The 72,089-nt window shown below is 39.5% G+C and overlaps 1 protein-coding gene across 1 annotated transcript; it reads right to left on the reverse strand.

Annotated features, from left to right (window-relative positions):
• Positions 1–12,444: 12,444 nt before the first annotated feature.
• Positions 12,445–40,829, reverse strand: LOC118800385 (mucin-5AC-like). The gene is made up of 6 exons (XM_036560593.1): positions 39,151–40,829; positions 32,622–32,721; positions 26,978–27,721; positions 19,661–20,347; positions 14,305–14,521; positions 12,445–12,463 (listed from the first exon to the last, which is right to left on the reverse strand). The coding sequence occupies exons 1-6, from the start codon at positions 40,663–40,665 to the stop codon at positions 12,445–12,447; spliced, it is 3,282 nt and encodes a 1,093-aa protein (XP_036416486.1). The 5' UTR covers positions 40,666–40,829.
• Positions 40,830–72,089: the final 31,260 nt, after the last annotated feature.

Consider the following 72,089-nt stretch of genomic DNA (forward strand, 5'->3'; position numbering starts at 1 on the left):
TGGTTTCAACACACTATCATGACTAACTCAAACTTAACATATTTCATTAAATAATAAAGAAAAAAATTCAGTTTCTAGCAACTTTTGTACGAATCTACATTTTCGAATTTTCTCAATCGTTTTCGTCGAATTCGTCCCGCCCACATGGAGAAGTTGGATCGAATTTGTCCCGCCCACATGGAGAAGCTGGAATTCCCCTGCACATGTCTGGTCCAGGTTCTCACGGCACAGACATTCTTGATTGTGGACAAAATTACAAAAAAAATTAAGCTTTTTCATAAGCAAGTTGAGTGTTCTAACTGTTACAAACATTAATTTTTTATTTGTGGCTGCTGTGTTGAAGGTCGGTAGGCAAGCATGCACTAATTAGTTAGCTAGCTAGCCAGACAGCTTTTCTTAAGTCTGCCATAGACCGTGTTATAACCATTACAAACTTTTTATGACCTATATAGCTTAGTATTTTGCTATTGTGGTATGAATAACCCTGCCCGCTTTGCGGCTGTGTTGAAGGCCATGAAGGGAGAGGAAGAGAGTGAGAGAGTGAGTGAGTGCTGGGCGAATTAGCTAGCTAGCCAGCCATCTAGCCTTTCTTAAGTCTGGCATAGAACGATAAACCAATAGGTGTTATATCTTTAGTAAAAAGTGATAATTTCCTGGCTGAAAATATTTGTATTTGTATTGGCATTGAATTTACCTGGTGAGCTAATAAACCTTGTTTTCTGTCTAGCCTACCCTGCAATGGTTGTGTTGCAAAAGAAGTGATGAAGATTGCCATCATTGGTGGATGTGCTATCATTGTGTTCCAGGGAACCAAAATTGTTATCACTAGATTCTGTGCTTCGCTGATGGGGGACAATACATGCACTTAAGTTCAGCTATCCCAAGCAGTTGAAATTCACCTTTGAGGTATTTCAAAAGCTGTTTCTTGATCTTGATGGACAAAAAGCCAGCTCAAAAGAGTCTCAAGTACAGCATTTTCTGACTGAATTCCTAAAACCTTAGCAATTCTCAGTTCACCACTCTCAAAGTTTTGTCTTGTCTGAGGATTGCTTGGACTAATGGACAGTTATCAACTATATGGATGATAATTGGATTTGCTGTTGTAAATTTCTAAGCTAACACATCAGTGAAGGTGTTCCCAAACTAGGGGTCATGACACCACGTGGGGTCACTCCTCCCTGTAATCTCCAAGTTATTTGACTAATATGTGGAATATTACTTTGAAATGTGACTGGGAGGTCCAGTAAATTGGGTTTGACTTAGATAAGCCACATTTACACTAAGAGTGGATGTGCTGGTTCCAAAGATTGTTCAAAGCATCTTTTCTGAGGCAAGCTGTTGAGTAGCTAAATAATAAATGTAGGATTAAAAAATTTGGGGTGTTAAAAAGACTCAGGGATGTGGAAAATTCTTGTCCGTTGGGGTCGTTAGACAGAAAGTTTGGAAACCCTTGACTTAATTGATAATTGTCTATTGAATTGACATTGGTTTTTTGTTGTCTGGTGACAACAAATTGGTGATTGTTTCATATTAAATGAATTATCTCATCTTGGTAATAATTCATGTTCCCATGTTATGTTTTTGTATAGTTGTTTAAATTGTTTCAGTCCCAACAGAATCAAACAGAGACTCATATCTGTCTTGTAATGATGTACAGTGGGCCAAATACTTCACTGTCTTTCTTTTGTATGCTTTGAGTTCAATGTGAAATTGCAGCACCGAATAAAGCTAGCTGTGTTGTCTAATATTTGCTTTGTTTGACTTTATTCAGAAAGGCTGACATTACTGAGAAAGAAGCACGAGTTGGGTGAGAAAAGATTCAGAGGCTCTGCTGTTCAGCACATTTCTGTCAGTAACGCCTTTAGCTGCTTCAGGACATTTACTGGTGTTGAACTGTTGGAGATGCTCTGTGTGTGGATTTATCTGACATGTTGGAGCTGAGCTGTGTGATCTGTGCTGACAGGGCAAGAGCAGATAGAGAGAGCAGTCAGCACAAACAGCAGCTTTTACAGCCATTAAACAGGTGGAATGTGGAGCTGATCAGTCAGACCAATGGGACTGATTTCACTCATACATTCCACTTGGGTCCATGTATCACTGGTTAATTTATTTATTCAATTCTTTGGAGACAACTGAAATAACCAGAAAACTGAATAAACATGGTTGCATCGTTTTTCCTTTTTACGAGGAACAAACAAATGGAAATATTTGTCATGTTTTCAATGACGTATTATGCTTTTCAGAGTTGTCCCTTTCCTTTAGTGTGTTATGTAGCTTTTTTGTGCATGTAAACAGCTCAAAGTTGATGCCAGATAAACTCTCTCCCACAGAAACCACTTTTCTCAGCTGCCTGAATTGCCTCATTGGAATTTCCTTTGTTACAAGATGATGTAATCTCGTAACACAGCCCTTACTGCCCGCCTACCGGCAATCTCAACATGCCCTCACACAGCACACAGAGAGCTACAAAGTAAGAACTTACAGCTCTGAAATCAGATTTATTTCTCACTGTTACCCTGTTACTCAAACAGTAGCTATCAGTTAATCATTGGTTAATCTAAATATTTCTGTCCAATAACAGGCTGTTTTTTCCCCTTTCTATATATTAAATATTTTAATTGTAAAATCTTATCATTTGTTCATATTGCGCTATGTTTGTTTTGCTATCCAGTGTCGATCAGAAGAGGATGTGTTCCTCTTCTGAGTTTTGGTTCCTCTCAAGGTTTCTTTCTCTTGCTCTTGGCAACACTCATTTGGGATTGGACCTGAATTTTCTGTAAAGCTGCTTTGTCACAATAAAATAAATAAATAGGAAAATTTGTCCATACTGTAGTTAAATGTGTGTGACTAATCAAAAAATTAGGAGAATCCAATTAAACAAATAATGTACAGAATACATGCTTTTAAATCATTTATTGAACAGAGTGCTCAAAGTTTGTTGGAAAAAGAATGTGAACCTGTGTTCTCAGTAAGTAGTTTGACAGCCTTGAGCAATAATGACATAATGACATTTCCTGAACCTGTGGACAAATTTTGGCTCATTACTACTTACAGAACTGCTTCTACACTAATTGATTAGTTGACTGCATTGGTTACTGGTTTATTGCAACAGATCTCTCTGTTCTTAAGGATTAAGGAATAAAAAGAAGAAAGGTGGTCAGGCTTAGAATACACAACGAATAATAAACTGTTACATACATCACTTTAAGACTTCAACAGTCTGAACATGTCACCAGTGTCGGCAGATCTTTTAGATTACATTACAACACGCTCATCACAATCAAAAAGTTATATTCACCATCACCAATTAATTTTAAAGTTATATATGCAATGTTGGTAAAGACTTAAAATCCATTAAACTTATTTTAATATTGTGTTTAAATGGATCCATTAAATTCACTTCAAATTATGAAATGAAAAATGACCATAAACAAGATGGTCAGCATACTAGGTAGAGATGTTGTGGCTTCACTGAATGGCTTTTCTGTAATTTTCTGGATGGTTTGTGTTTGCATAGGAGTGGCGGTGACGGTGGTCATAGTTATGGCGGAGGTAGTGGTGTTGGCAGTGGCTGTGATGGTGGCGGTGGGGGCGGAGGTCCCGGTGGTGGCACTTGTACTCAGATCCACTGCTGTGAGAGGGAACATGGAAGCAGGTGGGGTCATTTAAAGACGTTTTATAAAATCAAACCTTTCCATCATCATTAAGTACTGCAAAACACCGCATACTGCAAAAAGCATTTCTACACAATACTTAAAGAATATTGGAAGAATACCATTAAATGTTATTTGATTAAGAAATATGAAGTACTGAACACTCACTAGCAGTGATACTGGATGGGATAATGTCCAGGAAAACCTTACAGTCATTTATTGCTGATTTTAGAGATTCAACTGTGAATGTTGTATTTGGAACAACTGTTTCATTTTGAAAGATTAGCTGAATGTCCACACCCACTGAACCAGGCCTGCAGATGGAGAGAAGGAAGTAGAGACAGTCAATGTTAGCAATGACAGTGAAATATGTGCACATAAAATATCCACGAAAAATAATTTACTAGGAATTTTAAATAGAAACATCAGTCATTTTGAACTGTATTTAAAAGTGGACTGAACCTACTTGGCAACATAGACAAGTATTGTGTGTCATGGCACACAAACACAGGCATTCAGCAATCCCAAAGCAAATGTGCTAAGACTAAATGTAAAACTGTAACTGTACCAGAATCTTAAGACATAGCATCTGAGGTATGTGTGGGGAAACAGCTCTTTGTAGGCTCGGTTCAACTATAAAGGAATGGAGACACATACTTAAATTACAAACATGGAACATCAGAGTCTTCTGATATTTTTGCACAGATTATGTCATTTTCAACAGGAGTAATATATATATATTATATATATATATATAGACAAAAGTATTGGGACACACCTCCAAATTCCACACTCATTGCTAACGAGCATATTAAATTAAGCACATTGCCATCACTGCGAGCGACAGACAGCACGTCACTGCGAGCAACAGAGAGCAGCACACCTTAGAACTTCAGATCGAGCAGCGTCCAACACTCACCTAAAGAATTAGCAGTTAGCAGGCCGCTAAAACCCCCTCACGTCTCTCGCCTTTCCCTCTTATTTTGTTTTCTCCCTCTCTCTTTCTCTATCTCTCACACAGATACTTCCTCAGCCCATCCACCATGGCATCCCCCCAAGAACGAGCTCTCCAGGCACTCAGAGCTCAGAGTTGGCCCAGCTGGACTGGCAGATCACCGCCCTCCTAATGAAACAGGACGAGCTCCTTCGGGCGAAGTCGATGTTCGAAGCCGCCTGGGAAGTTTTCCCCTCTGTGGTTGTGCCAGCCTCGTCTTTCCGCACGCCAGGAGACGCCATTCTGACGCCAGTCCCACATGGTGACTGGGAACGCCAGCGCCGCAGAGGGCCTTGCAGATCCTCACCACCGCCCCAGCCGATCTTCACCTCCTGCAACCGTTTTGCCGCCCTCAGTTCACCGCCTACACCCTCACCTACGTCTCCTCGCCGCCCGCCCCAGCGCCCCGGACCTCGTCACCCGCCCCAGTGCCTCGTCCCTCTACACAGAACTCCGTTTATGTTATCGGTAGTTCTATTGTCCGCCACGTTAAAGTAAAAGGAATAAACAGCCATGCCACTGTTTCTTGTTATCCAGGTGCTCGTGTCTTAGACATAGCCAGGCGCCTCCCCTCGGCTCTCAGCAGATGCACCGCCTTCGGGACTGTGGTGATCCATGTCGGGACCAACGACATCGCTGACCGACATAGTGAGGTCCTGAAGGAGCAGTACCAGATGCTACTGGACACTGCCAGGGAGAAGACGGACGCCACCTACAGGAGGGGATCTGAGTGCTTCAGCAGGCTCTTCGCGCTGCAGTCCTGGCTCCACGGCTGGTGCGCCCTCAACGGCTTGGGCTACGTGGACAACTGGTCCTCGTTTTGGGAACAGCCAGTGCTCTACCGGAGGGATGGCCTCCACCCTAGTCGTCTGGGATCTGTTGTTCTCTCATGGAACATCGAGAGGGCTATCCGCTGGCTTCAGAGTGAAGGCCACGTAAGTAGCGGCAAAAATCGAAACGCTACAACTTATAATGCTGGTGTTACTGCCGAAAATAATGCGATTGCTCGCATTTATACTGTAAATAGGGCAAGTGCTAATACAAATACTTATTCTATAAATACAAATGCTCATAGGTTTCTCCCAATAGAGACTGCGTCTGTTCCCTGAATAAAACAAAACATTAAAAAGCCTCGAAAAGTTTGCTTTAGTAACTTGATTAATATCAAACCAGTTATACCAGTTTGCAATGACAGCACCTTTGGTCTAAAACTAGGACTGCTCAACATAAGATCCCTCACTTCTAAAGCCGTCGTTGTAAATGAAATTATTACCGATCATGGTTTTGATGCTCTGTGTCTCACAGAAACGTGGATTAGACCCGATGACTACTTTAGTCTAAACAAAGCCACACCCCCAGGCTACAGCTATGCACATAGCCCTCGTTTAAGTGGCCGAGGTGGAGGTATAGCAACCATCCATGCTAAAGCTTTAGGCGTGAGCCTGAAAGTAGGCTATAAATTCTCTTCTTTTGAAGTTCTTTTTTACGGGCCGCCAGGGCCGTATTCTCAGTTCTTCCAGGAATTCTCTGAGTTTCTATCAAGTCTAATAACACTTTCAAATAAAATAATAGGTGTCAGAGATTTTAATATCCACTTTGACAATCCTCAAGATGCACTAAGCAAGGCATTTATATCTATCATAGACTCCATAGGTTTCACCCAAATCATAAAGGGGCCCACACACTGCCACAACCACTCTCTAGACTTAGTACTGACTTTTGGTGTAGACATAGATAACTTAGCCATTCTCCCCCAGAGCACAGCAGTCTCTGACCATTAATTAATCTCATACGAAATTCACTTTAGTGGTGATGTGCATTCATCACCATGTTATTGTGTCAAGCAGACAATAACTCCCTCCACAGCTGGTAGCTTTATTAGAAACCTTCCTAAATTATCAGCTTCTGTCAGCTGTCCATCTAATCCTACCGAGTTAGATATTATGACCAAGCTCTTAGAGGATAATTTTCAATCTACCCTAGATAGTGTGGCTCCATTAAAAAGTAAAATAGTAAGGCAGAAAAAACTCGCCCCTTGGTATAATGATCACACTCGGGCTTTAAAACAGACCGCCAGACAACTTGAGCAAAAATGGCGCCTGACTAAGCTAGAAGTGTTCCAGTCCGCCTGGAAGGAGAGCCTTATAGACTATAGAAGAGCACTTGCTACAGCACGCAAAGCATATCTCTCCTCTCTCATAGAAAACAATAAAAATAATCCTAAATTACTTTTCAGCACAATCTCTAAACTAACAGATAACAAAACAGTTAGTGAACCCAGAAAATTCAGAATACACAATTAAACTCTACAAACCTGCTGCCTTATAATGCCAGCCTCAATCTTGAGAATATTATAATCCTTGCAGAGAGGCTTGAATTATTTACCTTATTTCAAGAAAATGAACTAGTTAAAATCATTTCTTCCACAAAATCATCTACTTGTATGTTAGATCCGATTCCTACAGGTTTACTCAAGGAAATTTTGCCAGAAATAACCAAGCCTATTCTCTCAATAATAAACTCCTCTCTTAGCCTTGGATACATCCCAGAATCTCTTAAACTAGCAGTAACTAGCAGACTAAGAAAGCTAACCTCGATCCATGCGAACTATCAAACTATAGACCCATCTCAAATCTCCCCTTTATAGCTAAGATCTTGGAAAAAGTTGTAGCAAAACAATTAAGCTCCTATTTGCATAGGAATCAAATGCATGACAAATTTCAATCTGGCTTTAGGCCACATCATAGTACAGAGACAGCACTAGTAAAAATTGTAAATGATCTACTATTATTTTCTTACCAAGAAAATGTGTCCTTGTTAGTCCTCCTCGATCTTAGTGCGGCGTTTGACACAATAGACCATGCTATCTTACTAGATAGACTAGAAAACCTTGTAGGGGTAACAAGAATAGCTCTTTCCTGGTTCAGATCCTACCTCACTGATCACTATCAGTGTGTTAATATAAACGGTGAATCATCTGTCCTCGCAAAAGTAAAGTATGGTGTTCCACAAGGCTCTGTTTTAGGACCTGTATTATTCACATTATATATGCTACCACTGGGCACCATTATCAGTAAACACGGCATACATTTCCACTGCTAGGCCGATGACACTCAGTTATATTTAGCAAGCGAAACGGATGATAAAATTAAACTTAATTTTTCAGATTGAGGACTGTATAAAAGACATAAAAGACTGGATGTCGAGTAACTTTCTCCTTCTAAACTCGGATAAAACAGAGGTTCTGCTTCTTGGTCCAAAAGCGGCTAGAAACAGACTGTCTAATTTAACACCTAAACTTAACAATTTCTCATCAAGCTCATCTGTAAAAAACCTTGGTGTCATTATAGACCCTGATCTGTCCTTCGACGCACATATAACTAATATTACTAGAACAGCCTTCCTGCATCTCCGCAATATTGCTAAATTAAGAAATGCATTATCTCTACAGGATGCAGAAAAATTAGTTCATGCATTTATTACTTCAAGGCTAGATTACTGTAATGCCCTGCTGGCTGGAAGTCCCAGCAAAAGCCTTAACAAGCTTCAGCTAGTCCAGAACGCTGCAGCCAGAGTTCTTACTAGAACCAGAAAGTTTGACCATATCAGCCCAGTTTTATCAACCTTACACTGGTTACCAGTTAAATTTCGCATTGATTATAAAATTCTCTTACTGACTTACAAAGCACTAAACAGACTCGCCCCTCAGTACCTGAGTGAACTTCTCTCTCACTATGAACCATCACGCCTACTTAGATCACAAGGTGCTGCTCACTATTAGTACCTAGAATTAATAAAGTTACGTTAGGGGGGAGAGCCTTCTCATACAAAGTCCCCCCAGCTTTGGAATAATCTTCCTGTTAATGTTCGGGACTCAGACAGAGCCTCAGTGTTTAAGTCTAAGCTAAAAACTTACTTGTATAGTCAAGCCTTTGGTAATTAGTTTTCCCTGTCAGTTCTATACCTGCCAGAGTCTCTGCTGCTCTGCTAACACTGTAATCTGTGATCAGTCACCCATTACAGAACTGACTCTCTGTGTGTTTTTCCTTTCTTTTCTTTGCCGAGTGGAACAGCTGCCCATTCTGTGCGTTCTGATGCTGCTGCCTCTTCTGCCTTGATCGGGTGCCCACTGCTCGCCAGCCCTCTGGACTGGCTTACCAACATTGAGCCTCCTGCTGTACAACGCTGTGCAAACCTCACCCTCACAACCTGACCCCATTGATGCTGCTGCTGTTGCTGCATGAACTAAACTAATCAAAATTAATCATTTGAACTAATCAAATTAATCAATCACCCATTACAAAACTGACTCTGTGTGTTTTTCTTTTCTTTCTTTCTTTTCTTAGCCAAGTTGAACAGCTGCCCATCCTGTGCGTTCTGATGCTGCTGCCTCTTCTGCCTTGATCGGGTGCAACTGCTCACCGTGCAAGCCTCACCCTCACAACCTGACCCCGCTGATGCTGCTGCCACCGCTGCTGCATGAACTAAACTAATCAAATTAATCATTTGCTCCACCTGTTTTCCCTGTGTTTGTACTATAATTCCTTATACTAACAATATTTACTATCCGGTGTCGACCAGAGGAGGATGGGTTCCCCTTCTGAGTCTTGGTTCCTCTCAAGGTTTCTTCTGGATTTCTTTCTGTAATGCTGATTTCCTTGTAAAGCTGCTTTGTGACAACACCTGTTGTAAAAAGCGCTATATAAATAAACTTTGCTTGCTTGCTTGCCGTGCAATCTCCATAGACAAACACTGGTAAAATGGGTCATACTGAAGACCTCAGTGACTTTAAACAGGTCACATATGATGCCACCTTTGGCACAAGTCAGTGTGTGAAATTTCTGTCCTGCTAGATCTAGACCCAGACAACTGTAAATGCTATTATTATGAAATGGAAGCACCAAGCGTTATGAAATGGAACAACAACTTTTTTGACCATGCAAATTCACAGAGTGGGACTGCCACATGCTGAAATGCACACTGCCTATCCACTGTTGAATCACTCACTAAAGAATTCCAAATTGCTTCTGGAAGCAACATCAGCAAAAGAACTCTACATCAAGAGCTTCACAAAATGGGTTTCCAGGGCTGAGCGGCTGCACACAAGCCTAAGATCAAAATGCACAACGTCAGGGGGGTAGTGGTGTAAAGCGCCACCACTGGACTCTGGAGCAGTGGAAACTCATTCTGCAGAGTGATGAATCACGCTTCTCTATCTGGCAGTCTGATGGACAAGTCTGGGTTTGGTAAATGCCAGATGAATGGTACCTGTCTTACTGCATTGTGCCAAGTGTAAAGTTTGGTGGAGGAGGTATGATGCTGTGGGGTTGTTTTTCAGGGGTTGGCCTAGAAACCTTAGTTCCAGTAGAGGGAAAACCTTAATGCTAATCTTTATGCTTCAGCAGACCAAGACATGTTGGACAACTGTATGATTCCAACTTTGTGGGAACAGTATGGGGAAGAACCTTTTCTGTTCCAGCATGACTGAGCCCCAGTGCACAAAGCAAGGTCCACAAAGGCTGGGTGAGTTTGGAAGAACTTGACTGGCCCTCACAGAGTCCTGACCTCAACCCCATCAAACACCTTGAAAAAACATGAACTAGAACACAGATTGCGAGCCAGGCCCTCTTGTGTCTCAGCTCACAAATGCTTTTCTGCATGAATGGACAAAATTTCCCAGACACTCTCCAAAATCTTGTAGAAAGCTTCCCAGAAGAGTAGAAGCTGTTATGGCTGCAAAGGGGGACTGACTCCATATTATTGCCTATGGATTTAGAATGGATGTCATAAAAGCTCCTGTGGGTGTAAGGTGTAGGTGTGCCAATACTTTTGTCCATATAGTGTGTATATACAATTCTGTTTCCAAAAAAGTTGGCACACTATGTAAAATGTATATAAAAACAGAATGCAATGTTGTGCAAATCATTTAAACCTGATATTTAATTGTTAACAGTATAAAGACAGCACATCAAATGTTGAATTTTTATTGTTTTTCTAAAGCTATACAGCATATATTGCCAACACATGTATATATATCATTCATCATTAATGGTGCCTTCACAGATGTGCAAGTCACCCATGCCATGTGCACTAATGCACCTCTATAACAAGCTGGGCGGTGTTTATCCCAGAGGACACGGTGTCCATGATTTCCAAAAAGATTCCACAAGACCCTTTTCCACTTCACGTCTTAAATGAGCTTGGGCCCAGAGAAAGTGACTGCGTTTCTGGATCCTGTTTATATATGGTTTCGTCTTTGCATGGCTGAATTTTAACTTGCATTTGTGGATGCAGAGATGAACTGTGTTCACAGACTATGTTTCAGAAGTGTTTCTGAGCCCATGCAGTGATTTCCACTACAGAATCACATCTTTTTTTAACGCAGTGCTGCCTGAGGGGCCGAAAATCATGGCTAGCCAATATTGGTTTTCGACCTTGTCCCTTGCATACAGAGATTTCTTGGATTCTTGGAATCTTTTAATGATATTATATACCTTAGATGATGAAATAATCAAGTTCTTTGGTATTTATGTTGAGAAACGTTATTCTTGGAGTGTTGCACTGTTTACTTGTACAGTTTTTCAGAGTGGTGAACCATTCCCCATGTTTACTTCAGAAAGACTCAGCCTCTCTGGGATGCTCTTTTTGTACCCAAACATGTTACTAATCTGTTGCCAGTAAGCCTCCAGGTGTTTTTGGCACAGCCCACCTTACCCATCTGTTGTTGCCCCAGCCTCAACTTTTTGTGAAATGTTTTGCTGGCATTTTCAAAAGCAATAAAATTTCTCAGTTTTAACATTTGATATGTCTTTGTACTATTATCAATTAAATATAGGGCTCAAAGGTTTTGCACACCATTGCATTCTGTTTTATTTTGTATATATGTGTGTGTGTGTGTGTCTGTGTGTGTGTGTGTGCGTGTGTAATTTCTTACTTCAGAAGTGACATTTTTGGCCAGAGTGATGTACTCAGCTGAGGCAGGGTTGTTGTAAGCAGAAATGAAAGCTCTTTGAATGCGAAGATGTAAAGTAAGAACTCCTTCTTCTGCTTTAGCTGGTTCTGCTATGACTGTTGCAGCCTGAATGGCTAAGGAAGCAGCTGAAATAGCAGAAGTGCTGGTGTTTACAGCAGTGACAGCTTCAGAGATTACTACAGCAGTAGATGATACAGTTATGGTAGTATCAGTAATGGCCAGCAACCTGCTGGTTTCCAAATTTCCTTGTGGTTTCATGGTGACAGAAATCGTGGCAAGTTCAGTGAAAGACTTGAGAACCTTACTTCTGATGGGCATTGCTACTTCTGTTATTGTAGAAGCAGTACTTGTCTCCAGGCTTTTAAATGTTGTAGACTGAGTTTCTAATGTATGTATGATTATTTTCTGCTGACATTCCAGTGGCAGTTGAAACAGTCATAGATAATGGATCAATGGATATTTCAGTTGATATGGGTGAAATCTGGTCTTCCGTGGGCTTTGTAATTGTAGAAGCATCCAGTTCTGTTGCAGAATAAAAATGATGTGTAGATGCAGGGGTGGTTGCTTTTTGTCCTAATGTCACAGATGTTGATGTTTCTGCTGTTGACGTTGAATGTTCATCTGTTGTTGATGTTTCTGGCAGTGTTACCAATATGGAGCTTTCTGGTAAAGTTACAGGGTCACCTACTAACACTGCTGGAAATGTAACGGTTTCTGTTGAACTGAAAGACATAAATGATGAACGTTCTGGTAGACTCTTTAGAAATCTTGATGATATTACTGATACGGCTGTTGTTGCAAATGGACCTTTAGTTGGACTACTGTCAGCCGTGGACATCACATCTGTTACGAGAGTTGTGAAAATTTCAGCTGCTGACCCAGACACAAAAAGTCTTGCAGGTTCAGCAGCAGATGTAAGAGTAGATGTGGTTGTGACAGACTCAATAAGAGGTTGAATAAAAGGAGCAGACTGACTTAAAGGGTTGGTCTGAATGGAAGTTACAAGAGACCACTCGACTGTATTCGGATTCACAGTTGATTTCTCAGTCAAAGTCAGTGATGCATCAGTAGCTGCTGGTGTCAGGGTCGCCTTTGTAGCTGTAGAGTCTGCAGTCACTGGCAGTTCAGTTGCAACTGCAGTCATACCCATTGTTGGTGACAAATTTAAAGATGTTATGTTCATCTTGGGTGAAGTTACATGCCCTTGTGGTGTTGACATATCTGGTAAACTTTCAGAAGTGGCTATTAATGTTTCTGGTAAAGATCCATATGTAGCTGCTGTTAATGTTTCTGGTAAGGTGTTTGTTGTTTGAGTTGCAGTTATTGTTTCTGAGGAAGCAGCTCTTATTTTTGTTTCTAATGGAGTAACATGCCCTCCTGTACTTGACATATCTGGAAAATTCTCAGATGTGGATGTTAATGTTTTCGGTGACGTTCTAGATCCTGCTTTCGCTAATATTTCTGGTAATGTGGATGGCGCTTCAGTGGCAGCAATGGTTCCTAACGAAAATTCTTTTCCTGAAATGTTGTCATCTGTGGAATTTACTGTGGCAGATTTTATGACTATAGATGTCAGAATTTGTTGTGCTGGGGTCGTTGTTGCCACTGTAGATGTAGAATCTGATTCAATCAAAGTTTCTGATACAGGTTCTGGTGAAGGTACATGCTCAGCTGTTGTTGAAACATCAGCTGAAGCTGTTGACATGACAAGTGATGTTTCTTCTAATGTTACATATTCGGTTGTGGTGAACTTCCCAGTTAAAAGTACTTGTTCATTTGTTTTTGGAATGTTTGTTAAAGGTTTAGTATCAACTCTAGTTAATGTCTCTGTTGAAGAGGCTGATGATTGCATTTTACTGGATGGTACAAAGAAAGAACCTGGAGTTTCCTCTATATTGGATTGAGACATGAACATTGTGGTTTGTGAAGTACTGATTGCTATGCCAGAGATAGAACCTGTCACAAGTTCAGCAGTAGATGTACTTGTCTGGATTTTGGTTGACAGTTCTTCATTTGGTGCTTTTTTAGAAGCTGTGTCTGTTACATTTTCAGTCACAGCTGTGATTGCATCAGACTGTTCAAAGGTTTCAAGCCCTTGGAATGGTGTAAATTCATTTGTAGGAGATTTCTGAGCATCTTCTGTTGCCTTAAACAGGACATATAAAGATTCTGTTGTTAATTTTCTTTCTAATGGAGTTACATGCCCTCTTGTACTTGACATATCTGGCAAAGTCTCAGATGTGGATGTTAATGTTTCCTGTAACGTTGCAGATCCTGCTTTCGGTACTATTTCTGGTAATGTGGACAGTGCTTGAGTTTCAGCAACAATTCCTAATGAAAATTCTTTTCCTGAACTATTGTCATCAGTGGAAATTACTGTGACAAGTTTAGCAGTGGATGTAGTAGTCGGGATTTTGGTTGACAGTTCTTCGTTTGGTGCTTTTCTAGAATCTGTCTCTATTATATATTCAGTCACAGCTGTGATTTCATCATGTTGTTCGAAGGTTTCCAGCACTTGTGATGGTGTAGCTTCACTTGTAGGGGATTTCTGAGCATGTTCTGTTGTCTTAAATTGAACATTTAAAGAATCTGTTGTTATTTTTCTTTCTAATGGAGGTACATGCCCTCCTGTACTTCCCATATCTGGCAAAGTCTCAGATGTGGATGTTAATGTTTCCGGTGACGTTCCAGATCCTGCTTTCGCTAATATTTCTGGTAATGTGGATGGTGCTTCAGTGGCAGCATTAGTTCCTAACGAAAATTCTTTTCCTGAACTGTTGTCATCTGTGGAATTTACTGTGGCAGATTTTATGACTATAGATGTCAGAATTTGTTGTGCTGGGGTCGTTGTTGCCACTGTAGATGTAGATTCTGATTCAATCAAAATTTCTGATACAGGTTCTGGTGAAGTTACATGCTCAGCTGTTGTTGAAACATCAGCTGAAGCTGTTGACATGACTAGCGATGTTTCTTCTAATGCTACATATTCGGTCGTCGTAAACGTCCCTGTTAAAAGTAATTGCTCATTTGTTTTTGGAATGTTTGTTAAAGGTCCAGTATCAACTCTTGTTAATGTCTCTGTTGAAGTGGCTGATGATTGCATTGTACTGGATGATACAAAGAAAGAACCTGGAGTTTCCTCTATATTGGATTGAGACATGAACATTGTGGTTTGTAAAGTATTGATTGCTGGGCCAGAGATAGAACCTGTCACAAGTTCAGCAGTAGATGTAGCTGTCTGGTTTTTGGTTGACACTTCTTCATTTGGTGCTTTTCTAGAATCTGTCTGTATTATATATTCAGTCACAGCTGTGATTTCATCATGTTGTTCGAAGGTTTCCAGCACTTGTGATGGTGTAAAATCACTGGCAGAGGATTTCTGAGCATGGTCTGTTGTCTTAAATTGGGCATTTAATGATTCTGTTGTTATTTTCCTTTCTAATGTAGTTACATGCCCTCCTGTACTTCCCATATCTGGCAAAGTCTCAGATGTGGCTGTTATTGTTTCTGGTGATGTTACAGATAATGCTGTCGGTAATATTTCCGGTAATGTGGACGGTGCTTGAGTGTCAGGAACGATTCCTGTTGAAAATGCTTTTACTAAAATATTGTCCACAGTGGAAATTACTAGGTCAGATTTCATGACTGTAGAAGTCAGAGACTGTGCTGTCATGGTAGAACTTTCTTCACTAATGATTTGTGTTGAAGTTGCTGCTTCAACCGTAGATATAGAATCTGTTATGATCGAAGCTTCTGATACAGGTTCTGGTGAAGTTACATGCTCATCTTTTGGTGAAATATCAACTGAAGTTGTTGATGTGACTGTGGATGTTTCTTCTGATGCTACATGTTCAGTGCTCATTAACACCTCTGTGAAATGTAATTCTTCATCTGTTGTTGTGATTTCTGTTAAAGGTCCAGTACTGACTGTTGTTACTGTTTCTGATAAAGTGGCTAATGATTGTATTTCAATTGATGTTTCAGATAAAGAACCTGTAGTTGTGACAATATTGGGTTCAAGCTTGAACACTGTGGTTTTTAAAGTATTGACTTCTGTTCCAGAGATAGAAACTGTCAAAAGCTCAGCAGCAGGTGAAGTAGTCTGTATTGCAGTTGACATTTCTTCATTAGGTGCTTTTCTAGAAGCTGTGTCTGTTACATTTTCAGTCACAGCTGTGATTGCATCAGACTGTTCAAAGGTTTCAAGCCCTTGGAATGGTGTAAATTCATTTGTAGGAGATTTCTGAGCATCTTCTGTTGCCTTAAATAGGACATATAAAGATTCTGTTGTTACTTTTCTTTCTAATGGAGTTACATGCCCTCTTGTACTTGACATATCTGGCAAAGTCTCAGATGTGGATGTTAATGTTTCCGGTGACGTTCCAGATCCTGCTCTCGCTAATATTTCTGGTAATGTGGATGGCGCTTCAGTGGCAGCATTGGTTCCTGACGAAAATTCTTTTCCTGAACTGTTGTCATCTGTGGAATTTACTGTGGCAGATTTTATGACTATAGATGTCAGAATTTGTTGTGCTGGGGTCATTGTTGCCACTGTAGATGTAGATTCTGATTCAATCAAAATTTCTGATACAGGTTCTGGTGAAGTTACATGCTCAGCTGTTGTTGAAACATCAGCTGAAGCTGTTGACGTGACTAGCGATGTTTCTTCTAATGCTACATATTTGGTCGTCGTGAACGTCCCTGTTAAAAGTAATTGCTCATTTGTTTTTGGAATGTTTGTTAAAGGTCCAGTATCAACTCTTGTTAATGTCTCTGTTGAAGTGGCTGATGATTGCATTGCACTGGATGATACAAAGAAAGAACCTGGAGTTTCCTCTATATTGGATTGAGACATGAACATTGTGGTTTGTAAAGTATTGATTGCTGTGCCAATGATAGAACCTGTCACAAGTTCAGCAGTAGATGTAGCTGTCTGGTTTTTGGTTGACACTTCTTCATTTGGTGCTTTTCTAGAATCTGTCTGTATTATATATTCAGTCACAGCTGTGATTTCATCATGTTGTTCGAAGGTTTCCAGCAATTGTGATGGTGTAAAATCACTGGCAGAGGATTTCTGAGCATGGTCTGTTGTCTTAAATTGGGCATTTAATGATTCTGTTGTTATTTTCCTTTCTAATGTAGTTACATGCCCTCCTGTACTTCCCGTATCTGGCAAAGTCTCAGATGTGGCTGTTATTGTTTCTGGTGATGTTACAGATAATGCTGTCGGTAATATTTCCGGTAATGTGGACGGTGCTTGAGTGTCAGGAACGATTCCTGTTGAAAATGCTTTTACTAAAATATTGTCCACAGTGGAAATTACTAGGTCAGATTTCATGACTGTAGAAGTCAGAGACTGTGCTGTCATGGTAGAACTTTCTTCACTAATGATTTGTGTTGAAGTTGCTGCTTCAACCGTAGATATAGAATCTGATATGATCGAAACTTCTGATACAGGTTCTGGTGAAGTTACATGCTCATCTTTTGGTGAAATATCAACTGAAGTTGTTGATGTGACTGTGGATGTTTCTTCTGATGCTACATGTTCAGTGCTCATTAACACCTCTGTGAAATGTAATTCTTCATCTGTTGTTGTGATTTCTGTTAAAGGTCCAGTACTGACTGTTGTTACTGTTTCTGATAAAGTGGCTAATGATTGTATTTCAATTGATGTTTCAGATAAAGAACCTGTAGTTGTGACAATATTGGGTTCAGGCTTGAACACTGTGGTTTTTAAAGTATCGACTTCTGTTCCAGAGATAGAAACTGTCAAAAGCTCAGCAGTAGGTGAAGTAGTCTGTATTGCAGTTGACATTTCTTCATTAGGTGCTTTTCTAGAAGCTGTGTCTGTTACATTTTCAGTCACAGCTGTGATTGCATCAGACTGTTCAAAGGTTTCAAGCCCTTGGAATGGTGTAAATTCATTTGTAGGAGATTTCTGAGCATCTTCTGTTGCCTTAAATAGGACATATAAAGATTCTGTTGTTACTTTTCTTTCTAATGGAGTTACATGCCCTCTTGTACTTGACATATCTGGCAAAGTCTCAGATGTGGATGTTAATGTTTCCGGTGACGTTCCAGATCCTGCTTTCGGTAATATTTCTGGTAATGTGGACAGTGCTTGAGTTGCAGCAACAATTCCTACTGAAAATTCTTTTCCTGAACTATTGTCATCAGTGGAAATTACTGTGACAAGTTCAGCAGTAGATGTAGTAGTCGGGATTTTGGTTGACAGTTCTTCGTTTGGTGCTTTTCTGGAATCTGTCTGTATTATATATTCAGTCACAGCTGTGATTTCATCATGTTGTTCGAAGGTTTCCAGCACTTGTGATGATGTGAAATCACTGGCAGAGGATTCCTGAGCATGGTCTGTTGTCTTAAATTGGGCATTTAATGATTCTGTTGTTATTTTCCTTTCTATTGTAGTTACATGCCCTCCTGTACTTCCCATATCTGGCAAAGTCTCAGATGTGGCTGTTATTGTTTCTGGTGATGTTACAGATAATGCTGTCGGTAATATTTCCGGTAATGTGGACGGTGCTTGAGTGTCAGGAACGATTCCTGTTGAAAATGCTTTTACTAAAATATTGTCCACAGTGGAAATTACTAGGTCAGATTTCATGACTGTAGAAGTCAGAGACTGTGCTGTCATGGTAGAACTTTCTTCACTAATGATTTGTGTTGAAGTTGCTGCTTCAACCGTAGATATAGAATCTGTTATGATCGAAACTTCTGATACAGGTTCTGGTGAAGTTACATGCTCATCTTTTGGTGAAATATCAACTGAAGTTGTTGATGTGACTGTGGATGTTTCTTCTGATGCTACATGTTCAGTGCTCATTAACACCTCTGTGAAATGTAATTCTTCATCTGTTGTTGTGATTTCTGTTAAAGGTCCAGTACTGACTGTTGTTACTGTTTCTGATAAAGTGGCTAATGATTGTATTTCAATTGATGTTTCAGATAAAGAACCTGTAGTTGTGACAATATTGGGTTCAAGCTTGAACACTGTGTTTTTTAAAGTATCGACTTCTGTTCCAGAGATAGAAACTGTCAAAAGCTCAGCAGTAGGTGAAGTAGTCTGTATTGCAGTTGACATTTCTTCATTAGGTGCTTTTCTAGAAGCTGTGTCTGTTACATTTTCAGTCACAGCTGTGATTGCATCAGACTGTTCAAAGGTTTCAAGCCCTTGGAATGGTGTAAATTCATTTGTAGGAGATTTCTGAGCATCTTCTGTTGCCTTAAATAGGACATATAAAGATTCTGTTGTTACTTTTCTTTCTAATGGAGTTACATGCCCTCTTGTACTTGACATATCTGGCAAAGTCTCAGATGTGGATGTTAATGTTTCCGGTGACGTTCCAGATCCTGCTTTCACTAATATTTCTGGTAATGTGGATGGTGCTTCAGTGGCAGCATTGGTTCCTGACAAAAATTCTTTTCCTGAACTGTTGTCATCTGTGGAATTTACTGTGGCAGATTTTATGACTATAGATGTCAGAATTTGTTGTGCTGGGGTCATTGTTGCCACTGTAGATGTAGATTCTGATTCAATCAAAATTTCTGATACAGGTTCTGGTGAAGTTACATGCTCAGCTGTTGTTGAAACATCAGCTGAAGCTGTTGACGTGACTAGCGATGTTTCTTCTAATGCTACATATTTGGTCGTCGTGAACGTCCCTGTTAAAAGTAATTGCTCATTTGTTTTTGGAATGTTTGTTAAAGGTCCAGTATCAACTCTTGTTAATGTCTCTGTTGAAGTGGCTGATGATTGCATTGCACTGGATGATACAAAGAAAGAACCTGGAGTTTCCTCTATATTGGATTGAGACATGAACATTGTGGTTTGTAAAGTATTGATTGCTGTGCCAGAGATAGAACCTGTCACAAGTTCAGCAGTAGATGTAGCTGTCTGGTTTTTGGTTGACACTTCTTCATTTGGTGCTTTTCTAGAATCTGTCTGTATTATATAGTCAGTCACAGCTGTGATTTCATCATGTTGTTCGAAGGTTTCCAGCAATTGTGATGGTGTAAAATCACTGGCAGAGGATTTCTGAGCATGGTCTGTTGTCTTAAATTGGGCATTTAATGATTCTGTTGTTATTTTCCTTTCTAATGTAGTTACATGCCCTCCTGTACTTCCCGTATCTGGCAAAGTCTCAGATGTGGCTGTTATTGTTTCTGGTGATGTTACAGATAATGCTGTCGGTAATATTTCCGGTAATGTGGACGGTGCTTGAGTGTCAGGAACGATTCCTGTTGAAAATGCTTTTACTAAAATATTGTCCACAGTGGAAATTACTAGGTCAGATTTCATGACTGTAGAAGTCAGAGACTGTGCTGTCATGGTAGAACTTTCTTCACTAATGATTTGTGTTGAAGTTGCTGCTTCAACCGTAGATATAGAATCTGATATGATCGAAACTTCTGATACAGGTTCTGGTGAAGTTACATGCTCATCTTTTGGTGAAATATCAACTGAAGTTGTTGATGTGACTGTGGATGTTTCTTCTGATGCTACATGTTCAGTGCTCATTAACACCTCTGTGAAATGTAATTCTTCATCTGTTGTTGTGATTTCTGTTAAAGGTCCAGTACTGACTGTTGTTACTGTTTCTGATAAAGTGGCTAATGATTGTATTTCAATTGATGTTTCAGATAAAGAACCTGTAGTTGTGACAATATTGGGTTCAGGCTTGAACACTGTGGTTTTTAAAGTATCGACTTCTGTTCCAGAGATAGAAACTGTCAAAAGCTCAGCAGTAGGTGAAGTAGTCTGTATTGCAGTTGACATTTCTTCATTAGGTGCTTTTCTAGAAGCTGTGTCTGTTACATTTTCAGTCACAGCTGTGATTGCACCAGACTGTTCAAAGGTTTCAAGCCCTTGGAATGGTGTAAATTCATTTGTAGGAGATTTCTGAGCATCTTCTGTTGCCTTAAATAGGACATATAAAGATTCTGTTGTTACTTTTCTTTCTAATGGAGTTACATGCCCTCTTGTACTTGACATATCTGGCAAAGTCTCAGATGTGGATGTTAATGTTTCCTGTAACGTTCCAGATCCTGCTTTCGGTAATATTTCTGGTAATGTGGACAGTGCTTGAGTTGCAGCAACAATTCCTAATGAAAATTCTTTTCCTGAACTATTGTCATCAGTGGAAATTACTGTGACAAGTTTAGCAGTAGATGTAGTAGTCGGGATTTTGGTTGACAGTTCTTCGTTTGGTGCTTTTCTTGAATCTGTCTCTATTATATATTCAGTCACAGCTGTGATTTCATCATGTTGTTCAAAGGTTTCCAGCACTTGTGATGGTGTAGATTCACTTGTAGGGGATTTCTGAGCATCTTCTGTTGTCTTAAATTGAACATTTAAAGAATCTGTTGTTATTTTTCTTTCTAATGGAGGTACATGCCCTCCTGTACTTCCCATATCTGGCAAAGTCTCAGATGTGGATGTTAATGTTTCCGGTGACGTTCCAGATCCTGCTTTCACTAATATTTCTGGTAATGTGGATGGCGCTTCAGTGGCAGCATTGGTTCCTAACGAAAATTCTTTTCCTGAACTGTTGTCATCTGTGGAATTTACTGTGGCAGATTTTATGACTATAGATGTCAGAATTTGTTGTGCTGGGGTCGTTGTTGCCACTGAAGATGTAGATTCTGATTCAATCAAAATTTCTGATACAGGTTCTGGTGAAGTTACATGCTCAGCTGTTGTTGAAACATCAGCCGAAGCTGTTGACGTGACTAGCGATGTTTCTTCTATTGCTACATATTCGGTCGTCGTGAACGTTCCTGTTAAAAGTAATTGCTCATTTGTTTTTGGAATGTTTGTTAAAGGTCCAGTATCAACTCTTGTTAATCTCTCTGTTGAAGTGGCTAATGATTGCATTGTACTGGATGATACAAAGAAAGAACCTGGAGTTTCCTCTATATTGGATTGAGACATGAACATTGTGGTTTGTAAAGTATTGATTGCTGTGCCAATGATAGAACCTGTCACAAGTTCAGCAGTAGATGTAGCTGTCTGGTTTTTGGTTGACACTTCTTCATTTGGTGCTTTTCTAGAATCTGTCTGTATTATATATTCAGTCACAGCTGTGATTTCATCATGTTGTTCGAAGGTTTCCAGCACTTGTGATGGTGTAGATTCACTTGTAGGGGATTTCTGAGCATCTTCTGTTGTCTTAAATTGAACATTTAAAGAATCTGTTGTTATTTTTCTTTCTAATGGAGGTACATGCCCTCCTGTACTTCCCATATCTGGCAAAGTCTCAGATGTGGATGTTAATGTTTCCGGTGACGTTCCAGATCCTGCTTTCACTAATATTTCTGGTAATGTGGATGGCGCTTCAGTGGCAGCATTGGTTCCTAACGAAAATTCTTTTCGTGAACTGTTGTCATCTGTGGAAATTACTGTGACAAGTTTAGCAGTAGATGTAGTAGTCGGGATTTTGGTTGACAGTTCTTCGTTTGGTGCTTTTCTTGAATCTGTCTGTATTATATATTCAGTCACAGCTGTGATTTCATCATGTTGTTCGAAGGTTTCCAGCAATTGTGATGATGTGAAATCACTGGCAGAGGATTTTTGAGCATGGTCTGTTGTCTTAAATTGGGCATTTAATGATTCTGTTGTTATTTTCCTTTCTAATGTAGTTACATGCCCTCCTGTACTTCCCATATCTGGCAAAGTCTCAGATGTGGCTGTTATTGTTTCTGGTGATGTTACAGATAATGCTGTCGGTAATATTTCCGGTAATGTGGACGGTGCCTGAGTGTCAGGAACGATTCCTGTTGAAAATGCTTTTACTAAAATATTGTCCACAGTGGAAATTACTAGGTCAGATTTCATGACTGTAGAAGTCAGAGACTGTGCTGTCATGGTAGAACTTTCTTCACTAATGATTTGTGTTGAAGTTGCTGCTTCAACCGTAGATATAGAATCTGTTATGATCGAAACTTCTGATACAGGTTCTGGTGAAGTTACATGCTCATCTTTTGGTGAAATATCAACTGAAGTTGTTGATGTGACTCTGGATGTTTCTTCTGATGCTACATGTTCAGTGCTCATTAACACCTCTGTGAAATGTAATTCTTCATCTGTTGTTGTGATTTCTGTTAAAGGTCCAGTACTGACTGTTGTTACTGTTTCTGATAAAGTGGCTAATGATTGTATTTCAATTGATGTTTCAGATAAAGAACCTGTAGTTGTGACAATATTGGGTTCAAGCTTGAACACTGTGGTTTTTAAAGTATCGACTTCTGTTCCAGAGATAGAAACTGTCAAAAGCTCAGCAGCAGGTGAAGTAGTCTGTATTGCAGTTGACATTTCTTCATTAGGTGCTTTTCTAGAAGCTGTGTCTGTTACATTTTCAGTCACAGCTGTGATTGCATCAGACTGTTCAAAGGTTTCAAGCCCTTGGAATGGTGTAAATTCATTTGTAGGAGATTTCTGAGCATCTTCTGTTGCCTTAAATAGGACATATAAAGATTCTGTTGTTACTTTTCTTTCTAATGGAGTTACATGCCCTCTTGTACTTGACATATCTGGCAAAGTCTCAGATGTGGATGTTAATGTTTCCGGTGACGTTCCAGATCCTGCTCTCGCTAATATTTCTGGTAATGTGGATGGCGCTTCAGTGGCAGCATTGGTTCCTGACGAAAATTCTTTTCCTGAACTGTTGTCATCTGTGGAATTTACTGTGGCAGATTTTATGACTATAGATGTCAGAATTTGTTGTGCTGGGGTCATTGTTGCCACTGTAGATGTAGATTCTGATTCAATCAAAATTTCTGATACAGGTTCTGGTGAAGTTACATGCTCAGCTGTTGTTGAAACATCAGCTGAAGCTGTTGACGTGACTAGCGATGTTTCTTCTAATGCTACATATTTGGTCGTCGTGAACGTCCCTGTTAAAAGTAATTGCTCATTTGTTTTTGGAATGTTTGTTAAAGGTCCAGTATCAACTCTTGTTAATGTCTCTGTTGAAGTGGCTGATGATTGCATTGCACTGGATGATACAAAGAAAGAACCTGGAGTGTCCTCTATATTGGATTGAGACATGAACATTGTGGTTTGTAAAGTATTGATTGCTGTGCCAGAGATAGAACCTGTCACAAGTTCAGCAGTAGATGTAGCTGTCTGGTTTTTGGTTGACACTTCTTCATTTGGTGCTTTTCTAGAATCTGTCTGTATTATATATTCAGTCACAGCTGTGATTTCATCATGTTGTTCGAAGGTTTCCAGCACTTGTGATGGTGTAAAATCACTGGCAGAGGATTTCTGAGCATGGTCTGTTGTCTTAAATTGGGCATTTAATGATTCTGTTGTTATTTTCCTTTCTAATGTAGTTACATGCCCTCCTGTACTTCCCATATCTGGCAAAGTCTCAGATGTGGCTGTTATTGTTTCTGGTGATGTTACAGATAATGCTGTCGGTAATATTTCCGGTAATGTGGACGGTGCTTGAGTGTCAGGAACGATTCCTGTTGAAAATGCTTTTACTAAAATATTGTCCACAGTGGAAATTACTAGGTCAGATTTCATGACTGTAGAAGTCAGAGACTGTGCTGTCATGGTAGAACTTTCTTCACTAATGATTTGTGTTGAAGTTGCTGCTTCAACCGTAGATATAGAATCTGTTATGATCGAAACTTCTGATACAGGTTCTGGTGAAGTTACATGCTCATCTTTTGGTGAAATATCAACTGAAGTTGTTGATGTGACTGTGGATGTTTCTTCTGATGCTACATGTTCAGTGCTCATTAACACCTCTGTGAAATGTAATTCTTCATCTGTTGTTGTGATTTCTGTTAAAGGTCCAGTACTGACTGTTGTTACTGTTTCTGATAAAGTGGCTAATGATTGTATTTCAATTGATGTTTCAGATAAAGAACCTGTAGTTGTGACAATATTGGGTTCAAGCTTGAACACTGTGGTTTTTAAAGTATCGACTTCTGTTCCAGAGATAGAAACTGTCAAAAGCTCAGCAGTAGGTGAAGTAGTCTGTATTGCAGTTGACATTTCTTCATTAGGTGCTTTTCTAGAAGCTGTGTCTGTTACATTTTCAGTCACAGCTGTGATTGCACCAGACTGTTCAAAGGTTTCAAGCCCTTGGAATGGTGTAAATTCATTTGTAGGAGATTTCTGAGCATCTTCTGTTGCCTTAAATAGGACATATAAAGATTCTGTTGTTACTTTTCTTTCTAATGGAGTTACATGCCCTCTTGTACTTGACATATCTGGCAAAGTCTCAGATGTAGATGTTAATGTTTCCTGTAACATTCCAGATCCTGCTTTCGGTAATATTTCTGGTAATGTGGACAGTGCTTGAGTTGCAGCAACAATTCCTAATGAAAATTCTTTTCCTGAACTATTGTCATCAGTGGAAATTACTGTGACAAGTTTAGCAGTAGATGTAGTAGTCGGGATTTTGGTTGACAGTTCTTCGTTTGGTGCTTTTCTTGAATCTGTCTGTATTATATATTCAGTCACAGCTGTGATTTCATCATGTTGTTCGAAGGTTTCCAGCACTTGTGATGGTGTAGATTCACTTGTAGGGGATTTCTGAGCATCTTCTGTTGTCTTAAATTGAACATTTAAAGAATCTGTTGTTATTTTTCTTTCTAATGGAGGTACATGCCCTCCTGTACTTCCCATATCTGGCAAAGTCTCAGATGTGGCTGTTATTGTTTCTGGTGATGTTACAGATAATGCTGTCGGTAATATTTCCGGTAATGTGGACGGTGCTTGAGTGTCAGGAACGATTCCTGTTGAAAATGCTTTTACTAAAATATTGTCCACAGTGGAAATTACTAGGTCAGATTTCATGACTGTAGAAGTCAGAGACTGTGCTGTCATGGTAGAACTTTCTTCACTAATGATTTGTGTTGAAGTTGCTGCTTCAACCGTAGATATAGAATCTGTTATGATCGAAACTTCTGATACAGGTTCTGGTGAAGTTACATGCTCATCTTTTGGTGAAATATCAACTGAAGTTGTTGATGTGACTGTGGATGTTTCTTCTGATGCTACATGTTCAGTGCTCATTAACACCTCTGTGAAATGTAATTCTTCATCTGTTGTTGTGATTTCTGTTAAAGGTCCAGTACTGACTGTTGTTACTGTTTCTGATAAAGTGGCTAATGATTGTATTTCAATTGATGTTTCAGATAAAGAACCTGTAGTTGTGACAATATTGGGTTCAGGCTTGAACACTGTGGTTTTTAAAGTATCGACTTCTGTTCCAGAGATAGAAACTGTCAAAAGCTCAGCAGTAGGTGAAGTAGTCTGTATTGCAGTTGACATTTCTTCATTAGGTGCTTTTCTAGAAGCTGTGTCTGTTACATTTTCAGTCACAGCTGTGATTGCACCAGACTGTTCAAAGGTTTCAAGCCCTTGGAATGGTGTAAATTCATTTGTAGGAGATTTCTGAGCATCTTCTGTTGCCTTAAATAGGACATATAAAGATTCTGTTGTTACTTTTCTTTCTAATGGAGTTACATGCCCTCTTGTACTTGACATATCTGGCAAAGTCTCAGATGTAGATGTTAATGTTTCCTGTAACATTCCAGATCCTGCTTTCGGTAATATTTCTGGTAATGTGGACAGTGCTTGAGTTGCAGCAACAATTCCTAATGAAAATTCTTTTCCTGAACTATTGTCATCAGTGGAAATTACTGTGACAAGTTTAGCAGTAGATGTAGTAGTCGGGATTTTGGTTGACAGTTCTTCGTTTGGTGCTTTTCTTGAATCTGTCTGTATTATATATTCAGTCACAGCTGTGATTTCATCATGTTGTTCGAAGGTTTCCAGCACTTGTGATGGTGTAGATTCACTTGTAGGGGATTTCTGAGCATCTTCTGTTGTCTTAAATTGAACATTTAAAGAATCTGTTGTTATTTTTCTTTCTAATGGAGGTACATGCCCTCCTGTACTTCCCATATCTGGCAAAGTCTCAGATGTGGATGTTAATGTTTCCGGTGACGTTCCAGATCCTGCTTTCACTAATATTTCTGGTAATGTGGATGGCGCTTCAGTGGCAGCATTGGTTCCTAACGAAAATTCTTTTCGTGAACTGTTGTCATCTGTGGAAATTACTGTGACAAGTTTAGCAGTAGATGTAGTAGTCGGGATTTTGGTTGACAGTTCTTCGTTTGGTGCTTTTCTTGAATCTGTCTGTATTATATATTCAGTCACAGCTGTGATTTCATCATGTTGTTCGAAGGTTTCCAGCAATTGTGATGATGTGAAATCACTGGCAGAGGATTTTTGAGCATGGTCTGTTGTCTTAAATTGGGCATTTAATGATTCTGTTGTTATTTTCCTTTCTAATGTAGTTACATGCCCTCCTGTACTTCCCATATCTGGCAAAGTCTCAGATGTGGCTGTTATTGTTTCTGGTGATGTTACAGATAATGCTGTCGGTAATATTTCCGGTAATGTGGACGGTGCCTGAGTGTCAGGAACGATTCCTGTTGAAAATGCTTTTACTAAAATATTGTCCACAGTGGAAATTACTAGGTCAGATTTCATGACTGTAGAAGTCAGAGACTGTGCTGTCATGGTAGAACTTTCTTCACTAATGATTTGTGTTGAAGTTGCTGCTTCAACCGTAGATATAGAATCTGTTATGATCGAAACTTCTGATACAGGTTCTGGTGAAGTTACATGCTCATCTTTTGGTGAAATATCAACTGAAGTTGTTGATGTGACTGTGGATGTTTCTTCTGATGCTACATGTTCAGTGCTCATTAACACCTCTGTGAAATGTAATTCTTCATCTGTTGTTGTGATTTCTGTTAAAGGTCCAGTACTGACTGTTGTTACTGTTTCTGATAAAGTGGCTAATGATTGTATTTCAATTGATGTTTCAGATAAAGAACCTGTAGTTGTGACAATATTGGGTTCAGGCTTGAACACTGTGGTTTTTAAAGTATCGACTTCTGTTCCAGAGATAGAAACTGTCAAAAGCTCAGCAGTAGGTGAAGTAGTCTGTATTGCAGTTGACATTTCTTCATTAGGTGCTTTTCTAGAAGCTGTGTCTGTTACATTTTCAGTCACAGCTGTGATTGCATCAGACTGTTCAAAGGTTTCAAGCCCTTGGAATGGTGTAAATTCATTTGTAGGAGATTTCTGAGCATCTTCTGTTGCCTTAAATAGGACATATAAAGATTCTGTTGTTACTTTTCTTTCTAATGGAGTTACATGCCCTCTTGTACTTGACATATCTGGCAAAGTCTCAGATGTAGATGTTAATGTTTCCTGTAACATTCCAGATCCTGCTTTCGGTAATATTTCTGGTAATGTGGACAGTGCTTGAGTTGCAGCAACAATTCCTAATGAAAATTCTTTTCCTGAACTATTGTCATCAGTGGAAATTACTGTGACAAGTTTAGCAGTAGATGTAGTAGTCGGGATTTTGGTTGACAGTTCTTCGTTTGGTGCTTTTCTTGAATCTGTCTGTATTATATATTCAGTCACAGCTGTGATTTCATCATGTTGTTCGAAGGTTTCCAGCACTTGTGATGGTGTAGATTCACTTGTAGGGGATTTCTGAGCATCTTCTGTTGTCTTAAATTGAACATTTAAAGAATCTGTTGTTATTTTTCTTTCTAATGGAGGTACATGCCCTCCTGTACTTCCCATATCTGGCAAAGTCTCAGATGTGGATGTTAATGTTTCCGGTGACGTTCCAGATCCTGCTCTCGCTAATATTTCTGGTAATGTGGATGGCGCTTCAGTGGCAGCATTGGTTCCTGGCGAAAATTCTTTTCCTGAACTGTTGTCATCTGTGGAATTTACTGTGGCAGATTTTATGACTATAGATGTCAGAATTTGTTGTGCTGGGGTCGTTGTTGCCACTGAAGATGTAGATTCTGATTCAATCAAAATTTCTGATACAGGTTCTGGTGAAGTTACATGCTCAGCTGTTGTTGAAACATCAGCTGAAGCTGTTGACGTGACTAGCGATGTTTCTTCTAATGCTACATATTTGGTCGTCGTGAACGTCCCTGTTAAAAGTAATTGCTCATTTGTTTTTGGAATGTTTGTTAAAGGTCCAGTATCAACTCTTGTTAATCTCTCTGTTGAAGTGGCTAATGATTGCATTGTACTGGATGATACAAAGAAAGAACCTGGAGTTTCCTCTATATTGGATTGAGACATGAACATTGTGGTTTGTAAAGTATTGATTGCTGTGCCAGAGATAGAACCTGTCACAAGTTCAGCAGTAGATGTAGCTGTCTGGTTTTTGGTTGACACTTCTTCATTTGGTGCTTTTCTAGAATCTGTCTGTATTATATAGTCAGTCACAGCTGTGATTTCATCATGTTGTTCGAAGGTTTCCAGCAATTGTGATGGTGTAAAATCACTGGCAGAGGATTTCTGAGCATGGTCTGTTGTCTTAAATTGGGCATTTAATGATTCTGTTGTTATTTTCCTTTCTAATGTAGTTACATGCCCTCCTGTACTTCCCGTATCTGGCAAAGTCTCAGATGTGGCTGTTATTGTTTCTGGTGATGTTACAGATAATGCTGTCGGTAATATTTCCGGTAATGTGGACGGTGCTTGAGTGTCAGGAACGATTCCTGTTGAAAATGCTTTTACTAAAATATTGTCCACAGTGGAAATTACTAGGTCAGATTTCATGACTGTAGAAGTCAGAGACTGTGCTGTCATGGTAGAACTTTCTTCACTAATGATTTGTGTTGAAGTTGCTGCTTCAACCGTAGATATAGAATCTGATATGATCGAAACTTCTGATACAGGTTCTGGTGAAGTTACATGCTCATCTTTTGGTGAAATATCAACTGAAGTTGTTGATGTGACTGTGGATGTTTCTTCTGATGCTACATGTTCAGTGCTCATTAACACCTCTGTGAAATGTAATTCTTCATCTGTTGTTGTGATTTCTGTTAAAGGTCCAGTACTGACTGTTGTTACTGTTTCTGATAAAGTGGCTAATGATTGTATTTCAATTGATGTTTCAGATAAAGAACCTGTAGTTGTGACAATATTGGGTTCAGGCTTGAACACTGTGGTTTTTAAAGTATCGACTTCTGTTCCAGAGATAGAAACTGTCAAAAGCTCAGCAGCAGGTGAAGTAGTCTGTATTGCAGTTGACATTTCTTCATTAGGTGCTTTTCTAGAAGCTGTGTCTGTTACATTTTCAGTCACAGCTGTGATTGCATCAGACTGTTCAAAGGTTTCAAGCCCTTGGAATGGTGTAAATTCATTTGTAGGAGATTTCTGAGCATCTTCTGTTGCCTTAAATAGGACATATAAAGATTCTGTTGTTAATTTTCTTTCTAATGGAGTTACATGCCCTCTTGTACTTGACATATCTGGCAAAGTCTCAGATGTGGATGTTAATGTTTCCGGTGACGTTCCAGATCCTGCTCTCGCTAATATTTCTGGTAATGTGGATGGCGCTTCAGTGGCAGCATTGGTTCCTGGCGAAAATTCTTTTCCTGAACTGTTGTCATCTGTGGAATTTACTGTGGCAGATTTTATGACTATAGATGTCAGAATTTGTTGTGCTGGGGTCATTGTTGCCACTGTAGATGTAGATTCTGATTCAATCAAAATTTCTGATACAGGTTCTGGTGAAGTTACATGCTCAGCTGTTGTTGAAACATCAGCTGAAGCTGTTGACGTGACTAGCGATGTTTCTTCTAATGCTACATATTTGGTCGTCGTGAACGTCCCTGTTAAAAGTAATTGCTCATTTGTTTTTGGAATGTTTGTTAAAGGTCCAGTATCAACTCTTGTTAATGTCTCTGTTGAAGTGGCTGATGATTGCATTGCACTGGATGATACAAAGAAAGAACCTGGAGTTTCCTCTATATTGGATTGAGACATGAACATTGTGGTTTGTAAAGTATTGATTGCTGTGCCAGAGATAGAACCTGTCACAAGTTCAGCAGTAGATGTAGCTGTCTGGTTTTTGGTTGACACTTCTTCATTTGGTGCTTTTCTAGAATCTGTCTGTATTATATATTCAGTCACAGCTGTGATTTCATCATGTTGTTCGAAGGTTTCCAGCACTTGTGATGATGTGAAATCACTGGCAGAGGATTTCTGAGCATGGTCTGTTGTCTTAAATTGGGCATTTAATGATTCTGTTGTTATTTTCCTTTCTAATGTAGTTACATGCCCTCCTGTACTTCCCGTATCTGGCAAAGTCTCAGATGTGGCTGTTATTGTTTCTGGTGATGTTACAGATAATGCTGTCGGTAATATTTCCGGTAATGTGGACGGTGCTTGAGTGTCAGGAACGATTCCTGTTGAAAATGCTTTTACTAAAATATTGTCCACAGTGGAAATTACTAGGTCAGATTTCATGACTGTAGAAGTCAGAGACTGTGCTGTCATGGTAGAACTTTCTTCACTAATGATTTGTGTTGAAGTTGCTGCTTCAACCGTAGATATAGAATCTGTTATGATCGAAACTTCTGATACAGGTTCTGGTGAAGTTACATGCTCATCTTTTGGTGAAATATCAACTGAAGTTGTTGATGTGACTGTGGATGTTTCTTCTGATGCTACATGTTCAGTGCTCATTAACACCTCTGTGAAATGTAATTCTTCATCTGTTGTTGTGATTTCTGTTAAAGGTCCAGTACTGACTGTTGTTACTGTTTCTGATAAAGTGGCTAATGATTGTATTTCAATTGATGTTTCAGATAAAGAACCTGTAGTTGTGACAATATTGGGTTCAAGCTTGAACACTGTGGTTTTTAAAGTATCGACTTCTGTTCCAGAGATAGAAACTGTCAAAAGCTCAGCAGCAGGTGAAGTAGTCTGTATTGCAGTTGACATTTCTTCATTAGGTGCTTTTCTAGAAGCTGTGTCTGTTACATTTTCAGTCACAGCTGTGATTGCGTCAGGCTGTTCAAAGGTTTCCAGCCCTTGGAATGGTGTAAATTCACTTGTAGGGGATTTCTGAGCATCTTCTGTTGCCTTAAATAGGACATATAAAGATTCTGTTGTTATTTTTGTTTCTAATGGAGTTACATGCCCTCCTGTACTTGACATATCCAGCAAAGTGTCAGATGTGGTGGCTAATGTTTCCGGTGACGTTCCAGATCCTGCTGTTGGTAATATTTCTGGTAATGTGGATGGCGCTTCAGTGGCAGCATTGGTTCCTGGCGAAAATTCTTTTCCTGAACTGTTGTCATCTGTGGAATTTACTGTGGCAGATTTTATGACTATAGATGTCAGAATTTGTTGTGCTGGGGTCATTGTTGCCACTGTAGATGTAGATTCTGATTCAATCAAAATTTCAGATACAGTTTCTGGTGAAGTTACATGCTCAGCTGTTGTTGAAATATCAGCCGAAGCTGTTGACGTGACTAGCGATGTTTCTTCTATTGCTACATATTTGGTCGTCGTGAACGTCCTGTTAAAAGTACTTGTTCATCTGATGTTGGGATTTTTGTTAAAGGTCCAGTATCAACTGTTGTTAATGTCTCTAATAAAGTGTCTGATGATTGCATTAAACTGGATGATACAAAGAAAGAACCTGGAGTTTCCTCTATATTGGATTGAGACATGAACATTGTGGTTTGTAAAGTATTGATTGCTGTGCCAGATGATAGAACCTGTCACAAGCTCAGCAGTAGATGTAGCTGTCTGGTTTTTGGTTGACACTTCTTCATTTGGTGCTTTTCTAGAATCTGTCTGTATTATATATTCAGTCACAGCTGTGATTTCATCATGTTGTTCGAAGGTTTTCCAGCACTTGTGATGGTGTAGATTCACTTGCAGGGGATTTCTGCGCATCATGTGTTGTCCTAAATAGAACATTTAAAGATGTTGTTATTTTTCTTTCTAATGGAGGTACATGCCCTCCTGTACTTCCCATATCTGGCAAAGTCTCAGATGTGGATGTTAATGTTTCCTGTGACGTTCCAGATCCTGCTTTCACTAATATTTCTGGTAATGTGGATGGCGCTTCAGTGGCAGCATTGGTTCCTAACAAAAATTCTTTTCGTGAACTGTTGTCATCTGTGGAAATTACTGTGACAAGTTTAGCAGTAGATGTAGTAGTCGGGATTTTGGTTGACAGTTCTTCGTTTGGTGCTTTTCTTGAATCTGTCTGTATTATATATTCAGTCACAGCTGTGATTTCATCATGTTGTTCGAAGGTTTCCAGCAATTGTGATGATGTGAAATCACTGGCAAAGGATTTTTGAGCATGGTCTGTTGTCTTAAATTGGGCATTTAATGATTCTGTTGTTATTTTCCTTTCTAATGTAGTTACATGCCCTCCTGTACTTCCCGTATCTGGCAAAGTCTCAGATGTGGCTGTTATTGTTTCTGGTGATGTTACAGATAATGCTGTCGGTAATATTTCCGGTAATGTGGACGGTGCTGAGTGTCAGGAACGATTCCTGTTGAAAATGCTTTTACTAAAATATTGTCCACAGTGGAAATTACTAGGTCAGATTTCATGACTGTAGAAGTCAGAGACTGTGCTGTCATGGTAGAACTTTCTTCACTAATGATTTGTGTTGAAGTTGCTGCTTCAACCGTAGATATAGAATCTGATATGATCGAAACTTCTGATACAGGTTCTGGTGAAGTTACATGCTCATCTTTTGGTGAAATATCAACTGAAGTTGTTGATGTGACTGTGGATGTTTCTTCTGATGCTACATGTTCAGTGCTCATTAACACCTCTGTGAAATGTAATTCTTCATCTGTTGTTGTGATTTCTGTTAAAGGTCCAGTACTGACTGTTGTTACTGTTTCTGATAAAGTGGCTAATGATTGTATTTCAATTGATGTTTCAGATAAAGAACCTGTAGTTGTGACAATATTGGGTTCAAGCTTGAACACTGTGGTTTTTAAAGTATCGACTTCTGTTCCAGAGATAGAAACTGTCAAAAGCTCAGCAGCAGGTGAAGTAGTCTGTATTGCAGTTGACATTTCTTCATTAGGTGCTTTTCTAGAAGCTGTGTCTGTTACATTTTCAGTCACAGCTGTGATTGCATCAGACTGTTCAAAGGTTTCAAGCCCTTGGAATGGTGTAAATTCATTTGTAGGAGATTTCTGAGCATCTTCTGTTGCCTTAAATAGGACATATAAAGATTCTGTTGTTACTTTTCTTTCTAATGGAGTTACATGCCCTCTTGTACTTGACATATCTGGCAAAGTCTCAGATGTGGATGTTAATGTTTCCGGTGACGTTCCAGATCCTGCTCTCGCTAATATTTCTGGTAATGTGGATGGCGCTTCAGTGGCAGCATTGGTTCCTGACGAAAATTCTTTTCCTGAACTGTTGTCATCTGTGGAATTTACTGTGGCAGATTTTATGACTATAGATGTCAGAATTTGTTGTGCTGGGAGTCATTGTTGCCACTGTAGATGTAGATTCTGATTCAATCAAAATTTCTGATACAGGTTCTGGTGAAGTTACATGCTCAGCTGTTGTTGAAACATCAGCTGAAGCTGTTGACGTGACTAGCGATGTTTCTTCTAATGCTACATATTTGGTCGTCGTGAACGTCCCTGTTAAAAGTAATTGCTCATTTGTTTTTGGAATGTTTGTTAAAGGTCCAGTATCAACTCTTGTTAATGTCTCTGTTGAAGTGGCTGATGATTGCATTGCACTGGATGATACAAAGAAAGAACCTGGAGTTTCCTCTATATTGGATTGAGACATGAACATTGTGGTTTGTAAAGTATTGATTGCTGTGCCAGAGATAGAACCTGTCACAAGTTCAGCAGTAGATGTAGCTGTCTGGTTTTTGGTTGACACTTCTTCATTTGGTGCTTTTCTAGAATCTGTCTGTATTATATAGTCAGTCACAGCTGTGATTTCATCATGTTGTTCGAAGGTTTCCAGCAATTGTGATGGTGTAAAATCACTGGCAGAGGATTTCTGAGCATGGTCTGTTGTCTTAAATTGGGCATTTAATGATTCTGTTGTTATTTTCCTTTCTAATGTAGTTACATGCCCTCCTGTACTTCCCGTATCTGGCAAAGTCTCAGATGTGGCTGTTATTGTTTCTGGTGATGTTACAGATAATGCTGTCGGTAATATTTCCGGTAATGTGGACGGTGCTTGAGTGTCAGGAACGATTCCTGTTGAAAATGCTTTTACTAAAATATTGTCCACAGTGGAAATTACTAGGTCAGATTTCATGACTGTAGAAGTCAGAGACTGTGCTGTCATGGTAGAACTTTCTTCACTAATGATTTGTGTTGAAGTTGCTGCTTCAACCGTAGATATAGAATCTGATATGATCGAAACTTCTGATACAGGTTCTGGTGAAGTTACATGCTCATCTTTTGGTGAAATATCAACTGAAGTTGTTGATGTGACTGTGGATGTTTCTTCTGATGCTACATGTTCAGTGCTCATTAACACCTCTGTGAAATGTAATTCTTCATCTGTTGTTGTGATTTCTGTTAAAGGTCCAGTACTGACTGTTGTTACTGTTTCTGATAAAGTGGCTAATGATTGTATTTCAATTGATGTTTCAGATAAAGAACCTATAGTTGTGACAATATTGGGTTCAGGCTTGAACACTGTGGTTTTTAAAGTATCGACTTCTGTTCCAGAGATAGAAACTGTCAAAAGCTCAGCAGTAGGTGAAGTAGTCTGTATTGCAGTTGACATTTCTTCATTAGGTGCTTTTCTAGAAGCTGTGTCTGTTACATTTTCAGTCACAGCTGTGATTGCATCAGACTGTTCAAAGGTTTCAAGCCCTTGGAATGGTGTAAATTCATTTGTAGGAGATTTCTGAGCATCTTCTGTTGCCTTAAATAGGACATATAAAGATTCTGTTGTTACTTTTCTTTCTAATGGAGTTACATGCCCTCTTGTACTTGACATATCTGGCAAAGTCTCAGATGTGGATGTTAATGTTTCCGGTGACGTTCCAGATCCTGCTCTCGCTAATATTTCTGGTAATGTGGATGGCGCTTCAGTGGCAGCATTGGTTCCTGACGAAAATTCTTTTCCTGAACTGTTGTCATCTGTGGAATTTACTGTGGCAGATTTTATGACTATAGATGTCAGAATTTGTTGTGCTGGGGTCATTGTTGCCACTGTAGATGTAGATTCTGATTCAATCAAAATTTCTGATACAGGTTCTGGTGAAGTTACATGCTCAGCTGTTGTTGAAACATCAGCTGAAGCTGTTGACGTGACTAGCGATGTTTCTTCTAATGCTACATATTTGGTCGTCGTGAACGTCCCTGTTAAAAGTAATTGCTCATTTGTTTTTGGAATGTTTGTTAAAGGTCCAGTATCAACTCTTGTTAATGTCTCTGTTGAAGTGGCTGATGATTGCATTGCACTGGATGATACAAAGAAAGAACCTGGAGTTTCCTCTATATTGGATTGAGACATGAACATTGTGGTTTGTAAAGTATTGATTGCTGTGCCAGAGATAGAACCTGTCACAAGTTCAGCAGTAGATGTAGCTGTCTGGTTTTTGGTTGACACTTCTTCATTTGGTGCTTTTCTAGAATCTGTCTGTATTATATAGTCAGTCACAGCTGTGATTTCATCATGTTGTTCGAAGGTTTCCAGCAATTGTGATGGTGTAAAATCACTGGCAGAGGATTTCTGAGCATGGTCTGTTGTCTTAAATTGGGCATTTAATGATTCTGTTGTTATTTTCCTTTCTAATGTAGTTACATGCCCTCCTGTACTTCCCGTATCTGGCAAAGTCTCAGATGTGGCTGTTATTGTTTCTGGTGATGTTACAGATAATGCTGTCGGTAATATTTCCGGTAATGTGGACGGTGCTTGAGTGTCAGGAACGATTCCTGTTGAAAATGCTTTTACTAAAATATTGTCCACAGTGGAAATTACTAGGTCAGATTTCATGACTGTAGAAGTCAGAGACTGTGCTGTCATGGTAGAACTTTCTTCACTAATGATTTGTGTTGAAGTTGCTGCTTCAACCGTAGATATAGAATCTGATATGATCGAAACTTCTGATACAGGTTCTGGTGAAGTTACATGCTCATCTTTTGGTGAAATATCAACTGAAGTTGTTGATGTGACTGTGGATGTTTCTTCTGATGCTACATGTTCAGTGCTCATTAACACCTCTGTGAAATGTAATTCTTCATCTGTTGTTGTGATTTCTGTTAAAGGTCCAGTACTGACTGTTGTTACTGTTTCTGATAAAGTGGCTAATGATTGTATTTCAATTGATGTTTCAGATAAAGAACCTGTAGTTGTGACAATATTGGGTTCAGGCTTGAACACTGTGGTTTTTAAAGTATCGACTTCTGTTCCAGAGATAGAAACTGTCAAAAGCTCAGCAGTAGGTGAAGTAGTCTGTATTGCAGTTGACATTTCTTCATTAGGTGCTTTTCTAGAAGCTGTGTCTGTTACATTTTCAGTCACAGCTGTGATTGCATCAGACTGTTCAAAGGTTTCAAGCCCTTGGAATGGTGTAAATTCATTTGTAGGAGATTTCTGAGCATCTTCTGTTGCCTTAAATAGGACATATAAAGATTCTGTTGTTACTTTTCTTTCTAATGGAGTTACATGCCCTCTTGTACTTGACATATCTGGCAAAGTCTCAGATGTGGATGTTAATGTTTCCGGTGACGTTCCAGATCCTGCTCTCGCTAATATTTCTGGTAATGTGGATGGCGCTTCAGTGGCAGCATTGGTTCCTGACGAAAATTCTTTTCCTGAACTGTTGTCATCTGTGGAATTTACTGTGGCAGATTTTATGACTATAGATGTCAGAATTTGTTGTGCTGGGGTCATTGTTGCCACTGTAGATGTAGATTCTGATTCAATCAAAATTTCTGATACAGGTTCTGGTGAAGTTACATGCTCAGCTGTTGTTGAAACATCAGCTGAAGCTGTTGACGTGACTAGCGATGTTTCTTCTAATGCTACATATTTGGTCGTCGTGAACGTCCCTGTTAAAAGTAATTGCTCATTTGTTTTTGGAATGTTTGTTAAAGGTCCAGTATCAACTCTTGTTAATGTCTCTGTTGAAGTGGCTGATGATTGCATTGCACTGGATGATACAAAGAAAGAACCTGGAGTTTCCTCTATATTGGATTGAGACATGAACATTGTGGTTTGTAAAGTATTGATTGCTGTGCCAGAGATAGAACCTGTCACAAGTTCAGCAGTAGATGTAGCTGTCTGGTTTTTGGTTGACACTTCTTCATTTGGTGCTTTTCTAGAATCTGTCTGTATTATATAGTCAGTCACAGCTGTGATTTCATCATGTTGTTCGAAGGTTTCCAGCAATTGTGATGGTGTAAAATCACTGGCAGAGGATTTCTGAGCATGGTCTGTTGTCTTAAATTGGGCATTTAATGATTCTGTTGTTATTTTCCTTTCTAATGTAGTTACATGCCCTCCTGTACTTCCCGTATCTGGCAAAGTCTCAGATGTGGCTGTTATTGTTTCTGGTGATGTTACAGATAATGCTGTCGGTAATATTTCCGGTAATGTGGACGGTGCTTGAGTGTCAGGAACGATTCCTGTTGAAAATGCTTTTACTAAAATATTGTCCACAGTGGAAATTACTAGGTCAGATTTCATGACTGTAGAAGTCAGAGACTGTGCTGTCATGGTAGAACTTTCTTCACTAATGATTTGTGTTGAAGTTGCTGCTTCAACCGTAGATATAGAATCTGATATGATCGAAACTTCTGATACAGGTTCTGGTGAAGTTACATGCTCATCTTTTGGTGAAATATCAACTGAAGTTGTTGATGTGACTGTGGATGTTTCTTCTGATGCTACATGTTCAGTGCTCATTAACACCTCTGTGAAATGTAATTCTTCATCTGTTGTTGTGATTTCTGTTAAAGGTCCAGTACTGACTGTTGTTACTGTTTCTGATAAAGTGGCTAATGATTGTATTTCAATTGATGTTTCAGATAAAGAACCTGTAGTTGTGACAATATTGGGTTCAAGCTTGAACACTGTGGTTTTTAAAGTATCGACTTCTGTTCCAGAGATAGAAACTGTCAAAAGCTCAGCAGCAGGTGAAGTAGTCTGTATTGCAGTTGACATTTCTTCATTAGGTGCTTTTCTAGAAGCTGTGTCTGTTACATTTTCAGTCACAGCTGTGATTGCATCAGACTGTTCAAAGGTTTCAAGCCCTTGGAATGGTGTAAATTCATTTGTAGGAGATTTCTGAGCATCTTCTGTTGCCTTAAATAGGACATATAAAGATTCTGTTGTTACTTTTCTTTCTAATGGAGTTACATGCCCTCTTGTACTTGACATATCTGGCAAAGTCTCAGATGTGGATGTTAATGTTTCCGGTGACGTTCCAGATCCTGCTTTCGGTAATATTTCTGGTAATGTGGACAGTGCTTGAGTTGCAGCAACAATTCCAAATGAAAATTCTTTTCCTGAACTATTGTCATCAGTGGAAATTACTGTGACAAGTTTAGCAGTAGATGTAGTAGTCGGGATTTTGGTTGACAGTTCTTCGTTTGGTGCTTTTCTAGAATCTGTCTGTATTATATATTCAGTCACAGCTGTGATTTCATCATGTTGTTCGAAGGTTTCCAGCACTTGTGATGATGTGAAATCACTGGCAGAGGATTTCTGAGCATGGTCTGTTGTCTTAAATTGGGCATTTAATGATTCTGTTGTTATTTTCCTTTCTAATGTAGTTACATGCCCTCCTGTACTTCCCATATCTGGCAAAGTCTCAGATGTGGCTGTTATTGTTTCTGGTGATGTTACAGATAATGCTGTCGGTAATATTTCCGGTAATGTGGACGGTGCTTGAGTGTCAGGAACGATTCCTGTTGAAAATGCTTTTACTAAAATATTGTCCACAGTGGAAATTACTAGGTCAGATTTCATGACTGTAGAAGTCAGAGACTGTGCTGTCATGGTAGAACTTTCTTCACTAATGATTTGTGTTGAAGTTGCTGCTTCAACCGTAGATATAGAATCTGTTATGATCGAAACTTCTGATACAGGTTCTGGTGAAGTTACATGCTCATCTTTTGGTGAAATATCAACTGAAGTTGTTGATGTGACTCTGGATGTTTCTTCTGATGCTACATGTTCAGTGCTCATTAACACCTCTGTGAAATGTAATTCTTCATCTGTTGTTGTGATTTCTGTTAAAGGTCCAGTACTGACTGTTGTTACTGTTTCTGATAAAGTGGCTAATGATTGTATTTCAATTGATGTTTCAGATAAAGAACCTGTAGTTGTGACAATATTGGGTTCAAGCTTGAACACTGTGGTTTTTAAAGTATCGACTTCTGTTCCAGAGATAGAAACTGTCAAAAGCTCAGCAGCAGGTGAAGTAGTCTGTATTGCAGTTGACATTTCTTCATTAGGTGCTTTTCTAGAAGCTGTGTCTGTTACATTTTCAGTCACAGCTGTGATTGCATCAGACTGTTCAAAGGTTTCAAGCCCTTGGAATGGTGTAAATTCATTTGTAGGAGATTTCTGAGCATCTTCTGTTGCCTTAAATAGGACATATAAAGATTCTGTTGTTAATTTTCTTTCTAATGGAGTTACATGCCCTCTTGTACTTGACATATCTGGCAAAGTCTCAGATGTGGATGTTAATGTTTCCGGTGACGTTCCAGATCCTGCTCTCGCTAATATTTCTGGTAATGTGGATGGCGCTTCAGTGGCAGCATTGGTTCCTGACGAAAATTCTTTTCCTGAACTGTTGTCATCTGTGGAATTTACTGTGGCAGATTTTATGACTATAGATGTCAGAATTTGTTGTGCTGGGGTCATTGTTGCCACTGTAGATGTAGATTCTGATTCAATCAAAATTTCTGATACAGGTTCTGGTGAAGTTACATGCTCAGCTGTTGTTGAAACATCAGCCGAAGCTGTTGACGTGACTAGCGATGTTTCTTCTATTGCTACATATTCGGTCGTCGTGAACGTTCCTGTTAAAAGTAATTGCTCATTTGTTTTTGGAATGTTTGTTAAAGGTCCAGTATCAACTCTTGTTAATCTCTCTGTTGAAGTGGCTAATGATTGCATTGTACTGGATGATACAAAGAAAGAACCTGGAGTTTCCTCTATATTGGATTGAGACATGAACATTGTGGTTTGTAAAGTATTGATTGCTGTGCCAATGATAGAACCTGTCACAAGTTCAGCAGTAGATGTAGCTGTCTGGTTTTTGGTTGACACTTCTTCATTTGGTGCTTTTCTAGAATCTGTCTGTATTATATATTCAGTCACAGCTGTGATTTCATCATGTTGTTCGAAGGTTTCCAGCACTTGTGATGGTGTAGATTCACTTGTAGGGGATTTCTGAGCATCTTCTGTTGCCTTAAATAGGACATATAAAGATTCTGTTGTTACTTTTCTTTCTAATGGAGTTACATGCCCTCTTGTACTTGATACATCTGGCAAAGTCTCAGATGTGGATGTTAATGTTTCCGGTGACGTTCCAGATCCTGCTTTCGGTAATATTTCTGGTAATGTGGACAGTGCTTGAGTTGCAGCAACAATTCCAAATGAAAATTCTTTTCCTGAACTATTGTCATCAGTGGAAATTACTGTGACAAGTTTAGCAGTAGATGTAGTAGTCGGGATTTTGGTTGACAGTTCTTCGTTTGGTGCTTTTCTAGAATCTGTCTCTATTATATATTCAGTCACAGCTGTAATTTCATCATGTTGTTCGAAGGTTTCCAGCACTTGTGATGATGTGAAATCACTGGCAGAGGATTTCTGAGCATGGTCTGTTGTCTTAAATTGGGCATTTAATGATTCTGTTGTTATTTTCCTTTCTAATGTAGTTACATGCCCTCCTGTACTTCCCATATCTGGCAAAGTCTCAGATGTGGCTGTTATTGTTTCTGGTGATGTTACAGATAATGCTGTCGGTAATATTTCCGGTAATGTGGACGGTGCTTGAGTGTCAGGAACGATTCCTGTTGAAAATGCTTTTACTAAAATATTGTCCACAGTGGAAATTACTAGGTCAGATTTCATGACTGTAGAAGTCAGAGACTGTGCTGTCATGGTAGAACTTTCTTCACTAATGATTTGTGTTGAAGTTGCTGCTTCAACCGTAGATATAGAATCTGTTATGATCGAAACTTCTGATACAGGTTCTGGTGAAGTTACATGCTCATCTTTTGGTGAAATATCAACTGAAGTTGTTGATGTGACTCTGGATGTTTCTTCTGATGCTACATGTTCAGTGCTCATTAACACCTCTGTGAAATGTAATTCTTCATCTGTTGTTGTGATTTCTGTTAAAGGTCCAGTACTGACTGTTGTTACTGTTTCTGATAAAGTGGCTAATGATTGTATTTCAATTGATGTTTCAGATAAAGAACCTGTAGTTGTGACAATATTGGGTTCAAGCTTGAACACTGTGGTTTTTAAAGTATCGACTTCTGTTCCAGAGATAGAAACTGTCAAAAGCTCAGCAGCAGGTGAAGTAGTCTGTATTGCAGTTGACATTTCTTCATTAGGTGCTTTTCTAGAAGCTGTGTCTGTTACATTTTCAGTCACAGCTGTGATTGCATCAGACTGTTCAAAGGTTTCAAGCCCTTGGAATGGTGTAAATTCATTTGTAGGAGATTTCTGAGCATCTTCTGTTGCCTTAAATAGGACATATAAAGATTCTGTTGTTAATTTTCTTTCTAATGGAGTTACATGCCCTCTTGTACTTGACATATCTGGCAAAGTCTCAGATGTGGATGTTAATGTTTCCGGTGACGTTCCAGATCCTGCTCTCGCTAATATTTCTGGTAATGTGGATGGCGCTTCAGTGGCAGCATTGGTTCCTGCGAAAATTCTTTTCCTGAACTGTTGTCATCTGTGGAATTTACTGTGGCAGATTTTATGACTATAGATGTCAGAATTTGTTGTGCTGGGGTCATTGTTGCCACTGTAGATGTAGATTCTGATTCAATCAAAATTTCTGATACAGGTTCTGGTGAAGTTACATGCTCAGCTGTTGTTGAAACATCAGCCGAAGCTGTTGACGTGACTAGCGATGTTTCTTCTATTGCTACATATTCGGTCGTCGTGAACGTTCCTGTTAAAAGTAATTGCTCATTTGTTTTTGGAATGTTTGTTAAAGGTCCAGTATCAACTCTTGTTAATCTCTCTGTTGAAGTGGCTAATGATTGCATTGTACTGGATGATACAAAGAAAGAACCTGGAGTTTCCTCTATATTGGATTGAGACATGAACATTGTGGTTTGTAAAGTATTGATTGCTGTGCCAATGATAGAACCTGTCACAAGTTCAGCAGTAGATGTAGCTGTCTGGTTTTTGGTTGACACTTCTTCATTTGGTGCTTTTCTAGAATCTGTCTGTATTATATATTCAGTCACAGCTGTGATTTCATCATGTTGTTCGAAGGTTTCCAGCACTTGTGATGATGTGAAATCACTGGCAGAGGATTTCTGAGCATGGTCTGTTGTCTTAAATTGGGCATTTAATGATTCTGTTGTTATTTTCCTTTCTAATGTAGTTACATGCCCTCCTGTACTTCCCATATCTGGCAAAGTCTCAGATGTGGCTGTTATTGTTTCTGGTGATGTTACAGATAATGCTGTCGGTAATATTTCCGGTAATGTGGACGGTGCCTGAGTGTCAGGAACGATTCCTGTTGAAAATGCTTTTACTAAAATATTGTCCACAGTGGAAATTACTAGGTCAGATTTCATGACTGTAGAAGTCAGAGACTGTGCTGTCATGGTAGAACTTTCTTCACTAATGATTTGTGTTGAAGTTGCTGCTTCAACCGTAGATATAGAATCTGTTATGATCGAAACTTCTGATACAGGTTCTGGTGAAGTTACATGCTCATCTTTTGGTGAAATATCAACTGAAGTTGTTGATGTGACTGTGGATGTTTCTTCTGATGCTACATGTTCAGTGCTCATTAACACCTCTGTGAAATGTAATTCTTCATCTGTTGTTGTGATTTCTGTTAAAGGTCCAGTACTGACTGTTGTTACTGTTTCTGATAAAGTGGCTAATGATTGTATTTCAATTGATGTTTCAGATAAAGAACCTGTAGTTGTGACAATATTGGGTTCAAGCTTGAACACTGTGGTTTTTAAAGTATCGACTTCTGTTCCAGAGATAGAAACTGTCAAAAGCTCAGCAGCAGGTGAAGTAGTCTGTATTGCAGTTGACATTTCTTCATTAGGTGCTTTTCTAGAAGCTGTGTCTGTTACATTTTCAGTCACAGCTGTGATTGCATCAGACTGTTCAAAGGTTTCAAGCCCTTGGAATGGTGTAAATTCATTTGTAGGAGATTTCTGAGCATCTTCTGTTGCCTTAAATAGGACATATAAAGATTCTGTTGTTAATTTTCTTTCTAATGGAGTTACATGCCCTCTTGTACTTGACATATCTGGCAAAGTCTCAGATGTGGATGTTAATGTTTCCGGTGACGTTCCAGATCCTGCTCTCGCTAATATTTCTGGTAATGTGGATGGCGCTTCAGTGGCAGCATTGGTTCCTGACGAAAATTCTTTTCCTGAACTGTTGTCATCTGTGGAATTTACTGTGGCAGATTTTATGACTATAGATGTCAGAATTTGTTGTGCTGGGGTCATTGTTGCCACTGTAGATGTAGATTCTGATTCAATCAAAATTTCTGATACAGGTTCTGGTGAAGTTACATGCTCAGCTGTTGTTGAAACATCAGCTGAAGCTGTTGACGTGACTAGCGATGTTTCTTCTAATGCTACATATTTGGTCGTCGTGAACGTCCCTGTTAAAAGTAATTGCTCATTTGTTTTTGGAATGTTTGTTAAAGGTCCAGTATCAACTCTTGTTAATGTCTCTGTTGAAGTGGCTGATGATTGCATTGCACTGGATGATACAAAGAAAGAACCTGGAGTTTCCTCTATATTGGATTGAGACATGAACATTGTGGTTTGTAAAGTATTGATTGCTGTGCCAGAGATAGAACCTGTCACAAGTTCAGCAGTAGATGTAGCTGTCTGGTTTTTGGTTGACACTTCTTCATTTGGTGCTTTTCTAGAATCTGTCTGTATTATATAGTCAGTCACAGCTGTGATTTCATCATGTTGTTCGAAGGTTTCCAGCAATTGTGATGGTGTAAAATCACTGGCAGAGGATTTCTGAGCATGGTCTGTTGTCTTAAATTGGGCATTTAATGATTCTGTTGTTATTTTCCTTTCTAATGTAGTTACATGCCCTCCTGTACTTCCCATATCTGGCAAAGTCTCAGATGTGGCTGTTATTGTTTCTGGTGATGTTACAGATAATGCTGTCGGTAATATTTCCGGTAATGTGGACGGTGCCTGAGTGTCAGGAACGATTCCTGTTGAAAATGCTTTTACTAAAATATTGTCCACAGTGGAAATTACTAGGTCAGATTTCATGACTGTAGAAGTCAGAGACTGTGCTGTCATGGTAGAACTTTCTTCACTAATGATTTGTGTTGAAGTTGCTGCTTCAACCGTAGATATAGAATCTGATATGATCGAAACTTCTGATACAGGTTCTGGTGAAGTTACATGCTCATCTTTTGGTGAAATATCAACTGAAGTTGTTGATGTGACTGTGGATGTTTCTTCTGATGCTACATGTTCAGTGCTCATTAACACCTCTGTGAAATGTAATTCTTCATCTGTTGTTGTGATTTCTGTTAAAGGTCCAGTACTGACTGTTGTTACTGTTTCTGATAAAGTGGCTAATGATTGTATTTCAATTGATGTTTCAGATAAAGAACCTGTAGTTGTGACAATATTGGGTTCAAGCTTGAACACTGTGGTTTTTAAAGTATCGACTTCTGTTCCAGAGATAGAAACTGTCAAAAGCTCAGCAGCAGGTGAAGTAGTCTGTATTGCAGTTGACATTTCTTCATTAGGTGCTTTTCTAGAAGCTGTGTCTGTTACATTTTCAGTCACAGCTGTGATTGCATCAGACTGTTCAAAGGTTTCAAGCCCTTGGAATGGTGTAAATTCATTTGTAGGAGATTTCTGAGCATCTTCTGTTGCCTTAAATAGGACATATAAAGATTCTGTTGTTAATTTTCTTTCTAATGGAGTTACATGCCCTCTTGTACTTGACATATCTGGCAAAGTCTCAGATGTGGATGTTAATGTTTCCGGTGACGTTCCAGATCCTGCTCTCGCTAATATTTCTGGTAATGTGGATGGCGCTTCAGTGGCAGCATTGGTTCCTGACGAAAATTCTTTTCCTGAACTGTTGTCATCTGTGGAATTTACTGTGGCAGATTTTATGACTATAGATGTCAGAATTTGTTGTGCTGGGGTCATTGTTGCCACTGTAGATGTAGATTCTGATTCAATCAAAATTTCTGATACAGGTTCTGGTGAAGTTACATGCTCAGCTGTTGTTGAAACATCAGCTGAAGCTGTTGACGTGACTAGCGATGTTTCTTCTAATGCTACATATTTGGTCGTCGTGAACGTCCCTGTTAAAAGTAATTGCTCATTTGTTTTTGGAATGTTTGTTAAAGGTCCAGTATCAACTCTTGTTAATGTCTCTGTTGAAGTGGCTGATGATTGCATTGCACTGGATGATACAAAGAAAGAACCTGGAGTTTCCTCTATATTGGATTGAGACATGAACATTGTGGTTTGTAAAGTATTGATTGCTGTGCCAGAGATAGAACCTGTCACAAGTTCAGCAGTAGATGTAGCTGTCTGGTTTTTGGTTGACACTTCTTCATTTGGTGCTTTTCTAGAATCTGTCTGTATTATATAGTCAGTCACAGCTGTGATTTCATCATGTTGTTCGAAGGTTTCCAGCAATTGTGATGGTGTAAAATCACTGGCAGAGGATTTCTGAGCATGGTCTGTTGTCTTAAATTGGGCATTTAATGATTCTGTTGTTATTTTCCTTTCTAATGTAGTTACATGCCCTCCTGTACTTCCCGTATCTGGCAAAGTCTCAGATGTGGCTGTTATTGTTTCTGGTGATGTTACAGATAATGCTGTCGGTAATATTTCCGGTAATGTGGACGGTGCTTGAGTGTCAGGAACGATTCCTGTTGAAAATGCTTTTACTAAAATATTGTCCACAGTGGAAATTACTAGGTCAGATTTCATGACTGTAGAAGTCAGAGACTGTGCTGTCATGGTAGAACTTTCTTCACTAATGATTTGTGTTGAAGTTGCTGCTTCAACCGTAGATATAGAATCTGATATGATCGAAACTTCTGATACAGGTTCTGGTGAAGTTACATGCTCATCTTTTGGTGAAATATCAACTGAAGTTGTTGATGTGACTGTGGATGTTTCTTCTGATGCTACATGTTCAGTGCTCATTAACACCTCTGTGAAATGTAATTCTTCATCTGTTGTTGTGATTTCTGTTAAAGGTCCAGTACTGACTGTTGTTACTGTTTCTGATAAAGTGGCTAATGATTGTATTTCAATTGATGTTTCAGATAAAGAACCTGTAGTTGTGACAATATTGGGTTCAAGCTTGAACACTGTGGTTTTTAAAGTATCGACTTCTGTTCCAGAGATAGAAACTGTCAAAAGCTCAGCAGCAGGTGAAGTAGTCTGTATTGCAGTTGACATTTCTTCATTAGGTGCTTTTCTAGAAGCTGTGTCTGTTACATTTTCAGTCACAGCTGTGATTGCATCAGACTGTTCAAAGGTTTCAAGCCCTTGGAATGGTGTAAATTCATTTGTAGGAGATTTCTGAGCATCTTCTGTTGCCTTAAATAGGACATATAAAGATTCTGTTGTTAATTTTCTTTCTAATGGAGTTACATGCCCTCTTGTACTTGACATATCTGGCAAAGTCTCAGATGTGGATGTTAATGTTTCCGGTGACGTTCCAGATCCTGCTCTCGCTAATATTTCTGGTAATGTGGATGGCGCTTCAGTGGCAGCATTGGTTCCTGACGAAAATTCTTTTCCTGAACTGTTGTCATCTGTGGAATTTACTGTGGCAGATTTTATGACTATAGATGTCAGAATTTGTTGTGCTGGGGTCATTGTTGCCACTGTAGATGTAGATTCTGATTCAATCAAAATTTCTGATACAGGTTCTGGTGAAGTTACATGCTCAGCTGTTGTTGAAACATCAGCTGAAGCTGTTGACATGACTAGCGATGTTTCTTCTAATGCTACATATTTGGTCGTCGTGAACGTCCCTGTTAAAAGTAATTGCTCATTTGTTTTTGGAATGTTTGTTAAAGGTCCAGTATCAACTCTTGTTAATGTCTCTGTTGAAGTGGCTGATGATTGCATTGCACTGGATGATACAAAGAAAGAACCTGGAGTTTCCTCTATATTGGATTGAGACATGAACATTGTGGTTTGTAAAGTATTGATTGCTGTGCCAGAGATAGAACCTGTCACAAGTTCAGCAGTAGATGTAGCTGTCTGGTTTTTGGTTGACACTTCTTCATTTGGTGCTTTTCTAGAATCTGTCTGTATTATATAGTCAGTCACAGCTGTGATTTCATCATGTTGTTCGAAGGTTTCCAGCAATTGTGATGGTGTAAAATCACTGGCAGAGGATTTCTGAGCATGGTCTGTTGTCTTAAATTGGGCATTTAATGATTCTGTTGTTATTTTCCTTTCTAATGTAGTTACATGCCCTCCTGTACTTCCCGTATCTGGCAAAGTCTCAGATGTGGCTGTTATTGTTTCTGGTGATGTTACAGATAATGCTGTCGGTAATATTTCCGGTAATGTGGACGGTGCTTGAGTGTCAGGAACGATTCCTGTTGAAAATGCTTTTACTAAAATATTGTCCACAGTGGAAATTACTAGGTCAGATTTCATGACTGTAGAAGTCAGAGACTGTGCTGTCATGGTAGAACTTTCTTCACTAATGATTTGTGTTGAAGTTGCTGCTTCAACCGTAGATATAGAATCTGATATGATCGAAACTTCTGATACAGGTTCTGGTGAAGTTACATGCTCATCTTTTGGTGAAATATCAACTGAAGTTGTTGATGTGACTGTGGATGTTTCTTCTGATGCTACATGTTCAGTGCTCATTAACACCTCTGTGAAATGTAATTCTTCATCTGTTGTTGTGATTTCTGTTAAAGGTCCAGTACTGACTGTTGTTACTGTTTCTGATAAAGTGGCTAATGATTGTATTTCAATTGATGTTTCAGATAAAGAACCTGTAGTTGTGACAATATTGGGTTCAGGCTTGAACACTGTGGTTTTTAAAGTATCGACTTCTGTTCCAGAGATAGAAACTGTCAAAAGCTCAGCAGCAGGTGAAGTAGTCTGTATTGCAGTTGACATTTCTTCATTAGGTGCTTTTCTAGAAGCTGTGTCTGTTACATTTTCAGTCACAGCTGTGATTGCATCAGACTGTTCAAAGGTTTCAAGCCCTTGGAATGGTGTAAATTCATTTGTAGGAGATTTCTGAGCATCTTCTGTTGCCTTAAATAGGACATATAAAGATTCTGTTGTTAATTTTCTTTCTAATGGAGTTACATGCCCTCTTGTACTTGACATATCTGGCAAAGTCTCAGATGTGGATGTTAATGTTTCCGGTGACGTTCCAGATCCTGCTCTCGCTAATATTTCTGGTAATGTGGATGGCGCTTCAGTGGCAGCATTGGTTCCTGACGAAAATTCTTTTCCTGAACTGTTGTCATCTGTGGAATTTACTGTGGCAGATTTTATGACTATAGATGTCAGAATTTGTTGTGCTGGGGTCATTGTTGCCACTGTAGATGTAGATTCTGATTCAATCAAAATTTCTGATACAGGTTCTGGTGAAGTTACATGCTCAGCTGTTGTTGAAACATCAGCTGAAGCTGTTGACGTGACTAGCGATGTTTCTTCTAATGCTACATATTTGGTCGTCGTGAACGTCCCTGTTAAAAGTAATTGCTCATTTGTTTTTGGAATGTTTGTTAAAGGTCCAGTATCAACTCTTGTTAATGTCTCTGTTGAAGTGGCTGATGATTGCATTGCACTGGATGATACAAAGAAAGAACCTGGAGTTTCCTCTATATTGGATTGAGACATGAACATTGTGGTTTGTAAAGTATTGATTGCTGTGCCAGAGATAGAACCTGTCACAAGTTCAGCAGTAGATGTAGCTGTCTGGTTTTTGGTTGACACTTCTTCATTTGGTGCTTTTCTAGAATCTGTCTGTATTATATAGTCAGTCACAGCTGTGATTTCATCATGTTGTTCGAAGGTTTCCAGCAATTGTGATGGTGTAAAATCACTGGCAGAGGATTTCTGAGCATGGTCTGTTGTCTTAAATTGGGCATTTAATGATTCTGTTGTTATTTTCCTTTCTAATGTAGTTACATGCCCTCCTGTACTTCCCGTATCTGGCAAAGTCTCAGATGTGGCTGTTATTGTTTCTGGTGATGTTACAGATAATGCTGTCGGTAATATTTCCGGTAATGTGGACGGTGCTTGAGTGTCAGGAACGATTCCTGTTGAAAATGCTTTTACTAAAATATTGTCCACAGTGGAAATTACTAGGTCAGATTTCATGACTGTAGAAGTCAGAGACTGTGCTGTCATGGTAGAACTTTCTTCACTAATGATTTGTGTTGAAGTTGCTGCTTCAACCGTAGATATAGAATCTGATATGATCGAAACTTCTGATACAGGTTCTGGTGAAGTTACATGCTCATCTTTTGGTGAAATATCAACTGAAGTTGTTGATGTGACTGTGGATGTTTCTTCTGATGCTACATGTTCAGTGCTCATTAACACCTCTGTGAAATGTAATTCTTCATCTGTTGTTGTGATTTCTGTTAAAGGTCCAGTACTGACTGTTGTTACTGTTTCTGATAAAGTGGCTAATGATTGTATTTCAATTGATGTTTCAGATAAAGAACCTGTAGTTGTGACAATATTGGGTTCAAGCTTGAACACTGTGGTTTTTAAAGTATCGACTTCTGTTCCAGAGATAGAAACTGTCAAAAGCTCAGCAGCAGGTGAAGTAGTCTGTATTGCAGTTGACATTTCTTCATTAGGTGCTTTTCTAGAAGCTGTGTCTGTTACATTTTCAGTCACAGCTGTGATTGCATCAGACTGTTCAAAGGTTTCAAGCCCTTGGAATGGTGTAAATTCATTTGTAGGAGATTTCTGAGCATCTTCTGTTGCCTTAAATAGGACATATAAAGATTCTGTTGTTACTTTTCTTTCTAATGGAGTTACATGCCCTCTTGTACTTGACATATCTGGCAAAGTCTCAGATGTGGATGTTAATGTTTCCGGTGACGTTCCAGATCCTGCTCTCGCTAATATTTCTGGTAATGTGGATGGCGCTTCAGTGGCAGCATTGGTTCCTGACGAAAATTCTTTTCCTGAACTGTTGTCATCTGTGGAATTTACTGTGGCAGATTTTATGACTATAGATGTCAGAATTTGTTGTGCTGGGGTCATTGTTGCCACTGTAGATGTAGATTCTGATTCAATCAAAATTTCTGATACAGGTTCTGGTGAAGTTACATGCTCAGCTGTTGTTGAAACATCAGCTGAAGCTGTTGACGTGACTAGCGATGTTTCTTCTAATGCTACATATTTGGTCGTCGTGAACGTCCCTGTTAAAAGTAATTGCTCATTTGTTTTTGGAATGTTTGTTAAAGGTCCAGTATCAACTCTTGTTAATGTCTCTGTTGAAGTGGCTGATGATTGCATTGCACTGGATGATACAAAGAAAGAACCTGGAGTTTCCTCTATATTGGATTGAGACATGAACATTGTGGTTTGTAAAGTATTGATTGCTGTGCCAGAGATAGAACCTGTCACAAGTTCAGCAGTAGATGTAGCTGTCTGGTTTTTGGTTGACACTTCTTCATTTGGTGCTTTTCTAGAATCTGTCTGTATTATATAGTCAGTCACAGCTGTGATTTCATCATGTTGTTCGAAGGTTTCCAGCAATTGTGATGGTGTAAAATCACTGGCAGAGGATTTCTGAGCATGGTCTGTTGTCTTAAATTGGGCATTTAATGATTCTGTTGTTATTTTCCTTTCTAATGTAGTTACATGCCCTCCTGTACTTCCCATATCTGGCAAAGTCTCAGATGTGGCTGTTATTGTTTCTGGTGATGTTACAGATAATGCTGTCGGTAATATTTCCGGTAATGTGGACGGTGCTTGAGTGTCAGGAACGATTCCTGTTGAAAATGCTTTTACTAAAATATTGTCCACAGTGGAAATTACTAGGTCAGATTTCATGACTGTAGAAGTCAGAGACTGTGCTGTCATGGTAGAACTTTCTTCACTAATGATTTGTGTTGAAGTTGCTGCTTCAACCGTAGATATAGAATCTGATATGATCGAAACTTCTGATACAGGTTCTGGTGAAGTTACATGCTCATCTTTTGGTGAAATATCAACTGAAGTTGTTGATGTGACTGTGGATGTTTCTTCTGATGCTACATGTTCAGTGCTCATTAACACCTCTGTGAAATGTAATTCTTCATCTGTTGTTGTGATTTCTGTTAAAGGTCCAGTACTGACTGTTGTTACTGTTTCTGATAAAGTGGCTAATGATTGTATTTCAATTGATGTTTCAGATAAAGAACCTGTAGTTGTGACAATATTGGGTTCAGGCTTGAACACTGTGGTTTTTAAAGTATCGACTTCTGTTCCAGAGATAGAAACTGTCAAAAGCTCAGCAGTAGGTGAAGTAGTCTGTTTTGCAGTTGACATTTCTTCATTAGGTGCTTTTCTAGAAGCTGTGTCTGTTACATTTTCAGTCACAGCTGTGATTGCATCAGACTGTTCAAAGGTTTCAAGCCCTTGGAATGGTGTAAATTCATTTGTAGGAGATTTCTGAGCATCTTCTGTTGCCTTAAATAGGACATATAAAGATTCTGTTGTTACTTTTCTTTCTAATGGAGTTACATGCCCTCTTGTACTTGACATATCTGGCAAAGTCTCAGATGTGGATGTTAATGTTTCCGGTGACGTTCCAGATCCTGCTTTCGGTAATATTTCTGGTAATGTGGACAGTGCTTGAGTTGCAGCAACGATTCCTAATGAAAATTTTTTTCCTGAACTATTGTCATCAGTGGAAATTACTGTGACAATTTCAGCAGTAGATGTAGTAGTCGGGATTTTGGTTGACAGATCTTCGTTTGGTGCTTTTCTAGAATCTTTCTGTATTATATATTCAGTCACAGCTGTGATTGCATCAGGTTGTTCGAAGGTTTCCAGCACTTGTGATGGTGTAGATTCACTTGTAGTGGATTTCTGAGCATCTTCTGTTGTCTTAAATTGAACATTTAAAGAATCTGTTGTTATTTTTCTTTCTAATGGAGGTACATGCCCTCCTGTACTTCCCATATCTGGCAAAGTCTCAGATGTGGATGTTAATGTTTCCTGTGACGTTCCAGATCCTGCTTTCGCTAATATTTCTGGTAATGTGGATGGCGCTTCAGTGGCAGCATCGGTTCCTAACGAAAATTCTTTTCCTGAACTGTTGTCATCTGTGGAATTTACTGTGGCAGATTTTATGACTATAGATGTCAGAATTTGTTGTGCTGGGGTCGTTGTTGCCACTGTAGATGTAGACTCATGCTCATGCTCAGTGATCATTAACACTTCTGTCAAATGTAATTGTTCATCAGTTGTTGTGATTTCTGTTAAAGGTCCAGTATCAATCCTTGTTAATGTCTGTGGTATACTTGCTGTTGATTTTATTTCACTCCATGATGCATGTAATGATCCTGAAGAATCATCAATATTTGTCGTAGGCTTAAATATTGTGGTTTTGAAAGTATCCACTGGTGTTACAAAGGCATAATCTTTTGCTGGTTCAGCATTCGATGTTGCCATTTCACTTTGGGTTATTGGTTGTTCATTTGGTTTTATTGTTGAAGTTGTATCATTCACATTTACAATTGTGAGTGCATCAAGCTGCTCAACAGTTTCAAGGCTTTTGAATGGTTTTGATTGTAATTCCGACAATTTTTGTACACCTTCTGTTGATTTAGTGGCTTCATTTATAGCATCAGAAGTGGGAAAGATTACAGGAAGTGTGTCGGACATGGCATTTAATTTTTCTGAGGAAACCACAGATACTGCTTGTACTGTTTCTGGTGAATTGAGCAGTACTTGAGTGGTGACTTCTGTTAAACTTGTGGACATTTTTGTGGCTGTTACTTGTGTTAAAGGCAGTGTAAAACTAGTATAAAAATAATCAGAAGATGTAAAAAGAGCTGCTCCAGGAGTAACTGAAGATAATGCTGTGTGCGTTGAAGGTAAAGTTAAGGATGCAGATGATTTTGCTGGTAATCTGGTAGTTGTTCTCAGTGATAAAAACTGAAAAAGAAAAAAAAAGATGTATTTATTCATTCCTTAATGAAAATTTACATATTGCACCATTGACAGAGAATGCCATAAAGTGTTTAAGGTACTAACCCAGGTGAAATCATTAGTGAGTGACTGCAGATCTTCTAGGCTGACATAGATGGAGTATTTACCAAAGTTTATGGAAAGCCAATCAGTGTCAGTATAGGTGTCAGAATTGCAAGGTTTTCCTGCAATAATAAATTAAAGGAGTGAATATGAAACACTGAAGTCTTCACTAAAAACATGAAAAAATTGTATAACAATGGATGCAGCAAAAAATAGTGAAAGTGAAAAATAAAACCTGAAATATCGACTTCTTGAGATTTCTTCATATACTCCAACAAAATTAGCAAAATGTCCAGCTTTTTACTTAAAGTCATTTGTTCAAATGATGTGTCCAAACCTTTGACACTATTATAGAAAAGTAAAATATCTGTTAGATGAGTCTTTTTAATTTCTTCTTTTGAATTCAATTTTACAAATGAATTGAAAGTGTAAATACTTGCAAATCTATTTCATGGTCCACAAAATGAAACTGATGTAAAAGATGGAAAGAAAAAACAATTATCTGCAACAATAAAAAATCCACTCACATGACTTGATAAACCACACAGTCTACCTCTCTGATTGTGATTGTTAGCATCTCTGCGGTCAGACTGGGGAGGAGAGGGACAAGTTTGCTGCCAAACCAGTCAATCCATTCAGCTTTGGAAAATTCAGAGAAATGACTACTGATGATGTCGAATGTCCATTTCATCATGACGTCCCTCACCACAGGATTTATTTGTAAGGTCTAGAAAGTAAGTTAGGAACACTGTCAATCACTCTTTGTTGTTTCATATTTCACAGATGCTTTTTTTACAGGAATTTCCTCTTCAGAAAATCACCATTGTATTTGGTATTACAACAGCACACCATACATAAAATAATTACTTGACTTTACCTGTGACTTTGTACCAAGAGCCACCAAGAATTCCTCAAGATTTGTCAAAACGTTGCCTTCACCCAGATGGTTCAACACTACTTTCATCATATCTACATTCTGCAGTGCTCCAGATTGTACGGTCAGATCACATACTTGGGACACAGTAAAGAGCTCCAGGGATGCAAACTGCAAAAGAAGAGACCGGGCAAGTGTTGTCATTCGTTGCCGAACAAGCGTTAACACATTGGCAATTACAGGGAATGCTCTGGAATGTTTTCAGGCTCTTACCTTAGAGAATTCATGATTGAGCAACTGCAAATCTTGTAGACTCACATAGATGGAATATTTGCCAAAATTGACCCAAAGCCAGGCACTGGCACTGTTGGTGCCAGATCCACAAGGTAAGCCTGAAACAAAGCAGTGAAGGAAGAAATTGACAAAATCAGACTCTACGCTTACGAAGACAAACAGCAAATGATCTTACGTCAAAAGGAAGAAGGATCTGAAGTTACTACCTGAACCATCGACTTCCCGAGAAACCTTGAGGTACTCCACCAAAACAGTTGTGATTTCCTGTTTTGTCATCAGTGTCATTTCCTCAAATGCCATGTCCAGTCCTTCAATGCTGTTGTTGAGTAGTGAAATACAGGTTATATCAGTTATGTTAATAAATCATTTTTCTTGGGAATCTTAAAAGAAACTTTGAAAACGTTTTCCCACATTTCACACCAAGACTGCATTGACACAAAAAGGAAAACTGGTCTACTGCCATGATGAAAAACATACACTCACATTACATGGTAAGTGGCACAATCGACCTCTGCGATTGTGACCGTTAGCATCTCTGCGGTCAGACTGGGGAGGAGAGGGACAAGTTTGCTGCCAAACCAGTCAATCCATTCAGCTTTGGAAAATTCAGAGAAATGACTACTGATGATGTCGAATGTCCATTTCATCATGACGTCCCTCACCACAGGATTTATTTGTAAGGTCTAGAAAGTAAGTTAGGAACACTGTCAATCACTCTTTGTTGTTTCATATTTCACAGATGCTTTTTTTACAGGAATTTCCTCTTCAGAAAATCACCATTGTATTTGGTATTACAACAGCACACCATACATAAAATAATTACTTGACTTTACCTGTGACTTTGTACCAAGAGCCACCAAGAATTCCTCAAGATTTGTCAAAACGTTGCCTTGACCCAAATGGTTCAACACTACTTTCATCATATCTACATTCTGCAGTGCTCCAGATTGTACGGTCAGATCACATACTTGGGACACAGTAAAGAGCTCCAGGGATGCAAACTGCAAAAGAAGAGACCGGGCAAGTGTTGTCATTCGTTGCCGAACAAGCGTTAACACATTGGCAATTACAGGGAATGCTCTGGAATGTTTTCAGGCTCTTACCTTAGAGAATTCATGATTGAGCAACTGCAAATCTTGTAGACTCACATAGATGGAATATTTGCCAAAATTGACCCAAAGCCAGGCACTGGCACTGTTGGTGCCAGATCCACAAGGTAAGCCTGAAACAAAGCAGTGAAGGAAGAAATTGACAAAATCAGACTCTACGCTTACGAAGACAAACAGCAAATGATCTTACGTCAAAAGGAAGAAGGATCTGAAGTTACTACCTGAACCATCGACTTCCCGAGAAACCTTGAGGTACTCCACCAAAACAGTTGTGATTTCCTGTTTTGTCATCAGTGTCATTTCCTCAAATGCCATGTCCAGTCCTTCAATGCTGTTGTTGAGTAGTGAAATACAGGTTATATCAGTTATGTTAATAAATCATTTTTCTTGGGAATCTTAAAAGTTACTTTGAAAACGTTTTCCCACATTTCACACCAAGACTGCATTGACACAAAAAGGAAAACTGGTCTACTGCCATGACGAAAAACATACACTCACATTACATGGTAAGTGGCACAATCGACCTCTGCGATTGTGACCGTTAGCATCTCTGCGGTCAGACTGGGGAGGAGAGGGACAAGTTTGCTGCCAAACCAGTCAATCCATTCAGCTTTGGAAAATTCAGAGAAATGGCTACTGATGATGTCGAATGTCCATTTCATCATGACGTCCCTCACCACAGGATTTATTTGTAAGGTCTAGAAAGTAAGTTAGGAACACTGTCAATCACTCTTTGTTGTTTCATATTTCACAGATGCTTTTTTTACAGGAATTTCCTCTTCAGAAAATCACCATTGTATTTGGTATTACAACAGCACACCATACATAAAATAATTACTTGACTTTACCTGTGACTTTGTACCAAGAGCCACCAAGAATTCCTCAAGATTTGTCAAAACGTTGCCTTGACCCAGATGGTTCAACACTACTTTCATCATATCTACATTCTGCAGTGCTCCAGATTGTACGGTCAGATCACATACTTGGGACACAGTAAAGAGCTCCAGGGATGCAAACTGCAAAAGAAGAGACCGGGCAAGTGTTGTCATTCGTTGCCGAACAAGCGTTAACACATTGGCAATTACAGGGAATGCTCTGGAATGTTTTCAGGCTCTTACCTTAGAGAATTCATGATTGAGCAACTGCAAATCTTGTAGACTCACAAAGATGGAATATTTGCCAAAATTGACCCAAAGCCAGGCACTGGCACTGTTGGTGCCAGATCCACAAGGTAAGCCTGAAACAAAGCAGTGAAGGAAGAAATTGACAAAATCAGACTCTACGCTTACGAAGACAAACAGCAAATGATCTTACGTCAAAAGGAAGAAGGATCTGAAGTTACTACCTGAACCATCGACTTCCCGAGAAACCTTGAGGTACTCCACCAAAACAGTTGTGATTTCCTGTTTTGTCATCAGTGTCATTTCCTCAAATGCCATGTCCAGTCCTTCAATGCTGTTGTTGAGTAGTGAAATACAGGTTATATCAGTTATGTTAATAAATCATTTTTCTTGGGAATCTTAAAAGTTACTTTGAAAACGTTTTCCCACATTTCACACCAAGACTGCATTGACACAAAAAGGAAAACTGGTCTACTGCCATGACGAAAAACATACACTCACATTACATGGTAAGTGGCACAATCGACCTCTGCGATTGTGACCGTTAGCATCTCTGCGGTCAGACTGGGGAGGAGAGGGACAAGTTTGCTGCCAAACCAGTCAATCCATTCAGCTTTGGAAAATTCAGAGAAATGGCTACTGATGATGTCGAATGTCCATTTCATCATGACGTCCCTCACCACAGGATTTATTTGTAAGGTCTAGAAAGTAAGTTAGGAACACTGTCAATCACTCTTTGTTGTTTCATATTTCACAGATGCTTTTTTTACAGGAATTTCCTCTTCAGAAAATCACCATTGTATTTGGTATTACAACAGCACACCATACATAAAATAATTACTTGACTTTACCTGTGACTTTGTACCAAGAGCCACCAAGAATTCCTCAAGATTTGTCAAAACGTTGCCTTCACCCAGATGGTTCAACACTACTTTCATCATATCTACGTTCTGCAGTGCTCCAGATTGTACGGTCAGATCACATACTTGGGACACAGTAAAGAGCTCCAGGGATGCAAACTGCAAAAGAAGAGACCGGGCAAGTGTTGTCATTCGTTGCCGAACAAGCGTTAACACATTGGCAATTACAGGGAATGCTCTGGAATGTTTTCAGGCTCTTACCTTAGAGAATTCATGATTGAGCAACTGCAAATCTTGTAGACTCACATAGATGGAATATTTCCCAAAATTGACCCAAAGCCAGGCACTGGCACTGTTGGTGCCAGATCCACAAGGTAAGCCTGAAACAAAGCAGTGAAGGAAGAAATTGACAAAATCAGACTCTACGCTTACGAAGACAAACAGCAAATGATCTTACGTCAAAAGGAAGAAGGATCTGAAGTTACTACCTGAACCATCGACTTCCCGAGAAACCTTGAGGTACTCCACCAAAACAGTTGTGATTTCCTGTTTTGTCATCAGTGTCATTTCCTCAAATGCCATGTCCAGTCCTTCAATGCTGTTGTTGAGTAGTGAAATACAGGTTATATCAGTTATGTTAATAAATCATTTTTCTTGGGAATCTTAAAAGTTACTTTGAAAACGTTTTCCCACATTTCACACCAAGACTGCATTGACACAAAAAGGAAAACTGGTCTACTGCCATGACGAAAAACATACACTCACATTACATGGTAAGTGGCACAATCGACCTCTGCGATTGTGACCGTTAGCATCTCTGCGGTCAGACTGGGGAGGAGAGGGACAAGTTTGCTGCCAAACCAGTCAATCCATTCAGCTTTGGAAAATTCAGAGAAATGGCTACTGATGATGTCGAATGTCCATTTCATCATGACGTCCCTCACCACAGGATTTATTTGTAAGGTCTAGAAAGTAAGTTAGGAACACTGTCAATCACTCTTTGTTGTTTCATATTTCACAGATGCTTTTTTTACAGGAATTTCCTCTTCAGAAAATCACCATTGTATTTGGTATTACAACAGCACACCATACATAAAATAATTACTTGACTTTACCTGTGACTTTGTACCAAGAGCCACCAAGAATTCCTCAAGATTTGTCAAAACGTTGCCTTCACCCAGATGGTTCAACACTACTTTCATCATATCTACATTCTGCAGTGCTCCAGATTGTACGGTCAGATCACATACTTGGGACACAGTAAAGAGCTCCAGGGATGCAAACTGCAAAAGAAGAGACCGGGCAAGTGTTGTCATTCGTTGCCGAACAAGCGTTAACACATTGGCAATTACAGGGAATGCTCTGGAATGTTTTCAGGCTCTTACCTTAGAGAATTCATGATTGAGCAACTGCAAATCTTGTAGACTCACATAGATGGAATATTTGCCCAAAATTGACCCAAAGCCAGGCACTGGCACTGTTGGTGCCAGATCCACAAGGTAAGCCTGAAACAAAGCAGTGAAGGAAGAAATTGACAAAATCAGACTCTACGCTTACGAAGACAAACAGCAAATGATCTTACGTCAAAAGGAAGAAGGATCTGAAGTTACTACCTGAACCATCGACTTCCCGAGAAACCTTGAGGTACTCCACCAAAACAGTTGTGATTTCCTGTTTTGTCATCAGTGTCATTTCCTCAAATGCCATGTCCAGTCCTTCAATGCTGTTGTTGAGTAGTGAAATACAGGTTATATCAGTTATGTTAATAAATCATTTTTCTTGGGAATCTTAAAAGTTACTTTGAAAACGTTTTCCCACATTTCACACCAAGACTGCATTGACACAAAAAGGAAAACTGGTCTACTGCCATGACGAAAAACATACACTCACATTACATGGTAAGTGGCACAATCGACCTCTGCGATTGTGACCGTTAGCATCTCTGCGGTCAGACTGGGGAGGAGAGGGACAAGTTTGCTGCCAAACCAGTCAATCCATTCAGCTTTGGAAAATTCAGAGAAATGGCTACTGATGATGTCGAATGTCCATTTCATCATGACGTCCCTCACCACAGGATTTATTTGTAAGGTCTAGAAAGTAAGTTAGGAACACTGTCAATCACTCTTTGTTGTTTCATATTTCACAGATGCTTTTTTTACAGGAATTTCCTCTTCAGAAAATCACCATTGTATTTGGTATTACAACAGCACACCATACATAAAATAATTACTTGACTTTACCTGTGACTTTGTACCAAGAGCCACCAAGAATTCCTCAAGATTTGTCAAAACGTTGCCTTGACCCAAATGGTTCAACACTACTTTCATCATATCTACATTCTGCAGTGCTCCAGATTGTACGGTCAGATCACATACTTGGGACACAGTAAAGAGCTCCAGGGATGCAAACTGCAAAAGAAGAGACCGGGCAAGTGTTGTCATTCGTTGCCGAACAAGCGTTAACACATTGGCAATTACAGGGAATGCTCTGGAATGTTTTCAGGCTCTTACCTTAGAGAATTCATGATTGAGCAACTGCAAATCTTGTAGACTCACAAAGATGGAATATTTGCCAAAATTGACCCAAAGCCAGGCACTGGCACTGTTGGTGCCAGATCCACAAGGTAAGCCTGAAACAAAGCAGTGAAGGAAGAAATTGACAAAATCAGACTCTACGCTTACGAAGACAAACAGCAAATGATCTTACGTCAAAAGGAAGAAGGATCTGAAGTTACTACCTGAACCATCGACTTCCCGAGAAACCTTGAGGTACTCCACCAAAACAGTTGTGATTTCCTGTTTTGTCATCAGTGTCATTTCCTCAAATGCCATGTCCAGTCCTTCAATGCTGTTGTTGAGTAGTGAAATACAGGTTATATCAGTTATGTTAATAAATCATTTTTCTTGGGAATCTTAAAAGTTACTTTGAAAACGTTTTCCCACATTTCACACCAAGACTGCATTGACACAAAAAGGAAAACTGGTCTACTGCCATGACGAAAAACATACACTCACATTACATGGTAAGTGGCACAATCGACCTCTGCGATTGTGACCGTTAGCATCTCTGCGGTCAGACTGGGGAGGAGAGGGACAAGTTTGCTGCCAAACCAGTCAATCCATTCAGCTTTGGAAAATTCAGAGAAATGGCTACTGATGATGTCGAATGTCCATTTCATCATGACGTCCCTCACCACAGGATTTATTTGTAAGGTCTAGAAAGTAAGTTAGGAACACTGTCAATCACTCTTTGTTGTTTCATATTTCACAGATGCTTTTTTTACAGGAATTTCCTCTTCAGAAAATCACCATTGTATTTGGTATTACAACAGCACACCATACATAAAATAATTACTTGACTTTACCTGTGACTTTGTACCAAGAGCCACCAAGAATTCCTCAAGATTTGTCAAAACGTTGCCTTCACCCAGATGGTTCAACACTACTTTCATCATATCTACGTTCTGCAGTGCTCCAGATTGTACGGTCAGATCACATACTTGGGACACAGTAAAGAGCTCCAGGGATGCAAACTGCAAAAGAAGAGACCGGGCAAGTGTTGTCATTCGTTGCCGAACAAGCGTTAACACATTGGCAATTACAGGGAATGCTCTGGAATGTTTTCAGGCTCTTACCTTAGAGAATTCATGATTGAGCAACTGCAAATCTTGTAGACTCACATAGATGGAATATTTCCCAAAATTGACCCAAAGCCAGGCACTGGCACTGTTGGTGCCAGATCCACAAGGTAAGCCTGAAACAAAGCAGTGAAGGAAGAAATTGACAAAATCAGACTCTACGCTTACGAAGACAAACAGCAAATGATCTTACGTCAAAAGGAAGAAGGATCTGAAGTTACTACCTGAACCATCGACTTCCCGAGAAACCTTGAGGTACTCCACCAAAACAGTTGTGATTTCCTGTTTTGTCATCAGTGTCATTTCCTCAAATGCCATGTCCAGTCCTTCAATGCTGTTGTTGAGTAGTGAAATACAGGTTATATCAGTTATGTTAATAAATCATTTTTCTTGGGAATCTTAAAAGTTACTTTGAAAACGTTTTCCCACATTTCACACCAAGACTGCATTGACACAAAAAGGAAAACTGGTCTACTGCCATGACGAAAAACATACACTCACATTACATGGTAAGTGGCACAATCGACCTCTGCGATTGTGACCGTTAGCATCTCTGCGGTCAGACTGGGGAGGAGAGGGACAAGTTTGCTGCCAAACCAGTCAATCCATTCAGCTTTGGAAAATTCAGAGAAATGACTACTGATGATGTCGAATGTCCATTTCATCATGACGTCCCTCACCACAGGATTTATTTGTAAGGTCTAGAAAGTAAGTTAGGAACACTGTCAATCACTCTTTGTTGTTTCATATTTCACAGATGCTTTTTTTACAGGAATTTCCTCTTCAGAAAATCACCATTGTATTTGGTATTACAACAGCACACCATACATAAAATAATTACTTGACTTTACCTGTGACTTTGTACCAAGAGCCACCAAGAATTCCTCAAGATTTGTCAAAACGTTGCCTTGACCCAAATGGTTCAACACTACTTTCATCATATCTACATTCTGCAGTGCTCCAGATTGTACGGTCAGATCACATACTTGGGACACAGTAAAGAGCTCCAGGGATGCAAACTGCAAAAGAAGAGACCGGGCAAGTGTTGTCATTCGTTGCCGAACAAGCGTTAACACATTGGCAATTACAGGGAATGCTCTGGAATGTTTTCAGGCTCTTACCTTAGAGAATTCATGATTGAGCAACTGCAAATCTTGTAGACTCACAAAGATGGAATATTTGCCAAAATTGACCCAAAGCCAGGCACTGGCACTGTTGGTGCCAGATCCACAAGGTAAGCCTGAAACAAAGCAGTGAAGGAAGAAATTGACAAAATCAGACTCTACGCTTACGAAGACAAACAGCAAATGATCTTACGTCAAAAGGAAGAAGGATCTGAAGTTACTACCTGAACCATCGACTTCCCGAGAAACCTTGAGGTACTCCACCAAAACAGTTGTGATTTCCTGTTTTGTCATCAGTGTCATTTCCTCAAATGCCATGTCCAGTCCTTCAATGCTGTTGTTGAGTAGTGAAATACAGGTTATATCAGTTATGTTAATAAATCATTTTTCTTGGGAATCTTAAAAGTTACTTTGAAAACGTTTTCCCACATTTCACACCAAGACTGCATTGACACAAAAAGGAAAACTGGTCTACTGCCATGACGAAAAACATACACTCACATTACATGGTAAGTGGCACAATCGACCTCTGCGATTGTGACCGTTACCATCTCTGCGGTCAGACTGGGGAGGAGAGGGACAAGTTTGCTGCCAAACCAGTCAATCCATTCAGCTTTGGAAAATTCAGAGAAATGGCTACTGATGATGTCGAATGTCCATTTCATCATGACGTCCCTCACCACAGGATTTATTTGTAAGGTCTAGAAAGTAAGTTAGGAACACTGTCAATCACTCTTTGTTGTTTCATATTTCACAGATGCTTTTTTTACAGGAATTTCCTCTTCAGAAAATCACCATTGTATTTGGTATTACAACAGCACACCATACATAAAATAATTACTTGACTTTACCTGTGACTTTGTACCAAGAGCCACCAAGAATTCCTCAAGATTTGTCAAAACGTTGCCTTCACCCAGATGGTTCAACACTACTTTCATCATATCTACGTTCTGCAGTGCTCCAGATTGTACGGTCAGATCACATACTTGGGACACAGTAAAGAGCTCCAGGGATGCAAACTGCAAAAGAAGAGACCGGGCAAGTGTTGTCATTCGTTGCCGAACAAGCGTTAACACATTGGCAATTACAGGGAATGCTCTGGAATGTTTTCAGGCTCTTACCTTAGAGAATTCATGATTGAGCAACTGCAAATCTTGTAGACTCACATAGATGGAATATTTCCCAAAATTGACCCAAAGCCAGGCACTGGCACTGTTGGTGCCAGATCCACAAGGTAAGCCTGAAACAAAGCAGTGAAGGAAGAAATTGACAAAATCAGACTCTACGCTTACGAAGACAAACAGCAAATGATCTTACGTCAAAAGGAAGAAGGATCTGAAGTTACTACCTGAACCATCGACTTCCCGAGAAACCTTGAGGTACTCCACCAAAACAGTTGTGATTTCCTGTTTTGTCATCAGTGTCATTTCCTCAAATGCCATGTCCAGTCCTTCAATGCTGTTGTTGAGTAGTGAAATACAGGTTATATCAATTATGTTAATAAATCATTTTTCTTGGGAATCTTAAAAGAAACTTTGAAAACGTTTTCCCACATTTCACACCAAGACTGCATTGACACAAAAAGGAAAACTGGTCTACTGCCATGACGAAAAACATACACTCACATTACATGGTAAGTGGCACAATCGACCTCTGCGATTGTGACCGTTAGCATCTCTGCGGTCAGACTGGGGAGGAGAGGGACAAGTTTGCTGCCAAACCAGTCAATCCATTCAGCTTTGGAAAATTCAGAGAAATGACTACTGATGATGTCGAATGTCCATTTCATCATGACGTCCCTCACCACAGGATTTATTTGTAAGGTCTAGAAAGTAAGTTAGGAACACTGTCAATCACTCTTTGTTGTTTCATATTTCACAGATGCTTTTTTTACAGGAATTTCCTCTTCAGAAAATCACCATTGTATTTGGTATTACAACAGCACACCATACATAAAATAATTACTTGACTTTACCTGTGACTTTGTACCAAGAGCCACCAAGAATTCCTCAAGATTTGTCAAAACGTTGCCTTCACCCAGATGGTTCAACACTACTTTCATCATATCTACGTTCTGCAGTGCTCCAGATTGTACGGTCAGATCACATACTTGGGACACAGTAAAGAGCTCCAGGGATGCAAACTGCAAAAGAAGAGACCGGGCAAGTGTTGTCATTCGTTGCCGAACAAGCGTTAACACATTGGCAATTACAGGGAATGCTCTGGAATGTTTTCAGGCTCTTACCTTAGAGAATTCATGATTGAGCAACTGCAAATCTTGTAGACTCACATAGATGGAATATTTGCCAAAATTGACCCAAAGCCAGGCACTGGCACTGTTGGTGCCAGATCCACAAGGTAAGCCTGAAACAAAGCAGTGAAGGAAGAAATTGACAAAATCAGACTCTACGCTTACGAAGACAAACAGCAAATGATCTTACGTCAAAAGGAAGAAGGATCTGAAGTTACTACCTGAACCATCGACTTCCCGAGAAACCTTGAGGTACTCCACCAAAACAGTTGTGATTTCCTGTTTTGTCATCAGTGTCATTTCCTCAAATGCCATGTCCAGTCCTTCAATGCTGTTGTTGAGTAGTGAAATACAGGTTATATCAGTTATGTTAATAAATCATTTTTCTTGGGAATCTTAAAAGTTACTTTGAAAACGTTTTCCCACATTTCACACCAAGACTGCATTGACACAAAAAGGAAAACTGGTCTACTGCCATGACGAAAAACATACACTCACATTACATGGTAAGTGGCACAATCGACCTCTGCGATTGTGACCGTTAGCATCTCTGCGGTCAGACTGGGGAGGAGAGGGACAAGTTTGCTGCCAAACCAGTCAATCCATTCAGCTTTGGAAAATTCAGAGAAATGGCTACTGATGATGTCGAATGTCCATTTCATCATGACGTCCCTCACCACAGGATTTATTTGTAAGGTCTAGAAAGTAAGTTAGGAACACTGTCAATCACTCTTTGTTGTTTCATATTTCACAGATGCTTTTTTTACAGGAATTTCCTCTTCAGAAAATCACCATTGTATTTGGTATTACAACAGCACACCATACATAAAATAATTACTTGACTTTACCTGTGACTTTGTACCAAGAGCCACCAAGAATTCCTCAAGATTTGTCAAAACGTTGCCTTCACCCAGATGGTTCAACACTACTTTCATCATATCTACGTTCTGCAGTGCTCCAGATTGTACGGTCAGATCACATACTTGGGACACAGTAAAGAGCTCCAGGGATGCAAACTGCAAAAGAAGAGACCGGGCAAGTGTTGTCATTCGTTGCCGAACAAGCGTTAACACATTGGCAATTACAGGGAATGCTCTGGAATGTTTTCAGGCTCTTACCTTAGAGAATTCATGATTGAGCAACTGCAAATCTTGTAGACTCACATAGATGGAATATTTGCCCAAAATTGACCCAAAGCCAGGCACTGGCACTGTTGGTGCCAGATCCACAAGGTAAGCCTGAAACAAAGCAGTGAAGGAAGAAATTGACAAAATCAGACTCTACGCTTACGAAGACAAACAGCAAATGATCTTACGTCAAAAGGAAGAAGGATCTGAAGTTACTACCTGAACCATCGACTTCCCGAGAAACCTTGAGGTACTCCACCAAAACAGTTGTGATTTCCTGTTTTGTCATCAGTGTCATTTCCTCAAATGCCATGTCCAGTCCTTCAATGCTGTTGTTGAGTAGTGAAATACAGGTTATATCAGTTATGTTAATAAATCATTTTTCTTGGGAATCTTAAAAGTTACTTTGAAAACGTTTTCCCACATTTCACACCAAGACTGCATTGACACAAAAAGGAAAACTGGTCTACTGCCATGACGAAAAACATACACTCACATTACATGGTAAGTGGCACAATCGACCTCTGCGATTGTGACCGTTAGCATCTCTGCGGTCAGACTGGGGAGGAGAGGGACAAGTTTGCTGCCAAACCAGTCAATCCATTCAGCTTTGGAAAATTCAGAGAAATGGCTACTGATGATGTCGAATGTCCATTTCATCATGACGTCCCTCACCACAGGATTTATTTGTAAGGTCTAGAAAGTAAGTTAGGAACACTGTCAATCACTCTTTGTTGTTTCATATTTCACAGATGCTTTTTTTACAGGAATTTCCTCTTCAGAAAATCACCATTGTATTTGGTATTACAACAGCACACCATACATAAAATAATTACTTGACTTTACCTGTGACTTTGTACCAAGAGCCACCAAGAATTCCTCAAGATTTGTCAAAACGTTGCCTTGACCCAGATGGTTCAACACTACTTTCATCATATCTACATTCTGCAGTGCTCCAGATTGTACGGTCAGATCACATACTTGGGACACAGTAAAGAGCTCCAGGGATGCAAACTGCAAAAGAAGAGACCGGGCAAGTGTTGTCATTCGTTGCCGAACAAGCGTTAACACATTGGCAATTACAGGGAATGCTCTGGAATGTTTTCAGGCTCTTACCTTAGAGAATTCATGATTGAGCAACTGCAAATCTTGTAGACTCACAAAGATGGAATATTTGCCAAAATTGACCCAAAGCCAGGCACTGGCACTGTTGGTGCCAGATCCACAAGGTAAGCCTGAAACAAAGCAGTGAAGGAAGAAATTGACAAAATCAGACTCTACGCTTACGAAGACAAACAGCAAATGATCTTACGTCAAAAGGAAGAAGGATCTGAAGTTACTACCTGAACCATCGACTTCCCGAGAAACCTTGAGGTACTCCACCAAAACAGTTGTGATTTCCTGTTTTGTCATCAGTGTCATTTCCTCAAATGCCATGTCCAGTCCTTCAATGCTGTTGTTGAGTAGTGAAATACAGGTTATATCAGTTATGTTAATAAATCATTTTTCTTGGGAATCTTAAAAGTTACTTTGAAAACGTTTTCCCACATTTCACACCAAGACTGCATTGACACAAAAAGGAAAACTGGTCTACTGCCATGACGAAAAACATACACTCACATTACATGGTAAGTGGCACAATCGACCTCTGCGATTGTGACCGTTAGCATCTCTGCGGTCAGACTGGGGAGGAGAGGGACAAGTTTGCTGCCAAACCAGTCAATCCATTCAGCTTTGGAAAATTCAGAGAAATGGCTACTGATGATGTCGAATGTCCATTTCATCATGACGTCCCTCACCACAGGATTTATTTGTAAGGTCTAGAAAGTAAGTTAGGAACACTGTCAATCACTCTTTGTTGTTTCATATTTCACAGATGCTTTTTTTACAGGAATTTCCTCTTCAGAAAATCACCATTGTATTTGGTATTACAACAGCACACCATACATAAAATAATTACTTGACTTTACCTGTGACTTTGTACCAAGAGCCACCAAGAATTCCTCAAGATTTGTCAAAACGTTGCCTTCACCCAGATGGTTCAACACTACTTTCATCATATCTACATTCTGCAGTGCTCCAGATTGTACGGTCAGATCACATACTTGGGACACAGTAAAGAGCTCCAGGGATGCAAACTGCAAAAGAAGAGACCGGGCAAGTGTTGTCATTCGTTGCCGAACAAGCGTTAACACATTGGCAATTACAGGGAATGCTCTGGAATGTTTTCAGGCTCTTACCTTAGAGAATTCATGATTGAGCAACTGCAAATCTTGTAGACTCACATAGATGGAATATTTCCCAAAATTGACCCAAAGCCAGGCACTGGCACTGTTGGTGCCAGATCCACAAGGTAAGCCTGAAACAAAGCAGTGAAGGAAGAAATTGACAAAATCAGACTCTACGCTTACGAAGACAAACAGCAAATGATCTTACGTCAAAAGGAAGAAGGATCTGAAGTTACTACCTGAACCATCGACTTCCCGAGAAACCTTGAGGTACTCCACCAAAACAGTTGTGATTTCCTGTTTTGTCATCAGTGTCATTTCCTCAAATGCCATGTCCAGTCCTTCAATGCTGTTGTTGAGTAGTGAAATACAGGTTATATCAGTTATGTTAATAAATCATTTTTCTTGGGAATCTTAAAAGTTACTTTGAAAACGTTTTCCCACATTTCACACCAAGACTGCATTGACACAAAAAGGAAAACTGGTCTACTGCCATGACGAAAAACATACACTCACATTACATGGTAAGTGGCACAATCGACCTCTGCGATTGTGACCGTTAGCATCTCTGCGGTCAGACTGGGGAGGAGAGGGACAAGTTTGCTGCCAAACCAGTCAATCCATTCAGCTTTGGAAAATTCAGAGAAATGGCTACTGATGATGTCGAATGTCCATTTCATCATGACGTCCCTCACCACAGGATTTATTTGTAAGGTCTAGAAAGTAAGTTAGGAACACTGTCAATCACTCTTTGTTGTTTCATATTTCACAGATGCTTTTTTTACAGGAATTTCCTCTTCAGAAAATCACCATTGTATTTGGTATTACAACAGCACACCATACATAAAATAATTACTTGACTTTACCTGTGACTTTGTACCAAGAGCCACCAAGAATTCCTCAAGATTTGTCAAAACGTTGCCTTGACCCAAATGGTTCAACACTACTTTCATCATATCTACATTCTGCAGTGCTCCAGATTGTACGGTCAGATCACATACTTGGGACACAGTAAAGAGCTCCAGGGATGCAAACTGCAAAAGAAGAGACCGGGCAAGTGTTGTCATTCGTTGCCGAACAAGCGTTAACACATTGGCAATTACAGGGAATGCTCTGGAATGTTTTCAGGCTCTTACCTTAGAGAATTCATGATTGAGCAACTGCAAATCTTGTAGACTCACAAAGATGGAATATTTGCCCAAAATTGACCCAAAGCCAGGCACTGGCACTGTTGGTGCCAGATCCACAAGGTAAGCCTGAAACAAAGCAGTGAAGGAAGAAATTGACAAAATCAGACTCTACGCTTACGAAGACAAACAGCAAATGATCTTACGTCAAAAGGAAGAAGGATCTGAAGTTACTACCTGAACCATCGACTTCCCGAGAAACCTTGAGGTACTCCACCAAAACAGTTGTGATTTCCTGTTTTGTCATCAGTGTCATTTCCTCAAATGCCATGTCCAGTCCTTCAATGCTGTTGTTGAGTAGTGAAATACAGGTTATATCAGTTATGTTAATAAATCATTTTTCTTGGGAATCTTAAAAGTTACTTTGAAAACGTTTTCCCACATTTCACACCAAGACTGCATTGACACAAAAAGGAAAACTGGTCTACTGCCATGACGAAAAACATACACTCACATTACATGGTAAGTGGCACAATCGACCTCTGCGATTGTGACCGTTAGCATCTCTGCGGTCAGACTGGGGAGGAGAGGGACAAGTTTGCTGCCAAACCAGTCAATCCATTCAGCTTTGGAAAATTCAGAGAAATGGCTACTGATGATGTCGAATGTCCATTTCATCATGACGTCCCTCACCACAGGATTTATTTGTAAGGTCTAGAAAGTAAGTTAGGAACACTGTCAATCACTCTTTGTTGTTTCATATTTCACAGATGCTTTTTTTACAGGAATTTCCTCTTCAGAAAATCACCATTGTATTTGGTATTACAACAGCACACCATACATAAAATAATTACTTGACTTTACCTGTGACTTTGTACCAAGAGCCACCAAGAATTCCTCAAGATTTGTCAAAACGTTGCCTTCACCCAGATGGTTCAACACTACTTTCATCATATCTACGTTCTGCAGTGCTCCAGATTGTACGGTCAGATCACATACTTGGGACACAGTAAAGAGCTCCAGGGATGCAAACTGCAAAAGAAGAGACCGGGCAAGTGTTGTCATTCGTTGCCGAACAAGCGTTAACACATTGGCAATTACAGGGAATGCTCTGGAATGTTTTCAGGCTCTTACCTTAGAGAATTCATGATTGAGCAACTGCAAATCTTGTAGACTCACATAGATGGAATATTTGCCAAAATTGACCCAAAGCCAGGCACTGGCACTGTTGGTGCCAGATCCACAAGGTAAGCCTGAAACAAAGCAGTGAAGGAAGAAATTGACAAAATCAGACTCTACGCTTACGAAGACAAACAGCAAATGATCTTACGTCAAAAGGAAGAAGGATCTGAAGTTACTACCTGAACCATCGACTTCCCGAGAAACCTTGAGGTACTCCACCAAAACAGTTGTGATTTCCTGTTTTGTCATCAGTGTCATTTCCTCAAATGCCATGTCCAGTCCTTCAATGCTGTTGTTGAGTAGTGAAATACAGGTTATATCAGTTATGTTAATAAATCATTTTTCTTGGGAATCTTAAAAGTTACTTTGAAAACGTTTTCCCACATTTCACACCAAGACTGCATTGACACAAAAAGGAAAACTGGTCTACTGCCATGACGAAAAACATACACTCACATTACATGGTAAGTGGCACAATCGACCTCTGCGATTGTGACCGTTAGCATCTCTGCGGTCAGACTGGGGAGGAGAGGGACAAGTTTGCTGCCAAACCAGTCAATCCATTCAGCTTTGGAAAATTCAGAGAAATGGCTACTGATGATGTCGAATGTCCATTTCATCATGACGTCCCTCACCACAGGATTTATTTGTAAGGTCTAGAAAGTAAGTTAGGAACACTGTCAATCACTCTTTGTTGTTTCATATTTCACAGATGCTTTTTTTACAGGAATTTCCTCTTCAGAAAATCACCATTGTATTTGGTATTACAACAGCACACCATACATAAAATAATTACTTGACTTTACCTGTGACTTTGTACCAAGAGCCACCAAGAATTCCTCAAGATTTGTCAAAACGTTGCCTTCACCCAGATGGTTCAACACTACTTTCATCATATCTACGTTCTGCAGTGCTCCAGATTGTACGGTCAGATCACATACTTGGGACACAGTAAAGAGCTCCAGGGATGCAAACTGCAAAAGAAGAGACCGGGCAAGTGTTGTCATTCGTTGCCGAACAAGCGTTAACACATTGGCAATTACAGGGAATGCTCTGGAATGTTTTCAGGCTCTTACCTTAGAGAATTCATGATTGAGCAACTGCAAATCTTGTAGACTCACAAAGATGGAATATTTGCCAAAATTGACCCAAAGCCAGGCACTGGCACTGTTGGTGCCAGATCCACAAGGTAAGCCTGAAACAAAGCAGTGAAGGAAGAAATTGACAAAATCAGACT

The sequence above is a fragment of the Colossoma macropomum genome, unplaced genomic scaffold (assembly GCF_904425465.1).
Source record: "Colossoma macropomum unplaced genomic scaffold, Colossoma_macropomum, whole genome shotgun sequence".
NCBI classification, from domain to species: Eukaryota; Metazoa; Chordata; class Actinopteri; order Characiformes; family Serrasalmidae; genus Colossoma; species Colossoma macropomum.

Excerpts from the sequence above, each read along its gene's own strand:
- LOC118800385 (XM_036560593.1), bottom strand. The coding sequence starts at position 40,665 with ATGTTCATGTCTCAATCCAATATAGAGGAAACTCCAGGTTCTTTCTTT. Across the intron at positions 32,722-39,150 it reads GTGATTTCACATCATCACAA|ACAGATTCAAGAAAAGCACC; the intron begins GTGCTGGAAACC and ends TATATAATACAG. Across the intron at positions 14,522-19,660 it reads TGCTCAGAAATCCTCTGCCA|AACCTGTATCAGAAATTTTG; the intron begins GTGATTTTACAC and ends TAACTTCACCAG.